The sequence below is a fragment of the Hyaena hyaena genome, unplaced genomic scaffold (genome assembly GCF_003009895.1).
Source record: "Hyaena hyaena isolate Hyena2069 unplaced genomic scaffold, ASM300989v1 scaffold_1388, whole genome shotgun sequence".
Classification (NCBI taxonomy): Eukaryota; Metazoa; Chordata; class Mammalia; order Carnivora; family Hyaenidae; genus Hyaena; species Hyaena hyaena.
Genome location: NW_024082022.1, coordinates 164262 through 234121, shown reverse-complemented (window position 1 = coordinate 234121; position 69860 = coordinate 164262). Strand labels below are relative to the sequence as shown.

Below are 69860 nucleotides of genomic sequence, written 5' to 3'. Positions count from 1 at the left end.
ACTTCCAGTACTATGTTGAACAACAGTGGTGAAAGTGGATATCTCTGTCGTGTTCTTGACCTTAGGGGGAAAGTTCTCAGTTTTTCCTCATTGAGGATGATATTAGTTTTGAGACTTTCATATAGAGCCTTCATGATACAACATCCATTCTTCATAAAAACCCTCAACATAGCAGGTTTAGAGGGAACATACCTCAACATAATAAAGGTCATATATGAAAATCCACAGCTAATATCATCCTCAATGGGGAAAATCTGAGAGCTTTTCCTCTATGGTCAAGAGCGAGATAGGGATGTCCATTCTCACCACCATTATTTTACATAGTATTGGAAGTCCTAGCCTCGGCATTAAGAAAACAAAAAGAAATTTAAAAAATCCAAATCAGCAAGGAAGAAGTCAAACTTTCACTATTTGCATATGACATGATACTCTATATAGAAAGCCCAAAAGATTCCACCAGAAAAAAATGGTAGAACTGATACAAAAATTTATTGAAATCATAGGATACAAAACCAAATGTACAGAAATGCGTTGCATTTCTATACTCCAATACTGAAGCAACAGAAAAAGAATTCAAGGAATCAATCTCATTCACAACTGCATCAAAAATCATAAGATACCTAGGAATGAACCTAACCAAAGAGGTGAAAGACCTGTACTCAGAAGCTATAAAGGACTGAGGAAAGAAACTGAAGACATCATTAAGAATTGGAAATACATTACATGCTCGTGGATTGGATGAACAAATATTGTTCAAATACTACTCTAAGCAATCTACAGAATTAATGCAATCCGTATCAAAATACCAACAGCATTTTTCACAGCGCCAGAACAAACAATCCTAAAATGTGTATGGAACCACAAAAGACCCCAAATAGCCAAAGCAACCTTAAAAAATAAAATCAAAGCTGAAGGCATCACAATTCTGGACTTCAAGTTATATTACAAAACTGTAGTGATCAAAACGGTATAGTACTAGCAAAAAAATAGACACATAGATCCATGAAACAGAATAGAAATCCCCAGAAATAAACCCACAATTATATGGTCAATTAACTTTTGACAAAACAGGAAAGAATATTCAATGGAAAAAAGACAGTCTCTTCAACCAATTGTGTTGGGAAAACTGGACAGCGACATACAAAAGAATGATATTTGACCACTTTCTTACACCCTACACAAAAAATAATGGATTAAAGACCTAACTGTGAAACTTGAAACCATCAAAATCCTAGAAGTGAACAGAAGCTGTAACTTCTGTGATATGACCACAGCAACTTCTTTCTAGATAAGTCTCCTAAGCCAAGGGAAACAAAATAAAAAATAAAGTATTCAGACTATATCAGACTTAGGGTTGATGGAAATTGGGGGGAGAGAGGAAAGATGGGCATTGAGGAGGGCATTTGTTGGGATGAGCACTGGGTGTTATATGTAAGCCAATTTGACAATAAATTATATTAAAAATAAATAAGTAAAAAGCTTCTGCAGAAGGAAGGAAACAACAAAACTAAAAGGCAACTTACAAAGTGGAAGAAGATATTTGCAAATAACATATCTGATGAAGGATTAGTATCCAAAATATATAAATAACTTATAGAACTCAACACCCAAAAAAGAATAATACAATTAAAAATGGCAAAAGACATGAATAGATATATTTCCAACAAAGATATACAGATGACCAACAAACACATGAAAAGATGTCCATCATCACTTATCATCAGGGAAATGCAAATCAAAACTACAACGAGATATTACCTCACACTTGTCAAAATAGCTAACATCAAGAACACAAGCAAAAAGAGGTGATTGTGAAGATGTGGAAAAAGGGGAACTCTCATGCATTGTTGGTTGGAATGCAATCTGGTGCAGCCACTGTGGAAAACAGTATGGAAGTTCCTCAAAAAAATTAGAAATAGAACTACATTATGATCCAGCAATCACACTGCTGGGTGTTTACACAAAAATACAAGAATACTAATTCAAAGGGATACGTGTACCCCTACTTTTATAACAGCATTGTTTAATAAGCAAGATAAGGAAGCAGCTCAAATGTCCACCAATAGATGAATAGATAAAGAATACATGACATATATACATACACACACACATAATGGAAGATTATTCAGCCATAAAAAAGAATGCAATCTTGCCATTTGTAACAACATGGATAGAACTAGAGAGCATAATGCTAAGTGAAATCTGTCAGTCAGAGAAAGACAAATACCACATGATTTCACTCACATGTGGAATTTAAGAAACAAACAAAGAATCAAAGGGGGAAAAACAGAGAGAAAAAGAAGAAACAGGCTCTTATTTATAGAGAGCTGATGGTTACCAGAGGGGAGGTGGGTAGGGGGATGGGTGAAATAGATGATGGGGATTAAGGACTGCACTTGTCATGTTGAACAGAGTGACGTATGGAAGTGTTGAATTACTATTTTATATAACTGAAACTGATATAACACTGTATGTTGACTAATTGGAATCAAAACAAAAAGTTAAATTAAAAAATAAAGTGTAAAATTAAAAAAAGAAACATGCCCACACAAATATGGTCAAATGATTTTTGGCCAAAGTACAAAAGCAATTCAATTTAGTAAAGATTTTTCAACAAATGGTGTTTCTAAAATTTGACATCAATACCCAAACAAAACAAAACAAAACACCCTCAATCTTAACCTTCTACCTTATACAAAAATTGTCTCATAATGGACCATAAATGTTAATGTAAAATGTACTTTTATGTACAAAACCATATTCTCTCATAATACCATTTGAATTTTAAAAAGCAGCACAAGGATGGTTGTATTATGTCCATATATACTTATGAATAAATTAAATACTTCTGAAAAAATACACTTGAGACAATTAACAGGTTTCTCATGGGTAGGAAGAGAGACATTGGAGAACTTTACTTTATACTTTTTGCCTTTCTGGTATATTTCTTTTAAAAATCAACACACACATCCTTTACTTTTATAACAAAAAAGAAATTTTAATACATATTGACAATACCAAGCACTGACAAGTATATGGGAAAATCTCAGACATTACTAGAAGGAACCACAATGTGACAGTCACTCTGGAAGATGGTTTGGCAATTTTCTGTAAAGTCAAACACAGACTTACCGTATGACCCAACAATCTCACTCCTGAGTTTCTGCCCCAGAGAAATGAAAACTTATGTCCAAGCAACGATGTTTATATCAGCTGTATTTATAATAGCCCCAAACTGGAAGGAATCCAAGTGTCATTCTGTGAGTGAGTACGTGAACAAACACTAGTATACCCATACAACAGAATACTACTCAGAATAAAAAGAACAAACTATTGATATACAGAACAATTTGGATGACTCTCAAAGACATGATGCTGCATGAAAGGAGCCAGTCTCAAAGGGCTACATATTGCATTATTTCATTTATATTGCATTATGAAAAAGGCAAGACTATAAGGGATGGAGAACAGATGGTCAGGGTTTATGGCTGGAGGGAGAGATGACTATAAAGGGTAGAATAAGGTAGATATTTTTGGCTATTGAAACTGTCCTGTGCCCAGATTGTGATGGTCATTTACATGTGTCAGTACAAATGTTAAAATTTATAGGTACAGCAAAATAGAAAAAAAGTACATTTTTGCTTGATTATTTACAAATAATATTTGAAATATATTGACAGGTTAATATGTGTTTTAAATGTTAAATGTTTTGAAGTCTGCTGCTTTTATTTCTATATCAAAAATGAAAACTCAAATGTTTCCAGAGACCAAATAGGTAAAATACCTTTATGAAATTGAAGTTGTTCATGTATAAGAAAAATAAGGAATGATATGGGCTGTGTTTGAAGTATACAGTGTGTGCCCTAACTGAAGACATTCAAATCCAATTAAAAACAAGACTGCACATGCACTCATACACATTCAAACATTTTTCAAATTTTTTATTTATTTTTTTTGAGAGAGAGACAGAGTGTGAGCCAGGGAGGGGCAGAGAGAGAGGGAGACACAGAATCTGAAGCAGGCTCCAGGTTCTGAGCGGTCCGCACAGTGCCTGAAGCAGGGCTCGAACTCACGAATGGTGAGATCATGACCTAAGCTGAAGTCGAATGTTTAACCAACTGAGTCACCCAGGCGCCCCCACACATACACACCTTTCACACACACACGCGCGCGTGCGCACAGACACACACACACACACACACACCCCCCTGTGGGACCCCCTGCTCTGTATGTTGTTTTTAGATAACTTCATGTAATATTGGAACTTTAATCACCATCTGAATAAATTTTCTTTTAGTACATGCCACCCAGATCTACTTTGAGTTCCAAATCTATTTTCTTCACATGACTTTTGAATATCTGCAACTGTATCAGTGATACAGTTTCCCACTGATACTTCAAAACTTAACATGTTCTAAAAATGAGGTCATAATTTTGTTTTTCACTCAAAAACTTGCTTTCAAGGTTTTCTCTATTTGTGAAATCCTATTTTCACTATTTGTCTCCCTGGCATAGTTTGAGATAGCAGTCTGTACTTTTCTTTCTTAGCACTAATCCGGGTTTTGAACTACATTTTTTGTTTTATTTTGTTTATATCCTGTTTTCCCCACCAGATTGTAACATAGATGTGGATAAGAACTATATCTGTTTAGCTCACCACCCTATTTCCAGAACCCAGTACATAGTAGGCATCAATACGTTTTTGTTGAATGAACAAATGGTACCATCATCTATCCCATCACTCAAGGCAAAAACTCAAGAGTCACCTTTCCTCAGTTGTCATGTTTTCTCTCATCAGTGAGTCATCTACTCATAGATTTTAACTTCTCACCAACTCATATCTCTCTCTCCAGTGCTTCTGCCTTAATCTCACATAATTTCTTAAACTATACAAATGTAGTTTTCTTTTAAAGGTCTATTTTCATTATATAAAATTTATTTCTTATTTTTTTCATTTTTTTACATTTGATGTTTTTACTTAACATACAGTGTTATATTAGTTTCAGGTGAACAATTTAGTGATTCAACACTTTCATACATCACTCTATGCTCCTCACAAGTGCACTCCCCAATTCCCATCACCTATTTCACCTGTCCCCCTGCACCTGCCTTCTAGTGACCATCAGTTTATTCTCTATAGTTAAAAGTATGTTTCTTGGTTTGTCTCTTTCTCCCCCCACCCTTTGCCCATTGTGTTTCTTAAATTCCACCTATGAGTGAAATCATATGGTATTTGTCTTTCTCTGACTTATTTTGCTTAGAATAATATTCTCTAGCTCCATCCATGTTGTTGAAAATGGCAAGATTTCATTCCTGTTTATGATTGAATAATCTCCCATTGTGTGTGCACACACCACAGTCAATGGACACTTGGGCAGTTGGGCCACTTCCATATTTCAGCTATTGTAAATTAATGTTGCTGTAACCATAGGGATGCATGTATCCCTAGATATGTCTCCTAAGGCAAGGGAAACAAAACCAAAATAAACTGTTGGGACTTCATTAAAATAAAAAGCTTCTGCACAGTGAAGGAAATAACCAACAAAACTAAAAGGCAATCTACAGAAAGGTAGAAAATATTTGCAAACGACATATCTGATAAAGGGCTAGTATCCAAAATATACAAAGAACTTACAAAATTCAACACCCCAAAAATGAATAAACTAATGTAGAAATGAGCAGAAGACATAAACAGAGATTTTCCCAAAGAAGATATCCAGATGGTCAACAGATACACGAAAAAATACTCATCACTCATCATCAAGGAAATACAAATCAAAACTACAATGAGATATCATTTCATACCTGTCAGTAAAATTAACAAAAAACAACAGGTGTTGGTGAGAATGCAGAGAAAGAAGAACCCTCTTGCACTATTGGTGTGAATACAAACTGGTACAGCCACTGTATGGCTATTCCTATAATAGTTAAAAATAGAACTACTTTCGGAGATGGGCATGGAGGAGGGCACTTGTGGGGATGAGCACTGAGTGTAATATGGAAACCAACTTGACAATAAACTATTTGTAAAAAAAAATAATAAAATAAATAAATAAATAAAATAAAAAAATAAAAATAAAAATAGAACTACTTTATGATACAGCAATCACACTACAAGATATTTACCCAAGAACACAAAATCATTATATAATATTTCTGAAAAGAGGTTACCTAAGTTATTTCTGCTATCATGGTAGCGTTGGTCACAGTATATTTTGACATGCAATTTAAAATTCCCATTGCCTTTATAGCTTACCATACAGTTTCTTACCTAACTGTATTTATTTTGATGAGTAATAAAGACTATCATTACCAAATACCTGCTATGTGACAGGCAATATTTTGAGGTAAGTTTTTATTGTTATCATTACCCTAATTTTACAAATGGGGAACTGAGACTTATAGAGGTTAAGTGACTCCCCCAAAGCCACACAGGTAGTAAATGACAAGTGCAGGATTCAAACACAAATTTGTCTATCAGAGTTCTGTTTTGTGGGCTTTTTTACTTCACTACTATTACCTCAAGTCATTAGCAAGTATACTTGCATTAACTAGCTCTTCATAATTTCTGAGGTACTTCACATATTATCTCATTGAATTCTATTTCAATGGTCTGAGAATCTGAAACTTAGAGAGAAGTCCCTTACCAAAGCCACAGAATAAGCTGGTGGAATCCAAGGCTTCTGACTCTCAGTCCATAACTCTTTCCATCTATATCATGCTGTCTTTGTAAGTACTCTCAAGCACGAATCTCATTTCTTTCTCATGTTCTTCATAGCACTTAGCACAAGGTTGAGCACAAAGTAGCTGCTTGCTGTGTTTCTTGGTTTTATAAATTGACGTAAAATGCTCAGGTTTTTATAAATACAGCTTCCTGACAACATGAGTGATAATATCTATTCCTTTAGTTTCTCAGAAAACAGAAATTTTCCTGAATTAATTTCTCAGTAGGTACATGGACAACCCTTAATTCTCATTTTCAAATCTTTAATACCTTAACACTCTCTACAGTCTTCTAAGCAGTATCAAATTATCTTATTTTATGATCCTTTTTTCTAGTCGTCAACTTAAATACAAGTTCAGAGAAATAGCAAAGAATTTTTCTACATACCTAAGAATTATCACTATTGTCCTTCTTTACAATATTCTTATGTTCAAATACACAGTGAATTAAAGATGTTTCTTGTCCCAACTATTAAGATTTCATGTGGGGTCTTTCTTTTAGTCTGTGGACACTAACACATCCATTGTTGCTACCAATCAAGCAACACTGTGCAGTTTTTTTTGTTTGTTTTTGTTTGTTTTTTATGGAGAAGGATTCAGTCTTGGGTGAAAGGGTATGGTGACAATGAGTCAGGAGCTTAAAAATGGCCCACTCTGCTGCCAGCATAAAAATGGCCCACTCTGCTGCCAGCATTGCTACAGAATCTCTTGGTGGAAAGCCCAGATCTCTTCCAGTAAACTGCTCAAAATGTTTGATTCCATTTTTTATTTGGTTGCCAATTTATTAAGTGGTTAACCTTGGAATGCATCTATCCAGCATTTAATTAATTAAAGCCAGTTTGAAATACCTTTAGAAACCTTACTAATTTCAATACACCAAACTGGCACATTTATAAGCATCCATCAATTGCTAAAATACTAAATCATCTTCACTAAGATGCTGTTGCTGCCAGCAGAGCATTAATCAACTCAAGAGCTAATTGTTAAGCTGAAAGAGTAAAAGCAATCCAACACATCTTCTCCCTCTCCTCACAGTTTGGGAGAAGGAGAAAAGTGGGGAAAACTATAGCTTCATGGGATTTCAGAGCCCAAAGTATCTTCAGAGATTATTTAATTTATCTTCCTTGTTGTAAAATGGGGAAAGTGAAACAAAACACTGAGTTAGTAGCAAATTCAGGATTAGATCCCATGGCTCTAATGCATAAGTATTCTTCATTTCCAGAATACTTTTTATTGTGGAAAATGATTCTAACTTACTAATCACCCACTCTATAGTTCCATATAGAATACTGTGAGAAGAGTGTAATGATACTAAATAGTAATTGTGCATCTCATAGAAAATTGCTGACCCACATTGTTGTTTTATTCTGTATCATATTGGTGCAGAAACACAGAACACAAGTTTTGAAGGTCTAATTCTAAAGTCATTACTTTCTATTAAAATGAAAATAATCATTTTACTCATCACCTTTATTCCCCATTACCTGTTATATGTGTGTCCCTGACATCTGGGGTATCAGGCCACAGTGGTACCTATAGCCACTGAATTATAAACAGTAGTTTAGACAAGAAAACCATTTCTATTTGATATTGAACTTCAGGACATGCATTTGTGGAAGCACTACCTCATTAATATTATGCTAAGCCAAACAGGATGAAAATTTCCATTCTCTGAATCCACACCAGTTGAATGCATGGCTCTGCCTGTGGTAACATCAGCAGAAAAATAAGTAAACTATCTGTGGATGCTGGGAAACCAACTCCCCCACAACATATAAGCAATATATGAGAGAAAAAAGAGAGAAAGAGGATTGGGTTCAAAGTAACCCTGGACCAAGCAAAATAATAAATATGTCAGTGCTGCTCAAACTGGAGTGTGTATAAAAACCACCTAAGAAAATTGCTAAAACACTGTGAATGTAGATAGATGTAGCAGTGGTTTCCAAACCTGGCTATGTGTGTGGTAGTTACACAACTGTATACAATTATCAGAATTATTTAAAATGGGTGAGTTTTGGAAAGAAGGCCTGAAGTCATAGGACACTGAACTGCAAGAGTCTGGGAGGAAAAGAGACAGAGTCCACTAAGAAGACAGCCTCATAGGTGCGTGATTGCGAACTGGGGAAGATAAAAATGGGCCGGGACCCAGAAGCACAGAGTGGAGGAAGCCCCCTCTGCAGAGAGCCAGGGAGAGACAAGGGGAAGAGAAAGAGAGGCTGAAACTTCTCATAGAACTGTCCCTGGAGAAGAGAAAAACCTCAGCCTGGACGGAGAGGAATCCTATCATCCCATCTCTAACCGCAGGGCATTCGGAGAATGATCCTATTTCTAGCTGTGGCGCTGCCTTTGGGCTGGGTGCCCCGGTCCCAGGTAGCACCAGAAGAAACTGCTCTGCTGCTCTCCCTGCTTGATCCCCGGCTGGGAAGTGGCCTGGCCTATGGGATTACATTTCGAGCAGTATCATTAAAGGACGTGGACTAAGATCTGGAAACCAGGCAGTTCTTGGGACATAGAGCATGGCCCACCTTGGCTATGCCCATGCCACAGAGAGATTGGACCTAAAAGAGTGATTTGCAACACTTGGTTCGATAGAAGGGGCTAGGGCACCGCCATTTTTCTCCCCACAATCACCAAGGCGGAGCCTCAGGGAGCGCCCGAGGGACCTCAGTCCGGGTGAGACCCACCTACACCAAACCAAGCCCATCCGCACTCAAGAGCTGCTTTTTTTTTTTTTTTTTTTTTCTAACCAGAGCCTGGGTAAGACCAACATGGATGATTACTGTGATTACCTCTAGATCAATTCTTGCTATTCATATATTTTCCCTTATATCATTTTTATCTCTCCCCTCCACTGGACTGGGCACTTTGATCATTGGTTTGCTTAAACAGTCAAATTAATCCATTCTCTTGATGCATATTCTACACCTCTGTCCTTACCTACCTTTCTTTCTCTCTCTGGAATAATCAGACTATATAGTTTCTTTGAGTAACATTATCTTCGTTTCTTTCTCCTCATCTCCAGCCATATTCTCCTCTTTCTCACTCTGAATTAAGCCGCTTAGTCTCTCTGCCTGGTCAATGTCCAATTTCTCTTTCTCCCCACCCCTGTCATTTCTCTCTTGTGTATGCTCTTCCATCAGCACTGCATACACCCTGCTCTTTATTTATAGCTGGGATTCTGGTTTTATGCTTTTAGATTGTCCTTTGTCTTTTGTGGGTTTTTTTTCTTTTTTTATCTTTTTCCCTTTTGGTTTGCTTGTTTGTTTGATTTGTCTGTGCGTTTGCATGCTTTTGTTCCCTGTGTGTTTGTCTGTTTTCCTTTCCAAGGCTACCTCAAGAAACAAGCCAAAGTACACATGGTGGAGAGTCCCAAATATCACTAAAGTAGGGAAAAAAATAACCAAAGTCTCAACAAGAGAGACCAAGAGACACCATTAAAAGAACACTTTCTGAATAGACAGGCTCTGGACAGTCAATGAGCCTTCTTTAATATAGCAGTACTCCCAGGTGTTGAGCACATAACAAGCTTTTATACCTGAAAAGAGGCAGAAAGCTAGCCAAAATGATGAAATGGGAGAACTGTCTTCTAAAGAAATTCCAGGAAGAAGTGACAGCTAAAGAATTGCTCAAAAACAGATATAAGCAACATAATTGAACAAGAATTTAGAGCAATAGTCATAAAATAAATCCCTGGGCTTGAAAAAGGCATGGAAGACATCAGAGAAGCTGTTGCTACAAAGACTATGGACCTTAAAAATAGTTGTGATGAATTAAAAAATGCTAAAAATAAGGTGCATAATAAAATGGAGGCGTCCAATGCACTGATTAAAGGCAGAGAGGAGAATGGGTGAATTAGAAGACACAATTATAGATAAAGAGGAAGCCGAGAAAGAGATAAACTGATCCAGGAGCACAAAAGGAGAATTCAAGAACTGAGTGATACAAGCAAAGAGAACAATATCCGTATCATAGGAATTCCAGAAGAGAAATAGAGAGAGAAAGGCGCTGAAGGGATACTTAAACAAATTATAGCAGAGAACTTCCCCAGTCTAGGAAAGAAAACAGACATTGAAAACAAAGAGGCACAGAGAACTCCCCTCAGACGTAACTTGAATCGATCATCTGCACGACATATCATCGGAAAACTGGCAAAATATAAGGGCAAAGCGAGAATTTTTAAAACATCTAGGGATAATAGGGCCCTAACATACAAAGGGAAACTTATCAGACTGGTTACAGACCTATTTACTGAAACTTGGCAGGCCAGAAAGGAATGGCAGGAAATCTTCAATGTGATGAACAGAAAAAATATGCAGCCAAGAATCCTCTATCCAGCAAGCCTGTCATTCAGAATAGAAAGAGAGATAAAGGTTTCCCCAAATAAACAAAAATTGAAAGAATTCATCACCACTAAACCAGCCCTACAAGAACTCCTAAGTGGGGCTCTATGAGGGAAATATTGCAAGGAACTCATGGTACCAGAGACACCACTACAAGCATGAATCCTACAGAAAAAACAATGACTCTAAACCCATACTTTTTCAATAATAACACTGAATGTAAATGGACTAAATGCTCCAGTCAAAAGACATAGGGTAGCAGAATGGAGGGGGGAAAAATCCATCTATTTACTGTCTACAAGAGACTCATTTTAGACCTAAGGACACCTTCAGATTGAAAGTAAGGGGATGGATAAAATATCTACCATGCTACTGGAAAGAGAAAGAAAGCCGGAGTAGTCATACTTATATCAGACAAACGGAACTTTAAATTAAAGGCAGTAACCAGAGATGAAGAGGGAATTATATAATACTTACAGGGTCTATCCATCAGGAAGAGCTAACAATTATAAATGTCTACACACCAAATTTGGAAGCACCCAATACATAAAACAATTAAACAATCTTATTGATAAGAAAGTGCTAATAGCAGAGGACTTTAATACTCCACTTACAGCAATGGATAGATCAACTAGAGAGAAAATTACTAAAGAAACAATGGGCTTGAACGATACATTGGACCAGATGGATATGAGAGATATATTTAGAACTCTACATCCTGAAGCTATGGAATTCACTTTCTTCTCAAGTGAGCATAGCACATTCTCCAAGATAGATCACATCCTGGGTCATAAAGCAGCCCTCAATAAATATAAAAGAATTGATATCATACCGTGCACACTTTCAGATCACAATGCTATGAAACTTGAAATCAATCACAGGAAAAATTCTGGAAAATCTCCAAAAACATGGAAGTTAAAGAACACCCTACTAAAGAACGAATGGGCAAATCAGGCAATTAAAGAAGAAATGTAAAAATATATGGAAACAAATGAAAATGAAAATCCAACAATACAAACTCTTTGGGATGCAGCAAGGGCAGCCCTAAGAGGAAAGTACATTGCATTCCAGGCCTATTACAAGAAACTAGAAAAAAGTGCAAATACAAAATCTAACAGATCACCTAGAGGAACTAGTAGCAGAGAAGCATGAGCACCCCAAACCCAGCAGAAGAAGAGAAATAATAAAAATCAGGGCAGAAATAAACAATGAAGAATCCAAAAATCAGTTGAACTGGTCAATGAAACCAAGGGTTGGTTTTTTGAAAAGATACACAAAACGGATAAACCTCTAGCCATGCTTCTCAAAAAGAAAAGAGGGAGCACCCAAATAGACAAAATCATGAATGAAAACGGATTTATTACAACCAATCCCCCAGAAATACAAGCAATTATCACGGAATACTATGAAAAATTATATGTCAACAAACTGGATAACCTAGAAAAAATGGACAAATTCCTAAACACACATACACTACCAATTTTCAAAATGGAAGAGATAGAAAATCTGAGCATACCCATAACTAGTGAAGAAATTGAATCAGTTATCTAAAATCTCCAACACATAAGAGCCCTGGGCCAGATGGCTTCCCTGGGGAATTCTACCAGACATTTAAATCAGAGTTAATACCCATTTTTCTCAAGCTATTCCAAAAAATAGAAATCGAAGGAAAACTTCCGGACTCATTCTACGAAGCCAGCAACACTTTCATTCCCAAACCAGACAGAGACCCAGAAAAAAAAAAAAAAGAGAGAGAGAGAGAGAGAGAGAGAGAGAACTATAGGCCAATATCCTTGATGAATGCGGACGCAAAAATCCTCAAAAAGATACTTGCAAATCGAATCCAACAGCACATAAAATGAATTATCCACCATGATCAACTGGGATTCATTCCTGGGTTACAGGGCTCATTCAATATTCACAAATCAATCAATGTGATACATCACATTCAAAAAAGAAAAGATAAAAACCATATGATCCTGTCGATAGATGCAGAAAAAAGCATTTGAGAAAATACAGCATCCTTTCTTAATAAAGACCCTCGAGAAAGTCGGGATAGAAGGAACTACTTAAACATCATAAAAGCCATTTACCAAAAGCCCACAGCTAATATCTTCCTCAATGGGGAAAAACTGAGAGCTTTCCTCCTGAGATCAGGAACATGACAGGGATGTCCACTATCACCACTGTTGTTTAACAGAGTGCTGGAAGTCCTAGCATCAGTAGTCAGACAACAAAAGGAAATAAAAGGCATCAGAATTGGCAAAGAAGAAGTCAAACTTTCACTCGTCGCAGATGAGATCCATGAATTCACCAAAGTTGCAGGGTACAAAATCAATGTACAGAAATCGGTTCATTTTTATACACCAATAATGAAGCAACAAAAAGAGATATCAAGAAACTGATCTCATTCACAATTGCACACAAAATCATAAAATACCTAAGAATAAACCTAACCAAAAATTTAAAATATCTGTATGCTGAAAACTATAGAAACCTAACGAAGGAAATTGAAGAAGGCACAAAGAAAAGGAAAAACATTCCATGCTCATGGATCGGAGGAAAAAGATTGTTAAAATGTCATTACTATCCAAAGCAATCTACACATTCAATGCAATCCCAACAAAAATTGCACCAATATTCTTCTCAAAGCTAGAACAAACTATCCTAAAATTAGTATGGAACCACAAAAGATGCCGAATAGCCAAAGTAATATTGAAGAAGAAAACCAAAATGGGAGGCATCACCATCCCAGACTTTAGCCTCTACTACAAAGATGTAGTCATCAAGACAGTATGATATTGGCACAAAAACCGACACATAGACCAATAGAATAGAATAGAGAACTCAGAATTGGACCCACAAATTTATGGCCAATTAATCATTGACAAAGCAGGAAAGAGTATCCAATGGAAAAAAGACAGCCTCTTTAACAAATGGTGCTGGGAGTACTGGATGGCAACGTGCAAAAATAAAACTAGATCACTTTCTTACACCATACACAAAACTAAACTCAAAACGGATGAAGAAACTGAATGTGAGACAGGAAACTATCAAAACCCTAGAGGAGAAAACAGGAAACAACCTCCTTGACCTCAACCACAGCCATTTCTTACTAGATACATCCCCAAAGGCAAGGGAATCAAGAATAAAAATGAACTACTGGGACCTCATCAAGATAAAAAGCTTCTGCACAGCAAAGGAAACAATCCATAAAACTATTAGGCAACCGACGGAATGGGAAAAGATAGTTCCAAATGACTTATCGGATAAAGGGCTAGTATCCAAAATCTGTAAGGAACTTACCAAACTCCACACCCAAAAACAAATAACCCAGTGAAGAAATGGGCAGAAGATATGAACAGACTTCTCCAAAGAGGACATCCAGATGGCCAACAGACACATGAAACGATGCTCAGCATCCCTCCTCATCAGGGAAATACAAATCAAAACCACACTCAGATACCACCTCACGCCGGTCAGAGTGGCTAAAATGAGCAAATCAGAGAACTCTAGATGCTGGCGAGGATGTGGAGGAACGGGCACCCTCCTACACTGTTGGTGGGAACGTCAACTGGTGCAGCCCCTCTGGAAAACAGTGTGGAGGTTCCTCAAAAAATTAACACTAGAACTCCCCTATGACCCAGCAATAGCACTGCTAGGAACTTACCCAAGGGATACAGGGGTGCTGATGCATAGGGGCACATGTACCCCAAAGTTCATAGCAGTACTTTCTACAATAGCTAAATCATGGAAAGAGCTTAATTGTCCATCAACTGACTAATGGATCTAGAAGATGTGGTTTATCTATACTATGGAATACTACATGTCAATGAGAAATAATGAAATCTGGCCATGTGTAGCAACATGGATGGACCTTGAGGGTGTTATGCTGAGTGATATGTTTGCACGTATAGGAGGATTAGGAGGAACTTAATGGAGGACCATGGGGGAGAAGAAGGGGGAAAATAGTTGGGGAAAGGGAGGGAGGCAAACCATGAGAGACTCTTGAATGCTGAGAACAAACTGAGGGCTGATGAGGGTGGGGGAGAGGGAACGGGGGTGATGGGCATGGGGGAGGGCACTTGTTGGGATGAGCACTGGGTATTACACGGAAATCAACTTGACAATAAACTATGAAAGAAAAAAATAAAATGGGTGAATTTCACTATATATAAATAATAACCTTATAAAATTGCAAGCTATTAGGTAATTTTTTGGCGAGGAAACAGTTCTTTCCTCAAATCTATACAGCCACAAATGTAAACCCATTGAAATTTTATTACAATAAGCAAATGATAGTGATGTTAATATTGACCCGAGTAAATACTAGGGACAAATATTTAAAAGAGAAGAACGAATGAGTTTCTTTCAAAATGAGATCATTTTATTTTTTAAGAAGCCATTGGAACCACAACTGGTTATTACCTTATTTCTATAGCTATGAGAAATGAGCTAAGACTTAATACATCGGTTAATGACCATACAGACCACATTAGGAAGGATTAATAACAGAAGCTCAGACACACTCTTAACATAGGCAAGTACTAAATAGCAGAATCAGTGCACATGACACAATTGATTTCAGTCAGGTAGTTAAACAGAGCATGATATTGGGAAAGTGTTAATAAGCTATAGAAACCAGCCTAAGTATACGGTCAATTTCTTGGGGAATGTGGCAACAGGAGAGTGACAACCATCTGACTGAAATTAAAGTTATGATTCTATTCCTATTGATGAGACGTGTGTGAACACCAGAAAGATTTCAATATAAAAGTACAAGCACAGGTTTGGAACAAGACACGGACTGTCAAGGGATCTGTAATGCAAGTTGATAGCTTGGTCATGTAAGAAGCTGACATGGGGAGCTGTTAAGAGGATGTAGTGAGATTATATTTTGAAAGGAAATCCCTGGAATATATGAATCCCGACTTATCCCAACTCTCCCTCATTTCTATGAGGTCCCTCAGGTAGGTATAGCCACAAAGAAGACAAAGAAAACAAACAAAAATGCTTTATTGTTAACTGAGAACTTGGAACCTAATATTAAATAAAAACTCTAGTAGGCTGGCTGAATCACATAGAAAAATCTCTGTCTCTGTCTTTCTCCCTCCTCTCTCTCCGCACCTCCCTCTCTTTCTTTTAGCCTAAAGACTTAAGTGGCCTCCTTCCAAGCCCAAACCTGAACCTCTGATATTACCTTCCAGTAACATGAAAGGCCACATCTTCCAATGCCAGGGAAATGGACCAAGGAAGAAAAAACATTGCTGTAAGCAAGCTGAGCTACAGCTAAGCTGACCTAGACTACTTTCCCTAGACCCAGATATTATGTTTGAAAAAAAGAAAGAGGACAGGAGACAAAAAGCAAGCTAGGCTTTCTCCTATGAGGTACAGGCTGCCAGTCATCTTATCATTAAAAACACTTATATACCTGTCTCCTACTCTCTAACCACCTGTAATCTAAGAGAGTCCCCACTAAAGACTTCTTTATAGCTAAATTCAACAAACACTGTTCAGTTCTCATCTCAGTTGACCTTTATTTAGTGAAACACACTCTTCTTCCACCTTCCATATCACACCACACTCTTCTGGCTTTCTTCCTACATCTATGAATTCCCCCTTTCATTATTATTTGGAAATTTCTTCCCTACTACTCATTCTAAATGTTGAAAACTCCTCAGACCTTGGGCTTGAATTCTCTTATCTTCTTATGCTACATTTCAACTCCAGCTGATTTCATTTGGTCCTATGTCTTTAATTAGCAACTATATCCTGAGGACTTCCAATTTTATATCTTCAGATCAGACCTTTTCTCTGAGCTACATATCCATCCACACACAATCTTTGTGAGACGTCACTTAGATATTTACTCATTGGCATTTCTTAGTTTAGGCCACCATCATTACTTGCCTTGGGGTTGTTATTGGAGGGAAGGCGAGCAGTGGGTTTCCCTGTTTCCTTTCTTTTTTAATTTTTTTTTATTCTTCATTTATTGTTGAGAGAGAGAGACAGAGTGTGAGCGGGGGAGAGGCAGAGAGAGAGAGGGAGACACAGAATGCAAAGCAGGCTTCAGGCTCTGAGCTCTCAACACAGAGCCTGACACGGGGCTCGAACTCATAAGCTGTGAGATGATGAGCTGAGCTGAAGCTGGACGCCCAACCGACTAAGCCACCCAGATGCCCCTCCTTTCTTTTTTTAAAATGTTATTTATTTTTGAGAGAGAGAGACCCACAGAGTGTGAGTGGGGGAGGGGCAGAGAGAGAGAGAGGGAGACACAGAATCTGAAACAGGCTCCAGGCTCTGAGCTGTCAGCACAGAGCCCGACGCGGGGCTGGAACTCACGAACAGTGGGATCAGACCTGAGCCAAAGTCGAACGCTTAACCAACTGAGTAACCCAGGCACCCCTCCCTGTTTCCTTTCTTATTTCTTTGTAGTCTATCCTTCATATAACAGTTAGCTTTAAAATATAAAATTAGGGGCGCCTGGGTGGCTCAGTCGGTTAAGCGTCTGACTTCAGGTCAGGTCATGATCTAGCAGTCCGTGGGTTCGAGCCCTGTATCGGGCTCTTTGCTGACAGCTCAGAGCCTGGAGCCTATTTTAGATTCTGTGTCTCCCTCTCTCTCTGCCCCTCCCCAGCTTGTGCTCTCTCTCTGTCTCAAAAATAAACGTTTAAAAATTTTTAAATATAAAATTAGATCATGCCTGTCTCCCACCTAAAACACCCCAGTAGCTTCCCAATTATCCTAGAGTAAAATTGAAATTCTTACCATGGTGCATAGAGGCCACGCATAATCTTATCCTTCCCAGACTTTCCAACTGGGTAAGGGTAGGGGCCATCCATCTTACTCACTTCGAACAGTGTTTGGCACAGAAGAGGTACTCAATATTTGTAAATGAATGAACAGATAAATGAACAAAGAAAGATCTATAACTAAGCTTCTTCTAAAGAAGAGTATGCCTCAAACCACACTATTGTTTTCAGGGTCTTGGGAGGAAGAGTCTACAAAAGAAGTAGCAGGAGAGAAGGCCCAAGTGTCTGAGCACACCTAGCTGAAAGTACACCTCCTATTACAAACAAAAATGAGGAAAAAATAGGGAAAGAGAAGAAAAATATATTATCCCTCCACACTTTTAGAAGAAAACATTGCTCTCTCAAATGAACTGCCATTTAAAAGCCACCTTCCAGGGGCGCCTGGGTGGCCTAGTCGGTTAAGCGTCCGACTTTCGCTCAGGTCATGATCTCGCGGTTTGTGGGTTCGAGCCCCGCGTCGGGCTCTGTGCTGACTGCCAGCTCAGAGCCTGGAGCCTGTTTCAGTCTGTGACTCCCTCTCTCTCTGACCCTTCCCTGCTCACGCTGTCTCTCTCTCTCTCTCTCCTAGAAATAAATAAAACATTAAAAAAATAAAAAATAAAAAAAAAATAAAAGCCACCTTCCAGAAGGATGGATATCTGAACAAAATTTGCTTTCCCTCTACTAACTCCAAATTATCTGCCTCACCTGGGTCAAGTGGCACTTGTAGCCTGGAAACAAACGAGTTTTTGAAACTGTGATAATTATAATAAAAATAATTGGTGCTGGGCTTTTCATGCTATGAGCTAAATAAGTAACTAGGGATCAATGTCAAAGAGTTCTATAGTATGAATCTACATTGATATATAGATGCAGGAGGCCAAATATGTGAATCATTTCAGCTCCAGACAAAGAAAAAAACACATGGAAAGTAACCAAATAAATCCAATAAGAGGGAAACAATCCCTGAACTGAAAAAAAAAATCTTTATGTGAAATATAGTGGTTAATATAACTGGATAATAATAGAGTGTGTGGAAATAAGTAACATAAGTGTTAAATAAGGACTTTTGAAACAGAAGTTCCATATTTCTACAGAAACTCTAACGTCTAGAACTAAAAGTACTTCATCATCTATGAAAAATAGTTATGGATAAAAAAAGGAATGCAGAGAAATAAACACATTCTAAAAGTCTTATTAGGGAAAGCATGAATTTAAAAGAGGAAGAAAAGTGAAAGTATTCCAAATAAATAAGAAAATATTCTAAATAAAAATATTGGAGTAGCTGTGAATACTAATAGGGGAAAAATCATGTTTTCAAATAACAGTGGAGGTATATGTGTCTGAAAGTTGAGGTAACCATTAATGAAATGGTAAAGCATATCAGAACTACAAATTAACAAAAGAAAATCAAATTAATAGCCTAATCAAATCATAAAATTTAGGACAAACAACATAAAATAAATAATATGTTAATTAAATAAAATGTATGAAATAATATGTAAAAAATTAAATCAAGTATATCAAACATTATACAAAATGGATAATCTCAATTATCTTTTTTTTAATATTTTATTTATTTCTAGGAGAGAGAGAGAGACAGCGTGAGCAGGGGAGGGTCAGAAAGAGAGGGAGTCACAGACTCTGAAACAGGCTCCAGGCTCTGAGCTGGCAGTCAGCACAGAGCCCGACGCGGGGCTCGAACCCACGAACCGCGAGATCATGACCTAAGCGAAAGTCGGACGCTTAACCGACTAAGCCACCCAGGCGCCCCTCAATTATTTTTTGAAAGACAGAGGCTGTAAAATTGAGTAAAAAATCATGTAGGCATGTGTTGTTTGCAAGAAAGGAATACAATGAAAATAAGTAAAAAAATAAGACGCTGTGCCTATTTATTCACCCAATAAATAATTTATGGAATGTTTACTATGGGCCAGGTAGTATTCCAATTACTTGGGACACAGCACAAAATAAAACAAAATTTCTGCTTTCATTGAGCTTACATTCTTGTAGTAGAAATAAATATAGGAAATAAATGAATAAATATGTAATATATTAAGTGGTGGTAAGTGTTAAGAAGAAAGCTAAAGAGGGGCGCCTGGGTGGCTTAGTCGGTTAAGCGTCCGACTTTCGCTCAGGTCATGATCTCGCAGTTCGTGGGTTCGAGCCCCGCGTCGGGCTCTGTGCTGACTGCCAGCTCAGAGCCAGGAGCCTGTTTCAGTCTGTGACTCCCTCTCTCTCTGACCCTCCCCTGCTCACGCTGTCTCTCTCTCTCTCTCTCTCCTAGAAATAAATAAAACATTAAAAATTTAAAAAAAAAAAAAAAGAAGAAGAAAGCTAAAGAGGCATAAAGGTACAAAACAGAGTGAGAGTACAAGGGAAAGCCTCACTGACAAGGTGATTTTCAAAGAAACCTGAATGAAGAGCACAAGTAAAACATGCAAGAACTAGGTGGAAGAATATATTCAAAGCAGTGGGCACATCAAATGCAAAAGACCAAGGCCAAAACATTCTTGGCATTTTTTAAAGACAGCAAGAAAGTCAGTATGGCTAAAGTACAGGGCCAAGACAAGGGTTAGGCACTCCCACAAGCCTGAGAATTAATGCGTCTTTAAATTTTGTGTACTAGGTTTCCCTTTTGCCTCATTCTAGTGCTGGCCTTACTAAGGTGGAATGAATAAAGAAAGAAAATTATCTGGGAAGCCACTGCAGATTTTGAGAAGAGATATGACATTATCTGATCTATAGTTTAACAGCACCACTCTGGCTTCTCTGAGGAGATAGAATGTAGGGAGTATAGGAACAGAAGCTAAGAAGACCTGTTAAGCAGCTATTAAGGTAATATAGGTGAGAGATAATGTGATAGGGTAGTAGCAGTGGAGGTCATAAAAGGGGGTTGTATTCCATATATAATTTGAGTGGCGTAGCCAGAAATACTTCTTGATAGATTATATGTGAGGTGTTAGAGAAAGAAAAGACTCAAGGATGGACATAACAACTAGAATAATGGAGTTGTCACTTATCTAAGTGGAGAACCATGGTGTATAAGAAGGTTTGGAAAGAAAGGATAAAGGAATGAAGACTTTAGTGGGTTTTTTTTTTTTTTTTGCACCAAACACATTCACATTTTTTAAGGAAATGACAAAGACTCGGTTCAGCAGCTTTACTTTTTTAAACCTAAACTTCACATTACATATTTAAACAATTGTCAAAACTTACTAAGTTGTCAGTTTTCATGAACAACTAGAAAAACATTCTCAATGTATATTAAATGAGAAATGTATTACCCTTAATGCATTAATATCTCTCACTATTAAATACTGAATCACTATTAAATTCTGAAAAAAAAAGAAATTAATTTTGTGGAAGATTCATCCTGGGAATGTTAACATCACAGTAGGCTGACTCGACTTGGTTCATGTTTCAAACACAATGGAAAAGCAGGTCTGTGCTGGTATTAGTGTACGAAAGAGTCACGGCCACGTTGAATTATGTTTAATAAAAAAGCAAAGAGCATACAGAGATTTACAACAATTTTAAAGACAAAAAGCCAAAACAAAAAACCTGTGTTCATATTATGTGGTCCCAACAATAAACTCAAAAGTTTATGACAAATAGGGCTCCAATGAGCTGTGTATAAATTAGATTAGTTACAATTATACTGAAAGATGAGGTCGTTTGAAATCTTCAAAAAACTGTTCCTGTTAATCCTCAATAGTGCCCATTACAGTCAACATTCCTGTTACATGCATGCACTGAGTTACTTATTATCCAAGCATAGCAGTTGCTCCTTACCATTTATCGTTAAGGACTTTAGCCATTTTCTTCAAGTTCTACTCTTTCTCCCCCATTATAGATAATTCTCTTTGTAGTGATTTTTCTGCCATTAACCATTTTAGTAGAAGTTAATATAGATTTGAAGTTGCCCATCCCACTACCACCAAATGCTGTAGAAGAGAATGAAGTGAGGTCCCATGACCTGGTGACACGAAGGAAGTAAATCCTGTGAGAAAGAATAAAGTCCTGTCATTTGCAACAACGTGGATGGAACTGGAGGGTATTATGTTAAGTGAAATAAGTCAGTCAGAGAAAGACAGATATCATATGTTTTCACTCATTGTGTGGAATTTGAGAAACTTAACAGAAGACCATGGGGGAAGGGAAGGGGGAAAAATAGTTACAAACAGAGGGCGAGGGAAGCAAACCATAAGAGACTCTTAAATGCAGAGAACAAACTGAGGGTGGATGGAGGATGAGGGAGAGGGGAAAATAGGTGATGGGCATTGAGGAGGGCATTTCTTAGGATAAGCACTGGGTGTTGTATGTAAGCGGTGAGTCACAGGAATCTACTCCCAAAACCAAGAACACACTGTATACACTGCATGTTAGCCAACTTGACAATAAATTATATTTTATAAATAAATAAATAAATAATAAACAAACAAATAAAATAAAAAAGGAAGAAAACCCTCCTCCAGAAGATGGAAATCCACTGAAGACAGATAAAAGTGACTCTGTATCTCAGCTCTTGCTTCCACTGAGGCCTCTTTGACTCTCAAAAATGTCCTCAAATGGGTCTTTGAAGAAGTTGAATGAAAACGGATCCCTTCCACCAAAAAATTCCTTGAAGATGTCATCTGGGTTATGGAATGTGAAGGAAAACTCAAAAAAATATATATCAAAATGAACCCTACCGCCACCATTTAATCTTTCTTTGCCATATTTTTCATAGATGTCTCATTTCCTAGCATCTGATACACCTCATATGCCTCAGCTATGTGTTTGAATTTTTTCTAACGTTCTTCTTTATTCTCAGGGTTTTTATCTGGATGCCACTTCAGTGCCAGTTTCTGGTACTCTTGTTTAATATCCATGGCTGAGGCATGTCTTTGCATGCCCAGAACTTCACAGAAATCCACTGCTGGAGTAAGTTCAAGGACAGAGAGTCGGGGGTGCTAGTGGCAGTGGCAGTTCCTCACGCTTTCTCTCCTCAAGATTTTAGTTTTAAATATGTGAAGCCTCAGATGTCCCTTAAACATTTGAGTGAATATGGCAATTGACTGTATACATCTGGATTTGAGGAGTGAAGTCCAAGCAGGAGAAATAAATTTTGGAAATGTGTCAAGATATAAATATCATATAAAGCAATAAGATTGGATAAGATCACCTAAGGTATGGGTATAGAAAAAAGAAAATGCCTGTGATTCAAACTCAAATCTTCACATTTGAAATTATCTTCACACCATAAAAAATTTAAAACGTGGACAAAATATATGCAGTGATCATTTTCAGACATTGGAAAACCAGAGCAAAGGATAGTGACCTCTAAAGCAAGGAAAACAATTGAAGTGGGCCCTATAATTATTTTGTGCTTGGAGATACCTTCTGGACCATGGTGCTAGTAGAATACCAAGCATCAGTCTGAGCAGAGAAGACAGAGACTGGAGTTTGATGATGCTTGAGATGTTACAACTTTGGGGATGGAGAGCTGAAAAGGGAGAATTACTCCAGAAAACCTCTCCAGAAATCTGCATATGTGTTGTCTTAAGTCTTTGATTGAATATTAATCCACACATGTATGGGATGAAACACCACAAGGCAAATCTAATCACAACTGCCTAAAGCTCACACAGAGCTGAGAGCTATTTGAGTTCTGACCAGCCAAAGTAAAAATACCTCTGATAAATGTTATACATTCAGTAGAAACCCCAAAAGAGTCGCATTTTAGAAAATTAGCCATAAAGATAAGGATATCTAGACTTTACCTGGCAGAGCTTAAAAAAAAAAAATCTCCAAGGGCAGCTGAGTGACTCAGTTGGTTAAGTGGTTGACTCTTGACTTAGGCTCAGGTCATGATCTCACTGGCATGAGACTGGCCCCACATCAAGCCCTGAGTCAGGCTCAATACTGGGCATGGAGCCTGCTTAAGATTCTCCTTCTACCCCTCCTCCATGTGCGCTCTCCCTCTCTCTCTCTCTCTCTCTCTCTCTCTCTCTCTCTCTCTCTCTCAAAAAAGAAACCATCTTGATACAAAAGTTTATCAAAATTTAACATTCTTTTGCAAAAGACAAAAAAGTCCATTGTCCAAAACTGTTAATTCTCATAGTCTAACAACCAATAAAAAATTCATGCAAATGTTACTCTTACTAGAAGGAAAATTATAGAATAGAAACAGACACAGAAACGTTAGAGATAATGTAATCAAAAGACAAATACCTTCAACAAGTATGATACATATTATAAGTACGCTCAATAATTTAAAGAAAAACATGCACACAATGAAAATCAGAATGAGACACCACTAACACATCTATTAGAGTGACTAAAAAATTTTTCAAGTAACAATACCAAGTGCTGATGAGGACTTGGAGCAGTTGGAACTCTGACACATTTCTGGTGAGCAATGGTACAGCCACTTTGGAAAACGGTTTGAAATTTTCTTATAAAGTTAAGCATACACTCATTATATGACCCATTAATAGGTATTTGCTCACTAAAAATAAAAACTTATATTTACATAAATATCTGTATATGAATATTTAGAGCAACTTTATTCATAATTGTCCAAAATTGGAAACAATTCAAATGTCATTCAAATTACAAGTGAATACAATAGAAAGAAACAAACTACTGAAACATACAACATAGATGGATTTCAAATATGTCAAGTTTAAGAAGTCAGATTCAAAAGGCTACATACTGTATAATTCTGTTTATATGACATTCATGAAACTACTAATTATAGAGACAGAAATCAGATGAGTGGTTACCAGGGGCTGCAGACAAGAGTTATCTACAAATAATTTGTATGAAGGAATTTTAGGGGTGATAGAACAGTTCAGTATCCTGATTATGCTGGTGATTATACAGTGAGATGCATTTGCCAAAACTCAAAGAATTGTACATCAAATGTTGTAAATTGTACCTTTATAGATTAAAAATAAATGTTACTCATTTAGAAGCTCTGATAATGTAATTTGGAATTATAGTCTATGACAACAATAACGCTAACAATGAGAGGAGGAAAATGCCAATTTAGGCACTTAGATCTTCTTGAAGAAGTGACATTTGGGTGGAATCCTGATATAAGTAAGGGAGCGGGCCATGTAGATATCAGGAAAAGAGCAGGTATGTAGAGCCTTATAACCATGATTAAAATTATTAATATGATTCTAAGTGAATTTAAAGATCAATGAAGGATTTTAACCAGGAGAATGATGAGATCTTCTTTTTTAGAACAATAACTCTGATTTCTCTGTTGGAATTGGACTTTGGAGGAGGCATCAAGAGTAGAATCAAGGAGCTGCTGCAGTTATCAAAGGAGAAGATAAAGGTGGATAAGACTAGATAGTAGTAGTGATAATAGAGAGAAGTCAAATTCTAGATTTATTTTTAGGGCAGAGATAACAGGATTTGTTGATCTATTGATATGAGAAAAAGGTAAGAGTCAAGGATGCCTCAAAATGCTTGGCTTGACTCATTGGAAGAATGGAGTCATCATTTACTGAGGTGGGGGAAACTGAGAGAGCAAAAGTTTTCAGGAGCATAGAAATCATTTATCTCCTAAATATGTTAAATTGTATATTATTATTAAACTTTTAAGTGGAGATTTTAAGAAAGCAGTTTAGAGTCAGAGGAGAGGCTGGGGCTAGAGGTATAAATTTGGGAAAAACGAACAACCCAGCAAAGAAATGGGCAGAAGATATGAACAGACACTTCTCCAAAGAGGACATCCAGATGGCCAACAGACACATGAAACGATGCTCAGCATCCCTCCTCATCAGGAAAATACAAATCAAAACCACGCTGAGATACCATCTCACGCCAGTCAGAGTGGCTAAAATGAGCAAATCAGAGAACTCTAGATGCTGGCGAGGATGTGGAGAAACGGGCACCCTCCTACACTGTTGGTGGGAATGGAAACTGGTGCAGCCCCTCTGGAAAACAGTGTGGAGGTTCCTCAAAAAATTAACACTAGAACTCCCCTATGACCCAGCAATAGCACTGCTAGGAATTTACCCAAGGGATACAGGAGTGCTGACGCATAGGGGCACATGTACCCCAATGTTCATAGCAGCACTCTCCACAATAGCCAAAACATGGAAAGAGCCTAAGGGTCCATCAACAGACGAATGGATCAAGAAGATGTGGTTTATCTATACCATGGAATACTACATGGCAATGAGAAAAAATGAAATCTGGCCATGTGTAGCAACATGGATGGGTGTTATGCTGAGCGAAATAAGTCAGGCAGAGAAGGACATTATCATATGTTTGCACGTATAGGAGGATTAGGAGGAACTTGACGGAGGAACAAGGGTGAGGGGGGAGATGGGCATGGAGGAGGGCACTTGTGGGGATGAGCACTGGGTGTTATATGGAAATCAACTTGACAATAAACTATTTGTAAAAAAAAAAAAAAAGAAGAAGAAGAAGAAAGAGAGTGTGTTGAACATCGTTTATGCCCCACTTCACATACTCCTGGACCACCTTTTTGTTCAGGACATTGCTGTAGCAGCTGTATGCAGGAGTAACTTGATGCTTCCTCATTCAGCTGTTTCTTATACTATTTCTTCTCTGCCATGATTCTGGCTTCTCTGCTATCACCAGGTAGAATGCCTGCAGGAGACTGCTTGGTGATTTTAGTTTATGGACAAACCTGCAGGTGCCAGTGAGTTAATACTCTCTCAGATTACCTTTGGTCAATGGGAGATAAAATATGATGGATAAATACACCTCCCTTGTATGCCTGGTGGAAAATTCTGAAGTACATCTGCATAGTTCCAAAGAGAGCCTTCAGTGGGAATAGTCCACATTTGCCTACAATGGTAAACAGATTAATAGTATACCCTTGAATTGATGGTCCCTCCTTTCCTGATTCATGCTTCTCAGTCCCCTTTCGTATTTTCTGAGTCATCTCTCCAAGTAAACTAACCTCATGCAAATCCTTGTTTCTGGCTCTACTAGTCTCTTTGGGGGAACATAAGTTAGGATAGAGGGCCTGATTGGGATATATTATGATTCTACTGATACAGCCATCTTTATGCTGAAAAGAAGTTGATTGTAGTAGTTAAGGGTGCAAAATATTTAGAGTCATGGTTTCTGGGTTCAAAAGCAGGCATAGAAAGCCTATGTAATGTACCAAAGGTGCCTAGCACATAATGAAGCAATTTATAATTCTTTGGATGAAATTCATGAAGGCTGGCTTCTACCATTTCATATTGTCCTATGTATTATTGTATTTATCTTCTGATTATAAATTCAGTGCTGCTTCTGTACTTCAGCTTATGCTCTAGCCTTTTATGGAGTAATTACCCTTTATTCTCCTCAGGTCCAATCTCCATTTTGTTTATTTGAAATTCTCTTGAAAGAGATTTCAATGTCCCTACTATTAATGCCTATGGTTAATACCACAACCAAATCTGACCATTCCTTTAGAACTAGTCCTTTAGAAATAGAGACAGTCTGATTTCTCATTCTGTCCACATGCTATAATATGCAGCTCATCCTTGGTTTTTGTGTTAATTGTTGTCAAGCAAAATACAAGCACTTCGTTGGCAGTGTAGCTATTAGCAAGGAGCTTTTGGGGTTATATTTTCTAGGGAATCATAGACCCATGAAACATGGCCTCTAACAACCCATTTTTTTCCTAAGTGTAGGTCATCACCTCTTAATTACCTGAAAGGTAACCCCTGCCTGAGGCAGGTCTGGATTATAAGTGCCCATCACTATGCTTTTAGGCCTCTTGATTCCTTCAAATTCCTGGTCTCGCTGTCTCCACGTTAAAAAGCAGGCATTTCAAGATGAAATTATGATATACGTACTAAATAGATTTTTAAAACTAGTTTGTAATGTGACATATAGAAATACCCGGTTTAATCATGGCTTGTAAATTAATTAGGATGGCTGAAATAAAAGGATAAAGGAGTGCTTTGTTAAATACATGTATTTTGTATTTAAAAATAACTTACAAATAAATTCTTAAAAATCATTGGCAAAAATGAATGGTGAATTAGGAATGTGCATTATACTTTCAAAATAAGGAAGACACAAGAGGTCCATTTTATAAATGGTACAGAATTCCATTTTTACCAAATAAACAAGTAGCCAGATGTATGACTCCTAGGGGAATAGAAGTGGCCCTTCTGGAAATTCCAAATATCTGGGATGGATAAGACAGGAATGGGTGTAGATACTCTGTTCTGGAGCCCTGGAATTAAGGAAATGTGTTCCTTATGATTACAGATTATTCTAGGGATACTATACTCCCAAATAATCTACTTCCTCAGATCAGCCAAATCAGAAAAACGTTCTGTCTTGCTTCTATAGCTGCAGCTCCTCCTAATGGGCAGCTCTCCCCCCTGCCTTTTCATATATCCTGCCTTTCAGAAAAGGCACCCTTTTTTTATTCTTTCCCTTCAGACCCTAATAGTCCTCAGGAATGGAATCTTCAAGTCTAATAGAAACCCTGGGCTAGTTCCGTCCTAAGGCCATGTTGTAGTTGATTGACTAAAGTAGTCCAGATATCCCACTGCATTTATATATATATTTTTTAAATCCCTATTCCAGTGAGGGAAAGAGGAAGAAAAGAATGACCTCTGTCATCAACTCCTAATTTCTTGTCACTGACACCAAGTTCAGTTTAAAGATATAAAACCCACACAAGTGCTCCGTCTTGATACATGTTATTAGGTATACACAATACCCGAACAATTGACTCATTAAAGTAGAAAACAACTGGGGCATTTTGGTGGCTTAGTTGGTTGAGCATCAGACTTCAGCTCAGGCCATGATCTCATGTTTGCTGAGTTTGTGTGTTCAAGCCCTGCATTGGGCTCTCTACTGACAGCACAGAGCCAGCTTCAGAGCATCTGTCCCCCTTTCTCTTTGCCTCTCCCCTACTCATGCTCTCTCTCTCAAAAATAAATAAAACATTAAAAAAAATAGAAAACAAATTTCATTATGTTGTTTTATAGACTCAGCTTCACATATGTGTTGTATATTAATTCCCTCATGTATAACACTCCTTCACATTTGTGCAGAAACTTGGACACTAAAAAAATGTGTCTGTCTTAATGACTCTCACAAAATCTCTAGGATTCATTACCTTCATTTTAGAAATGAGAAAAGCAAAGGTCCACAAAGCACAGGATAGAAAGAGAAGCAGTGTAATATGAAGAGAAGACCTCTGGCCTAGGAGTCAGCCAACCTGTGTTCTTGTACCCCTAACTTTGTTTCTAACTCACTGTGTGGTTATGATTAAGTCATTTCCCCTCTCCTCTGAGCTTCAGTAGCTGCATTTATAGAGTGAAGCGATTAGGCTTTCTCAGCCCTGTTTGCATATTATAATAACCTGGGAGCTTTAAAAAAATCTATTCTTCAGCCCCAATTCCAAAGGTTCTGATTTAATTGGTCTCAGGGTACTGTAATTTCCACAACAACACATTGACTGAGAAGAAGCTAATCCAAGGAAAGCCACGAATCCAGTCTGGTATTTCTTTCTGAAGGAGAGAACCCTGCCATTTAGTGTAAGATCTAGGTACCATGGGGCATGTTCTAGAATGGAGTTTGAAAAGCTCAGAGTGTCAATGGGCATACTCTTAACTTTGAACCTCTAAGGGAGAACTCTAGTGTCCATCCACATCTCTCTCTCTCTCTCTCTCTCTCTCTCTCTCTCTCACTCTCTCTTTCACACACAGACACACACAGACACACACACACACACACACACACACACACACACACACAATCATTCCAGTGGATGTTGTACAGGAGCTTGAAAAAGAAAGAAGTGTGCTGATAAAAGTCAAGGACAAAAAGGAGTTCAAGGATACAACTGTGCCAAGAGGCTGGTGAAACGGAGTTTTAGGTGAGAGAAACAAAGTTATTGCAGAGCCTTTTTCTTTCATGTGACTCATTTTCTTAACCTCTTAAAAAATTTCTCAGGGTGCCTGGGTGGCTCAGTCGGTTAAGTGTCTGACTTCAGCTCAGGTCGTGATCTCATGGTTGGTGGGTTCGAGCCCCTGCATCAGGTTCTGTGCTGACAGCTCAGAGCCTGCTTTGGATTCTGTGTCTCCCTTTCTCTCTGCCCCTCCCCTGCTCATGCTCTGTCTCTATCTCAAAAATAAATAAACTTAAAAAAAATCCTCAACCTGCATTTAGTATTACTCCTCACTGCTTTTTCTCTCTTTCCTTTAATATAGCTTATGTATTAATATAGGTGTGGAGACTTCTCCCACATGACAGCCCTTCACTCCCATGGAAAAGGACCCTTTCACAGAGTAAAATTGTTACCCAACTAATCTCTGGCATTTTAAAAATTAGTGTTCTTTTCCTCGGGTTTCCTTTTCAGTTTAGTGTTTGTTTTGTTTTTGTCTTCAGAGTGGACTTGGGAACTTCCAGATCCTTGTTATCTATGCCTTTTACCATCAGAGACATGCCCATTATATGGTATAGTCAATAAAATTGCCTGAATAGTTGGAGAATGACAACTTGTGGGTCAAGATTACCCTCTACTTTTCCAGGAGACTGGCCAGCAAATATATTTGGGAGCAACGTATATAACTTTCATTGTAATAATAGCAAGATCCCTAAACAATGAGCAGTGTCATTCTCAAGATGTCTTTCCTTGAGGGCTATGTGTCTTGTCATCCTGGTCTTTGAAAGCAGCAACACTGGTAGTGCCCTAATCAATTTAATGGTCAAGATAAAGATCTGGGCCTAGATTAGGATAAAGAGACCAAGAATTTCAGTCTTATCAAACCTTAGGCCAGAGGTTCAAAAGGAACACTAATGACCACATGATAAATGATCAGAATAAAAGACTAATTGAGGATTTGAAGGTTGATAATTTTAGCTACAACTAATAAAATGCCTAGTGGATAAGTACAAAATTTTTGGACCTGAGCAACTAGAAGTTTGGAATTGGCATTAAAAGAGATAAGAAACCCTTGAATGCTGAGAACAAACTGAGGGTTGATGGAGTTGGGGGAGAGGGGAAGAGGGGTGATGGGCATGGAGGAGGGTGCTTGTTGGAATGAGTGCTGGGTGTTGTATGGAAACCAACTTGACAATAAACTATTTAAGAAAAATAAATAAATAATAATCAGATAAATAAATAAATAAATAAATAAGAGATAAGTGCTGCAAAGGTCAGGTTTGAGGAGAGAAAGAATAAGTTTGAACATGTTATGTCTGAAATTACTACTAGATATCAGAGTAGAAATGTGAAATAGACAGTTGGATATACGAATGAGAAGTTCAAAGGAACAGTCCAGGTTGGAGATACAATTTTGAAAGTCATCATGTAAACGGTACCCAAAGAGCATATCTCAAAGATCAATTGCTGAGATACTTGAATATGAAGAGGTGAGGGAAATGAAGGGATCCAGCAAAGAATACAGAGAAGGAGTAGACAGTGAAGTAGGAGGAAAACCAGAAGAATATGATATCCTGGAAGCCAAATGGTAAAAGTGTTTTAATGAGGATAGAATGAACAGCTATGTCAAATGGTGCTAGTAAGTCAGGTACATGAGAACAGAGAAGTAACCACTGGACTCAGTAAAGTTGATGTCATTGAAGGAGAGTTTTGCTGTATTGTTTGGAGTGATGGCATAGTTTCATTATTCACTTTGAAAATTTTTCAGAATTCTCCTATGCTCATCTTTTCTTACATGAAAAAAAGCAAGAATTAAATAAGTGGAATGCATCCCAATGCTTTGATGACATTGTCCATAGATATGAAGCTATATCAATGGGATGTTTTTATTAACTAGATGCTTTGACTTCATCTAAGTATGGTCGATCAGGCACAGGGGATTATTAAGTATAAGAATAAGGGATAGTATAGCTCTTAGAATATGTCTATATATATCATCATAATTAGTGACTGAAATAGAAAAAAGTTCAATTGGCCACCAGAATGTTTTATTTTTATGTTGCAAAATAACTTGTTTAGCCATTTTTCCTGAATTTATTAACTTGACCAATTTTCCTGCTAAGTTGATGAAGCTTAAGTGAACATAAGTGCATGTACATGCATTGGTTTACACATGCTTTTTGAAAAGTTCAGTAAGATAAAGTTTCTTTTTATGCTAAGAAGAAAGATATTTTGAGACTTTGTTACTCCTCTAGTTGAACCAGGAACTTCATTTCCATACAGAAGGAAGCCTTTCAAAGCAAGTTGAGAATACATAGGTTCTCAAGTTCATTTGTCTCCCTATAGCATACACATAGCCACACACTTGTCTGGTCTGTAGTGGAACCACTACGTTACCCCTTGCTCCTGAGGTATGGGATGCCAAGGTACATGCTTGGGCATCCACACATGCACTACACAGAAGTGTGGGGGAGTTAATATCCTACAGGGAAGATATTTGATTATTGAGATAAGAGGCAGGAGATAAATTCTTCCCCCTTACTCCCCGAGATGGGCTGTATGGAGATGCAATATGGCCAGTCATAAGAAATTGAGAAATTAGCTTGTTGTGAAACAGATTGTGGCCAACACAATGATACACTCCTTTTTGTTTGTTCTCCTTCCTTCCCTAGCTCACTTTTTTTCCCCCTTACTCCTACTTCCTTGGGGGTACACATAAGCTTTTGCTTCAAGTTCTATTTTCTAAGAAACTCAGATTTCTGGAAATCATAATTCCACCAAAATTCAGAACTGTGTGACTTTGGATAGGTTATAGTCCCTCTCTATGTATCTTTTTCTCCAACTATACAATGTTGATGTTGGAGTAGATGTTCTTTAAGAGTCTTTCTGGCTCTGGAATAATACCAGGGTAAAGGATTGTCAGTATAAAGGCGGTGATGGGAAAAGGTAAGGTATTACACTTAACAATAGACATCAGTGGATTGCTTACATTTGAATCAGAAAAATGCTCTCAGCATAATCAATGAACTTAAATGTTAACAATTCCAACTAATCTCAAGTTCCAAAAATAGTTTTAGTTCTACTTTCTGCAGAAAGAAATCATATTAGTTTTCCCTGAGCCTATAAAGAAAAGGTCAAAGTCTTAAAAACCCTTAAACTTCTCTGGCACAAGTCACAATATTTCTCTACTAGTTCTATACCATGAACTTCCTGAAAAATGGCAACTGTGTGCAAGCATGTTTTCAAAGGGAATACTAGAGAAGTTGGTAATGCCATCATCTTGGGAAGCAAGAGAGCTAATATATGATGTCTGTAACTATTGCTTCACTCCTAACAGAGGAACACATTTGTTTCAAGTCTTAGGCTGCAGATGAACTGCAGTTAGGGAAAGGACTATTCACTGTTTGGGGTTTGTTATACCAGAAGAGTTTGCATTATGCTCCAAACTTCTATACCTAACTCGGGAGCAAGGAGTTGGGACTCAGACAGCCTAGGATCAAATACTAGCTCCATATTTTACAAGCTTTGTTACCTTCAGCAAGTTAAATAACCTCTCTGTGCTTTAGTTGTCACATCTATAAAATGGCAATTGTAATTGTATCTACATCTTAATATGGGCATTAAATGAGCCAATATAGGTAATGTGCTTAAAATAGTGCTTATAGCAGATAGTAAGCACTATATAAGTGTTCACTACATTTATTATAGCTATTGTGATGAAGGAAGATGCGCTGGAATTAAAGGAAAACTCTTGACTAAAACCATATGAGATGTACCAGGGAACCAATACATGGAAAGTAGTAGAGTAAGGTAGTAACAGATGACTGCAAAAAAAATGCAAAGCAGGAAACACCCTCTAAACATTCCTGTTTATACAGTACATGACACAAGGTAGAAAATAATTAAAACAGAGGCTTTCTACAGGATTTAGAGTTCTTTCATATATATTTTAAATATACTTGTGCAATACATTAAAATATATAGAGATGTGTGAATATATATATTTACACACACACATATATACATATACATATACATATATATAACTTCACAGAAGGGACGCAAATGCACACTCACACATCTGTACGCGTACCCCAACAGGACCCATCTATACGTAAACCAGATGCAGCCCATATCAGGCCAACTTGGACACAAGTGAAAGCCCTGACTCAGCAGCAGATTGCAGATTGCAATTGCATTTGAGTAACCCTTCAGTTTCTTCTACCAAGTGTAAGGCCATTTAGAAACACACTGAGAAGAGCTCTTCTGGGTGTATGGCAGAGCCCAGGGCCCCTCTGGCAGTGCACAATTTGCCTGAGTAAGGACTGCAGGATTGGGATATCAAGGAGCTATCAAAGAGGAGGGACTTGTGTTAGTTTGGGCCCTGAAACTAGTAAGCAAACATCCATAGAATAACTTTAGCTCCAGGAACAATGCACTAGAGTCATAGAATCCTTATATGTCTCAGCTCTAAGCAAATTTCAGGCATAAGCGGGGAGAAGTGTGTGTTGCTACTCATCACCATCCAGCTGGACTCAGAGAACTGGGCACAGCTTTAGGGGTAGATAAGTCAAAGTTCAATCAGCAGACTTGTAAGATTTTTAAAAGTTACTTAAAATTGAAAGATCTGAAAGCAACATAAGAGGTTACAGGTATTGGTTTGGGTTTATAATGTTCCAAGAAGCCAAACCTTATATATGGCACCATTTGCAGCAATATCATTAACATTATTAATAATAATCATAACATATTTATATACAAAAATAGAGCAAAGCAATTCTAGAAGAGGAGGTGAAAGTGAAAGTATGGGGCTGTGTACAGCCCAAATGTCAGTATACTTCAGGAAGATTCAGAACCAACAAAAACTGAGTGGCACATATTTCTATAGTATATATCCAACAAGGAGATATGGATGTTCTCTTCTTCTTCCCCCTGTGTATGACTATACATTTCTCTCCACCTCTCCACTCTGCAATACACATCCATGCACACTTTAAAAGAGATGATATATAAAGTCAGAGTCTGGAAGTCTTAAACTAAGTTGGAGCACCTTGATTTCAAGCAAGTGCCCTCAATCTCTGAATTCCTTAGTGAATTTTGGATTCACTTACAGAGGGAAACTGGATCTAATTCTCGTGTCTTTTAGTAGCTGTCTTTAGGAGCCTGCCATCCCCACTGCAGCCTTTTCCCATTGAAGTGGATTCACAACACAGGCTCTTGGTATGTTTTTAAAAGAGAAGTCAGTTCTCTGCATTATATGTCTTTCATCTCAGTTTTCCACTGTCGCTGAAATTTAGGTTCTCGGGCAATTGCCATTGCAGACAAAGCCAGGAGTGAGCACAATGTGTGCAGCAAAGAGTAGGCGAAGGTACAGCTTGGTTAGGGGTTGTTTGTTTGTTTGTTTGTTTTTTCCACACTTGAGCTGCTACAGGTGACAGAGCCAAAGGTGATGTCCACTGGGGGCAGCCTCAACACCTGATAGTTAATTAGCTACCCACCATGCACTGCATAAAGACCAGCACACTAAGTTGGCATGGTTCCAGAAAATTGAATGGCAATGGCCTTCTGTCACTGTTAATAGAGTCCTAGGAGAAAAGTCCCATGACTTAATGTGGTGTAGGGTAGAGAATATTTAACTAGGAGTCAGAAGGCCTGAATTCTAGTCCCAACTCTGCTATGAACTCAGTGTGTGGCCTTGGGAAAATCCCTTCCTATCCCCAGGCCTCAGTTTTCCCATCTGTAAAATAAGGGCATTGAACTAGATTAACAGTTAAGATTTCTTCCAGCTCTAAAGTTTTATGACTTTTGATGTCCATAATTAAGGCCTGAGCCATGCAGTCTCAGGGCAGTTAGCTTCTAAGAGAGAACAGACCTTTGTAATATCCTTTGCTTTGTTCATTTAGCTATAAAGCACGTCTGCCTTTGGCACTTGGGTCAGACATACAAAGTTATGAGCATCCTGATTTACTATCCTACTCCGCATGCTAGTGGAATCTGTCAGTACTATAAGTTGATTATTGGGAAAGGGAGTAAAACTCCAGCTAGTTAAACCTGGAAATGTAAGATAATTTCGTCTCATATGCTCACAAACAGGTGAGTGTGGTTATGAGTGCACACACACGTGTCAGGATATAGACTATTGCTAGTGATCAGTTCATTACAGTAATCCATTTCCCTTAATAAAATTTAGTAAATAGTATAGCATAGCAAAGTTTGGCGTCCAAGGAAACACCTATGGAAAACAGCACTTTTGGACATAGTAGAGAAAGAAAGACAGGTAGAGAGAGACAAAGATAGATCAAACAAGATAGAAATACAGGTAGAGAATGGGTTAGTCTGAAAGGGAGGGGGCAAAGGAGTAGAAGGAAGGAAGAAAGAAAAGGGAGGTAAAGTAAAAAGAGAGAGACAGGAAATGAATGGGGAAGGGGCACAGAACAAGAGGAGAGAGGGAGAAAAAGAGACTAAAGAAGAGAAGGGCAGTAAACAGGGAGAAGGGATCAGATTCCCTGGAATATTGAACGCTGTTCCACATGGGCCTGTGAAAACCATCTTAGAAGAAAGTTTCCAAAGGCACTGTGGAAAGCAGAGTGACGCTCAGAGCCTGCATCGAGAGGCATTATGTTGGGGAGCCCCTAAACCTCCACGTTGCGGGCTCTGTCAGCCCTCGGTGTCCAAATATCATGCCTATATATCACCTGAATTTGCCATGACAGCCACAGGCTAAAATGGCAAGGTGTAACAAGGTTGAAGAGGAGTGGGATAGATACTGTGAGAAAGAGCAAGGCATCCTGCACAAGGACGTACTTGGCCATTCCCCTGACACTGCAGGAGCAAAACTGGTGAGGCCCAAACTTTGGCTACTTTACTCCTCCTCCCCCTCTTCAAAGACGAGGCCTACGCTTCACTGATGGGGGCTAGAAGGAGAAAGCTCTGGATCCATTTTGTTAGGAGGTCATACAGACTTTTCCTGGGCCTTGGGGAATGGTGCACTACCAGAAGAGATTTTTCTGCACACAGTGTTGGTGTGCCTCTTACAGCGGCAGCCTGGTCGCCTGAGGCTGTCATAGCCCTGCTGGCACAGATGGAGGCATCCACGGGTAGGCAGGTAGCAGCACAGGCAAGGCAGGAAGAGGGAGATGAGGCTCATGGCTGCCCAGCGGACAAAGCAAGAGCTCGGCCCACAGGAGCAGGGCTCATCAGCGCAGTTGTCTTCATCATCAGTGGAGCAGTGGTAGAAGAGGCCTTTAACACAGCAGAGACAAGTGCCATAGTCGAGGAGGCTCTCGGCAGAGCAAAGGCAACGCTGGTTGCACAGCCAGCAGGAGGGGAGAGGACGAGCTGCTGTGCAGAGGACACATTTGCAGCGCCCACACTCCTCGCAGATGAAGAGGTGCTCACTGGGGTGCACTGCAGATTGCTCAGCTTCTCCCTTCAGAGCACCATCAACCTTGGGGTGGGCCCCTGCTCCAGGCTGGGTTCGGATGATGGACTGGCCTGAAGGTGAGGGGGTAATGCTGGCCAAGAGCCTTTGATCAGAGGCAGTGGTGCTATGGGACATTGAGCTGGCAATGCTAGACTGGCTCAGATGCTGAGGCAAGGGCTGCAATTGATGGCACTGGCTGAGACTGCGGGGAAGAGCAGTAGGCATGGTAGCCAGGGACCAATCAGATTTGTGGGTTTGCACTATAAGGGAAGGGCTGGAGAGGGCCTGTTTACAGGGGACTGGAGGCCGTTCCACATAATCATTGCTAGCATGAGTAGAGCGCAGCTGTTCAATAGGGAGAATTTGTTGGAAATCATCTGTCACCGCGGCATCCATTTTGCCTTGATTCTGGAGTTCTGAGTGGTTTTGGGTCAGGGTGGCACTTGTGGTGATAGAGAGCCCTTGTTGTTACGTGGACTTTAGGGCACATCAGAAAATCCTAGGAGAGAAGAAATAGAAACAACACATGAGAACACATCGGCCTGAACACTTTGCAGGGAGCTCAACAAAGCTGAAGCCCTGTCTCCTCTACCACTACCTTCTGTTACTTTAAGGTAGTCCTCATGTTATACCTTTATTCTGTAATTGACCTTGCCTACTTCTTTACAAGCAAATCTGGACAACTCATCCATACTATAAAGCACTCTGGGACCAAAGCTCAGATCATTGATTCCTTTTGTATTTCATCATGTGACTAGGGTCACGAGAGCAGCTACCTCAGAGAAATCTAGGCCTTGAGCATCAAAATTCTAATAAAAATGGAACCTAATTTCAAATGCAAAGGCTACATCCTGAAGCAATGCCAACGTAAAAGAAAAAGCCTCACATGTCTTCCATGAGAAGTTGCGTGAATGTGTATGTATGAGAGATAAAGGTGAACATATATGTATCATCAACCAAAATTCTCCCTTCAGCAAAATTTCTGATAAGCATAAATAAACAGATGAGAATGGAATTGCTTGATTCAGTGAATATAGGCAGGCAAGATGTGATAATGGCACTGATATGGCAGAGACACAGAAGGCAAAAATCAGGCTATCTGTAGAATAATAGGAAAAAAAACTTTCCAAAATTTTAAGGAAGCCAAGACCAATCATCTTGCAGTTCTCCTCACCTTTATGCTGCTGTAACTTACTGAACAGATAATTCTAAGTGGCAGTGTGCCTCCAGAATCAAACTTTTATTCATGTGGGAGTAACACTGGGGCTGAGGGAACCATAAAAGACGTACTCAGAATTATTTGAACTATCACCAGTATCTGTACCTATTACCACCTTAAGTCAAGTCTACATTGATGAGACTTACTAGGCAGAATCTACTTGAACTGCTTTTCCCTACCTTTACCTTACACAATAAATTGGCTTTCTTAAAGAGCAACAACGTTTTATATCAGATCTAAACCAAGCTGAATATCTAGAAAGCATATATGCTTGTGTCTCCATTGTAGCACGATCAGGAACTGGTGGGTGGACATTCCCTGAAAGATTTGATTGAGCCTAGAACTGATACTGGTGACTATGAGGAAAATGTTGTACAAACAGTAGAAACTGTATTGCAACACCTGGAAGACTGGGCACCCCGAAAGGTGTACACAAGAAAACCTAAACACAAATCCCAGAGTCATCCTGGAGGCATTAGGACCTAGGAAACACTAGCATGAATAAAGCATATATTTGAAATCCATCATATTTCAGGCTTCCTCAAAATAGATCGATTACTCACACTACTGTATAGAATGCAAAGCTTGAATGAGTAATAGAAATGAACAAGTGAAAGAGGATAGTGCTTGATTAGCAAGCAAACACGACACTGAAATGTGCCCAAAGCTCAATAACAGGAGAAATAAGGATGTCGTTCATACAGGCCTCAGTGGCTAATAATATGACCAGACTCATTGCCTTTTGAGGCTGTATCCCCATACAAACCTGTTTAGTTGAATTTACATCTGTTCATTTTTTGAAAAGAAGATTTAATTTGGTTAAAAATAACTTTCTGGCACATCACATAGAAGAACCAGTCTGACTATAATTTCACTTTTTAGCTAGTTGTTTTTGTGTTATTTAATGCAGCAGAAGAGAATGCAGATAAACACTGTGGCCATTCTAAGACTCAAATATCTATAAAACTTTCGTCAAATCACTTGCTTTGTTTGGGCCTCAATTTCACTATCTATATAATTATAGGGGTAAACTAGGTGATTTTGCAGGACTGAGCCCTATTATGGTCTATCATTCTGTAAGTACACAGTTTGGCAAAAAAAAAAAAAAAATTATCTTCGTCTATAGCTTCCACACCTTCAATCCTTGAGGGTAAACTAAGCAATATGCCCTTGTTCATTTGGGCATTCAAAAGCAAAATTGATGTTTCTTTTATTTACTTGGACTCACAGTCTCCTGAAGCCTCCAACATCTACCTTTGCTGTACTTTGTTAAGACTAATAATCTTAGCTTTGGAAAGGAAAAAGCAGTTTTCATTGGAACAGCTAAATAAACAAAGAAACATTGTTCAGCTGACCTGAAGGGTATGTGGCTATAGAAGCTTTGGATCAGGAGAATTCTTTTGGCAAATTTGTAAGAAATAGATTTATTTCCCATTGATCAGATAAAGAATGTGTCAGGCTCTTTTTGTTCTTTATACTATAAGAACAGGAACAAATACACTGGAGGCATTTCAGACTCATTGATTTCCCAAAGGAAACTAGATTCAAGTCATATTGGAAGTTCCAAAAATCAGTAACTCAAAGGAAGGCATACAAGACCTCAAAGTTACAAGAGATAATCATATGGAATTCCAAGGGTATCAGTACGTATCTCAGGGACATGCCCAGAAGGTTCAAAAGCTAAGCTTGGAGGAATCTAGGTCATAATTGAAATGACTCAGAATCATGTTCAAAGAGGATCCTGTCTTGGCAGCAGAAGGGTATATACCGTGCTTAAGTTAAGAAGGTGTATCTAGATATTGATCAGATTGCTGTAAGACTGAGAGGTTGAGATGCTTGGTTGGATGATTAAAGGAAGCTTTGGGCATTGGTTTGGGATGATGAAGTATTACTGTCTTGTTTACAAGGGGCCTAACAGGATGAACTCGGAAGGTTTCTTCCTGCCCTGCAGAATCTTTTATTAGAATGGACTGTGGAAAATCTGCAATACAGAGGACAGGAGGACCTGGGTAACATTAGGGTGTTGAGAAGGATAAAACAAGATTGAATGATAGTAAATTGTTTGCCAATCTGACTAACTGGATGAACTGAAATAGATACTGTAGGGAAAGGTAAAAGGCGGGAAGTTAAGAAACAACAAGAGACTGCTACAGCAGATAGATTAGATGAAAAACTACTACTGCATGCATGTTTATGATTCAGAAATCTACCCATTAAAGGGCCATTCACTGTGAGCAGAAACAGTTAAAAAAAACAACAACTGGGCTGTTGGTGAGTTCTATAGTCTATTAAATGAGAGAATATGCATATCAAATATTACAAATAGGAGCCAAAGTGATTACAAGTCTTGGCTGCACATTGGTGGGATCTGGTGATTTCTGTCACGTAGTGCCTCTGCAGTAATGAATGATGCATTGTAAACCCACTCCCATGTCAGTCCCTCTGGCCAGGTGCTCATAGCTTTCTCAACAGTTTTTCTGCAGCCCTGAAATTTTCTATGTTCACCTAAACAGAAATTTCTTTTCTTATGCCAACTAAGGGACTAGAGAGCTAAACCTATTCAAGAAATGCTGTTTGTTAATGAAAAAAAAATATTTACTTCCTGGAACCTAAAATCTGCCATGTTGAGACCAAAGTTGAAAACTTCCTTATCTAAAGCCCTACTGTGCTAATACCTTAAGGCAGCTCTGATTTCTTTGGTAAATCCTTCCTGAAACAATATGACTCAACCTCAATTTCAAAGAGGAGGGGAAAGGAGAGCCTGGCTCCTGTTTTCTCCCACTCCCGTGGGTTCAATGCTGTTTTGTACCTTACTGTGTAACAGCTCTGGGGTGTGTTACTTTTTTTCTGTGCTCTGCTGTTATATACACTCGTTCTCAGAATAACTGAAAGCAAACATAGGGGGAATTTCTGCTATGGCTTTATATGTTTTCTTAGTTCTACTGTTCCAAAGTCTGCTCTCCAAAAATCCCTCTCTGTGCAAAAGCATTTGCATCTCTATCAAAGCACTCCCCCCTTACAAATACCAAGTTGTATATAGTTTACATTACTAACCTCTCAGCCACTGACTGGGCCTCCCTCCTACCACATACATCTTGCTGGAGCTGCCAGGTTCTCACCACATTTAACTCTTAACTTGTCACTTTGCTACCCTAGTCCTATTCATTACTTTAATAGTTTCATTAAGACTCGGGGCAGTTTATTTCAAACTGGAGAGTCTTGTAGTTTTAAGACCTTGCATTTTTAAAGAGATAGGTGTTTCAGTGATGAGCAGGACATGGGAAAACTGTAATAACAAAGGAATTCACATAATTCTAATCCTGAAGAAAATGCTAGTTGTTCGTTTAAGAAGTAGGAGTCTTTCTTTAAACCTCAAATCCTTGTATAAGATACAAGAAATTTAAGTTCTAGTCCCAACTGCAACTCTACTTTGTTTTGTGACTGTGGGAGAGTGACTTCCGTCCCAAGCCTCAGTTTCTTTATCTGCAAAATGAGGGGCACAAAAGGAGGGCTTTTAAAGCCCCTTCTCATCTTGATACTCTAAATGTTTTATGCTGGATTTGCTGGTTGCATTTCTCTGTCTCAGAAAGTCTTTCATGAAGAAGAAGTCTCATGACTTCTAAAGCCTTCCTTTAGATTTTTTAATTCCTCACTATCCAGCTCTTCAACTCTGAATAAAAACCCTCCAAATCCAAGTCACTCAGACCACCATCTAGATTGTTTCACAGCTAGAGACACCTAAAAGCAGAACACAAAGAAACCAAAATGCATAGAATAAAGTCTTAGTAAATGTTTATTTAGAGGTACAGGGAGTAAGACTAATACTTCCTTGTGGATAAAATGCTAGCCTGGGCCTTATTGGTATGTAAGTATGCAGACGACTTGTTGGGAACATGATTTAACACCTGGTATATCCAAATTCATAAAATAGCACATTATGTTATAATGAGGTTTTAATGTACCCAGAAAAGCAACAATAGTTTACATTTCAAAATAGATTTTCTGTTTCAGAGTTCAAGGTCTGTTTTCTGTTCATCCAACTTGGTTTCCAGCACGCAGAGGTGAATGATAATTATCATTCGCTACAGGAATGGAAGGGAATATAAACCACTGTACTAGGTCCTATCAAATGCCTATTGGCTAACTGGACATGCTCACAGGTTCTCACTCTTGACGAAATTTCTCTATGCCACACAGAGACATGTACACACACACAGAGGCATGGATCCAGAGATTTCTAAATCACTGCTCTGACTCAATGTAAGTAGGGGGTTATGCCGTGTCAGCTTGCGCCATTTCTACCCAGGGCAAGGTGATGTGATGAAATCTGAACGATGCACAGCCCAGACTTGTGAGCCAATAGCAGAGTAGCCCCACGCTGACAGGATGCCCGCTGGGCAGCCAGACTGGCCTCAGCACGGGCTCTCCCTACGTCTTCAGCTTGGGTGGTTAGGCTGCGCTATAAGGGGCTTAGGCAAGCACCAAAATGCATTTAAAGGTCAACAGGGTAGAAATTAAATTGACATTTGGCTACAGAAGGGTTATTTTGAAATTCCATTTTGATTTATAAATTTCCAATACGCATAGTTTTGTGCAAAAGACGATTCATTTAAATCTCATTTAAATGGTTTTCATTTTATTTTACCCACGCGTTTGCTCTTGTACGCGTGCACACGCGCGCGCGCACACACGCGCACACAGACACACACACACACACAGGATGGCTGGAATGAATGGCAATCTGTGCATTGCATAGAAAGAATTCTAGGGTCTTTAAGAGCTAATCTCTACGGCTTACCTTGAGGAAAGGGTTTATCCATGCTGAGAAAAGCAGAAGAACTAATGCCCCATTTGGCTCAAAAGACCTCTTCTTCTCCTGAGTCTTTAGGTTTCTCCACCTCTCTTCGGAAAGTCTGAATGAAAACTCCACTGGCAGTGGAGCCAGAAACAGAGATAGTTCTGTGTCGGTCTTTCTGACACAGCAGAGAAAACGGAAAGAAGGGGGGAAAGAAAACGAAAAAAAAAAAAAAAACAAAAAAAAACGATGGTGCGGGGGGTGGGGAGGAGAGTCAGACCTGTAGTGGCAGATACTTTGTATGGGTTTTACATGCAGATCTAAATCTTGATGCACGTATTCCCCAAAGAAAGCTCAGCAGGGCAAGTTGTTCATCTCCTCCTCCGCCTCTTCTTTCTCCTCCTCCTTCTTCTATTTCTCCTCCCCCTCCTCCTCCGCCTCTTTCTCCTCCCCTTCTCCTCCTCCTCCTCTTTCTTTCCCCCTCCTCCTTCGGCGTTTTCCTTCCCTCCTCTTCCCTCCCCCTTCCCTCCTCCCGTTCTTCCTTCTTTACCTCCTCCCCCTCTTTCTCTTCTGCCTCCGCCTCCGCCTCCGCTTCTGTCTCCTCCAATCTGACGGATGAACCAAAGCAGCAGAAACTGCAGTTGTAGACGCAGGCTATCTCAACAGAGCGATAGATACCGCTAGTGTGTGATTATTTATACAGCTCAGGGTGTGTTGGTATATAATCTGCAGAGACGGGGGTGGGGGAGGGGGATGAGGTTGCAGTGTGTTCGGCTCAGCTAGCTCGCTGGCTGTTTTGTGAATGTAGATGATTTCTGAAGGTCTTGTGAATGGATTATAGGGGAGGATGGGAGGGAAGGGATTTATTGCTCCTTGTTATAATTTCTTTCTCTCCCTCTCTCTGTGTCGTTTGCTTTCCCGGAGCTGTAGCTCTTAATGCTTAGCTAAGTGGCGTCATCCAGTTGAAATTGAATCGACCCATTAGAACTCCCCATAGGAATCTCTGTATCCGGTCCCTGGGTAATGATTGAAACAAAATTTAAAGGGGAATGGGGGTGGGGTGGAAAGCAGCAATTTTAAGGAGGCCTAATTTAAATATATCTGCCGATCACAGTCCTACCAAACCACTCAGCCCTTGCTGAGTGATTGCTGCTTCAATCAGAAAGACAGAGGTTCTCCTTTGTTTCAGGGTTTCTCCCACCTCTTCCCCGCATTCATTCCTAATTTTTCAGCACTAATTATAATTATCCATCCATCATTTATTGAGAAATCATTACCCAACTTACTTTCCCTTTCTGCCTTTAGTATGCCATACAATCAACAAATATTTTTTGAGTGCCTTCTTTTGTGCTCGGTATTGTGGATTCAATAAGTAAGACAGAATCCCTGCCTTCATACAGCCTTCTTGGGACAGCCTGTCTTCTGAAAATAAGGCAGTTTTGGACATTTTCTCTTAAAGTGAAGATCGAAGTTTTCTATAAGTTATCCTCAGTCCGGTATTTAATTCAACAGGAATGGGTCTTACTTTTGGGCATCCAGACAGAAGCATTTGGATGAAAACAAGCTCGTTTTTTAAAATAAAAGAGATCTGATTTCAAGTCCTGCTTCAATGGACAAGTAGCAGGAGCTTGATCATCAACATTCTTAGGATGTTTTGCTTACCCCATCTGTAAAATTGAGATGGTAAATGGTGACAGTTCAGAGTAAAACAAACCTGTGAGTCAGGAAACTCAGATTCTTAATCTTACTCTAACTCCTTGTGTGACCTTTGCAATTTACTTTCCTTCTAGTGCCTCAATTTCTACATTTACTTGAGGAGATCTGATTACGTAATTACGAAGGTCTCTTCTAGCTCTGACATCCTATTATGCACACCCTTGCAGGGCAGTTAACAAAACATGGGATTAAAAACATATATGCTTGTGTCGGTCTACATGCACGTATATGTATGTGTGTGTCAAAGGTGTTCCAAACTCTTTTGGTGATGTGTATGTATATATAGTTTATACACACACATATGCATACATACATATGTATGTGTGTGTGTATAATTTCTCAGCAAATCCAGATCTCTCCCTAAGCATAATTTCTAGAGTCAAGAGATTTGCCTATGTAAATTCTTCTCTTTTGTGGCTCAAACTTCTTCTTTACTCTTTATATTGACTTGAACTTATCTAGATCATGAAAACCATTAAAGCGAATCTGTAGTTTCATCTGCAAAAGAGGATAGATTTACTAATATATTAATTCACCCATTTGTTTTTCAAGAGATATTTATTGCACATCAACTATGTGCCAACTATTTTACTAACTAAATTCAGGTCAAACAAATCAGGGTTTAAATTTTTGCTCCTAACTTTATAAGCTGTCTGACTTTGGGCATCTCAATTCACCTCTGAGAACCTGCGTGTTCATCTTTAAAATGGAGGTAACAGTAGTCCCTACATCAAAGGATTGTGCTATTTCCTATAGATTGAATAAAGTCTTGCATCTGAAAGGTTTATTATGTGTCTGGCATCTGTTAAGTGCTCAATGAACAGTAAATATGAATATTAAGAAAATTAAGAAGTGGTTCTCATCTTAATATAGCCCATAGGAGGGGAAGGAGAAAATTTCAATTTGAAATCCTTTTATATTTTAAGGTCCAGCTTTAAATTTGAATAGATATATGCCAAATATATCTTTCTTAAATGTGGCTAATTTTCATACTGTATTCCTTTGTTCAAAAACTTATTGTTAATTCTTAGAACATTAAGTTTAAATTACTCTGCCTGTCAATCAAGTTATTCCTCAACTCTATACATTCCACTCCTCAACAGATCTTTTAACATAAAACAAGTTGAATGTTTCACACTCTAAGGTACCAATGTGCATGCCTACCAATCCAGCTTTTCATATTACCCTTCACATGAGTTATATATATTTATTAATTCTCTGCCTTGAGGTCCTAATTCCTCTGTTAATCCTTCCCTGACTACTTAGGCTCCTTTCTGCTCTAAAGCTCTGTGATAGTTTTTACTAATACCCTAACTTATTTCTGCATTTGAAACTCCTACAACACTTTTGTCTATGTCCTATCCTCATTATTCAGCAGATTTTGTTAGATGCTTTACCTTCTTTCAAAATATTTTTGACTTAATTGTCATATCAGAAATGATTTCAACAACCAGTTGCTATAAGTATGGAAAGATGTATTTCATGATAAAGCCACAACTTAGAGATTTCTAAAACATAGTAGTAAGGAAGATATTTGGAGGGCAGAGTGATTTTTCTGTTGTCCTTCAAGGTTACTTATTTAGTTTTTCAAATTACTGCCTTTTAGAAATAGGTGGATTGATCTGTGGTAAGACAGTATTTCCAAGTTCAATTGGAATTGAATTAATGTCAGCAAGGTATCTATAAAGACAAAAAAGCCATTGGATTGGGAGGCAGGAGACCTGTGTTTGCTTCTAGGCCAACACTGTCACTAACTAGCTGTATGATCTTAGACAACTCATTGTATTTCTCTAAATGTTTCCTGAAAAACACACCATTAACTAAAGAGCTAAGAAAGCATGTTTCCTGCAATACGCTGAATCTAAGTTTGTAAAATAAGTTGTCAGATATCACATAATGAATTTTGTAATGTCTCAATACCAGTTTTTGTATATAATTGTACTATCCCCAATATCTTATCAAAAATCATGAAACTTCAGGGGCATCTGGGTGGCTCGGTCAGTTAAGCATCCAACTTTTTATTTAAATTTCTATTTATTTGTTTGTTTGAGAATGAGAGATAGACAGAGACAGAACAAGAGAGAGACAGAGACAGAGAGAGAGAGAGAATGAGTGGGGGAGGGGTAGAGAGAGAAGGAAACGATTCAAAGCAGGCTCTGCAGTAACAGCAGACAGACCAATGCAGGGCTGTGAGATCATGACCTGAGCCAAAGTCAGACACTTAACCAACTGAGCCACCCAGGTGCCCCAGCATCTAAGTCTTTTCTTTTTTTTAAATAGTTTATTGTCAACTTGGTTTCCATATAACACCCAGTGCTCATCCCCACAAGTGCCCACCTCCATGCCCATCACCCCCCTTCCCCTCTCCCAAACCCCCACCAGCCCTCAGTTTGTTCTCAGTATTCAAGAGTCTCTCATGGTTTGCCTCCCTCCCTTCCCGCCCCCCCCCCAATTTTCCCCCTTCTTCTCCCCCTCGGTCCTCCGTTAAGTTCCTCCTAATCCTCCTATACGTGCAAACATATGGTAGCTGTCCTTCTCTGCCTGACTTATTTCGCTCAGCATAACACCCTCAAGGTCCATCCATGTTGCTACACATGGCCAGATTTCATTCTTTCTCATTGCCATGTAGTGAGTCTAGGCAAGCATCTAAGTCCTGATTACAGCTCAGGTCATGCTCTCAGTTCATGGAATCAAGCCCTGTGCTTGGGATTCTCGCTCTCCTTCTGTTTCTCTCTGTCTCTCTCAAACTAAATAAAGTTTTTTGAAAATCATGAAACTACAAATAATCTTTCAGAAACATAACAGCTTAAAGCACAAATAAAAAATATTTATGTAGATTGCCAAGAGTCAAATATTTGTTTAATAGGCATTAATTGAGTGACCAATGTGCTAGGTGCTGGGGATACAGCAGTGAAGACAAATATCATAAATGTTATATCTATCTTCAAAGGGATCACTGTCTAGAAGTGGAGACAGACAATTATAATAAAAGGTTATAAAGGAAAGGACAGATACCTAAACTGGTCTTTAAGTGTACAAGGGAGTCCAATGACATAGATATTCAGGGCTATCAAGTAGTTTGGAATAGTTAGAGCAAAAATCCTTGAAGGGATTTGCAGATGAAAGGGTTCTGTGGTGTAGTGATTAAGAGTGTAAACTCTGGAATGAGTCAACCTGAGTCAAATTCCAGATCAGCCACTTGCCAGCTATATATCTTTGGCCAAGTTACTTAATCTCTTTGGGCCTTGGTTTCTCATTTGTAAAATCAGTACAATTTACAAATGTACCTCATAGGGTTGTTGTGAGAATTAAATGGTTTAAAACATGTTAAATGCTTAGAACAGTTTCTGGCACAGAACAAACCTCTCTCCCCACCCACTTGAATGTCAACTCCATGAGAGAAGGAAATTTAGTTGTTGAATCATCAGCATTTAGTGAGTGGCCCATAGAAGGCATTGTTGAATGAATGATCATTAACATAATTATTATTTTTATGTGTATCTTAGGATAAGAGGTAATAATGTTGAATAATCTCAGTTGTTTTCATTGTTGCCTTAATATAGGTCCACAGTATAAAGATATCATGATAAATTGACATAAAATAAATTAAATCTATATTATTAACATAATATTATATTATGTATACTATTAATTAATATATAATTAATCAATAAATCCATGATATCAAGGGGCTCATAATTTAGTAGGAAAGCTAACAAACAGGCAAATGTAATAAAGGATAAATGCTATGGAAGGGAGCAGAGAGGAAATACACTTAATCTAATACTGAAGGAGTTATAGAATTCTTCCTAGAAAAGGTGATATTTAAATATAAATTTGAAGGATGAGAAGGATAGTAGAGCCAAAGGGAACAGCATGTGCCGAAACCAAGAGGTAAGAGAGGGGATGACGGAATGAACTGCAAAAAGAACTATCACCGAATCTCCCAAACAACAAAACGCCTGGCACAGAGCAGATGCTCAAAAATATTTGATAAATAAAAGAATGAATAAAAACAATTACAAGCAGAGATAACAGAACTAATAAAGATACAAAGATGTGAAAATAATAGTTTTATAAACCATTCTAGGAGGGTCCCCTACACTCATAGCTTGAACAAATTAGGAGCAGAAATTTTCTCAAGATGGCACCACCCACATGTTTTATTCATATTCGTAGAGTGTACTGAGCTTATTTAGGTTTCTCACTTAGGTTTTACTAAACTGTAGCAAGTGGAAATAGATTATACATAAAAAACCAATTTTGTATGATAGTCCAATACACTGTCTAAAATAATCAAATCAGGGAAGCTTGGGTGGCTCAGTTGGTTGAGTGTCTGACTCTTGATTTTGGCTCAGGTCATGATCCCGGGATCATGGAATGAAGCCCTGTGTCACGCTCTGCACTGAGCATGGTGCCTGTTTGGGATTCTCTTTCTCTCTGTCTCTGTCTCTGTCTCTCCCCTTCTGTCCCTCTCCCCCACTCTCACTATCTTTCTAAAAATAATAATAATAAAATAATAGTTATCATAATCTTTATCCATAAATCCAATAAAATATCATCTACAATTATAACCCATACTTTTTTTTATTTCGTCTATATAAAACATGTATTCTACACAAATTCTGAAAGTCTTTCTTCATTCTGCTTTTCCCAGAATGCAACTAAATCCATTTGAGCCAATTTTATCCATACTCTACTTAAGTCAAGAAGAACTCTTTAGAAATGCCATATGAAAAGCTGACCTATGATCATCCTGATTCAGCAGTGATGATGCCAGAAGAAGTAAACAATGCCAAGGAAATACAGATTCTTAACCGAAAAGCTTATAGGGATGGTGATAATTATTTTTTTTAAACATTTATTTTTTTAATTTTTTTATTTATTTCTAGGAGAGAGAGAGAGACAGCATGAGCAGGGGTGGGTCAGAGAGAGAGGGAGACACAGACTCTGAAACAGGCTCCAGGCTCTGAGCTGGCAGTCAGCACAGAGCCCGACGCGGGGCTCGAACCCACAAACCGCGAGATCATGACCTAAGCGAAAGTCGAAGTCGGACGCTTAACCGACTAAGCCACCCAGGCGCCCCGGTGATAATTATTTTTACCCACAGAAGCTGACAAACAAGTATAGGAGCAATATCACCAACAATGAGAGAATGGTATAGAAAATTCAGATAAAATTAAGATAGCGCTTTCGGGGCACCTGGGTGGCGCAGTCGGTTAAGCGTCCGACTTCGGCTCAGGTCATGATCTCACAGTTTGTAGGTTCGAGCCCCGTGTCGGGCTCTGTGCTGAAGGCTAGCTCAGAGCCTGGAGCTTGCTTCGGATTCTGTGTCTCCCTCTCTCTCTGATCCTCCCCTGGTCACACTGTCTCTCTCTCTCAGAAATAAATAAAACATTTTTTTTTTTTTAGAAAAGTCAGAGAGAGAAAAAAATAATGTGGGAGAGTAAGGAGGAGTAGGAGGTAGAGAAAAAGTGGCTCTGCGGAAAGAGCAGGACTGAGTAAGGAAATGTAAAGTTTAGTATCCTAATCTGTGTAGCTTTGGCATTTTTCATCTTTAGGCCCTATTTTTCTTATCTGTAACATAATAAGTTTCAATGTAATTCAATAAAACAAACATGTAGTGAGCACATCCTTAATGTCAAGGAATATACTTGATGTGAAAGATACAGAGATGAATGTGTCATAATACATCATGTGGCAAGCCCTTAATATATACTAGTTGAATGAATGAATAAGTGGTCCTAGCCTCTCATAACTCATAGTATGATAGAATGAATGGACATGTAAACATATAAACATACAATCTGTCACTAAATCAGATGAGAGATAATTGTGGCCTGAATCAAGGTAGTGGCACTGTAGATAAAGAAAAGTGGATGATACACAAAACGCAGAATAAACAAGAATTAGTGGCTTATTAGATGTGAGAAGTAAATCATGCCATATTCTGAGATATGGAAGTAACACAAAAAAATAAGCTTTGAGTATGTTGGGTTTGAGGTGTCCATTTAATATCTAAATGATAATCTAGGCAAATTTACACATGGACCTTTAAGTTTATAAGAAGGTATGGATCCACTCCATACAAATTTTAGTATTGTTTGTTCTAGCTTTGTGGAAAAATGGTGGTGATGTTTTGATAAGAATTGCATTGTGTGTAAATTGCTTTGAATATTATAGCTATTTTAACAATATTTGTTCTTCCAATTCATGAGCATAGAATGTCTTTCCATTTTCTTTTGACATCTTCAATTTCTTTCATCAGTGTTTTATAGTTTTCAGAGTAGAGGTCTTTCACCTTTTTGGGTAGGTTTACTCCTCGGTATCCTGTGAGTTTTGGTGCACTTGTAAATGGGATTTCTTAATTTCTCTTTCTGCTGCTTCATTATTGGTGTATAGAAATGCAACAGATTTCTGTACATTGATTTTGTATCTTGCAACTTTACTGAAGTTGTTGTGTATCAGTTCTACCAATTTTTTGGTGGAGTTTTTTAGGTTTTCTATATAGAGTATCATATCATCTGCAAATAGTGAAAGTTTGACTTCTTCCTTGCTGATTTGAATGCCTTTTATTTCTTTTTGTTGTCTGATTGCTGAGGCTAAGACGTCCACTACTATGTTAAATAACAATGATGACAGGAGACATCCCTCTCTTGTTCCCGACCACAGAGGAAAAGCTCTCAGTTTTTCCACATTGGGGATGATATTTGCTGTGGGTTTTTCATATATGGCCTTTATGATGTTCAGGTATGTTCCCTCTAAACTTACTTTGTTAAGGGTTTTTATCAACATTTTTTTCTGCATCTATAGAGAGGATCAGAGGGTTCTTATCCTTTCTTCTATTAGTGTGGTGTGTCACATTGATTGATTTGTGAATATTCAACCAACCTTGAACATAGGAACAATTTCCACTTGATCATGGTGAGTGATTTTTTTTTTTAATGTACTGTTGGATTCGATTTGCTAGTATTTTGTTGAGAACTTCTGCATCCATGTTCATCAGGGATATTGGCCCATAGTTCTCTTTTTTTTAGTGGGGTCTTTGTCTGGTTTTTGGAATCAGGGAAATCCTGGCCTCATAGAATGAGTTTGGAAGTTTTCCTTCCATTTCTATTTTGTGGAATAGTTAGAGAAGAATGGGTATCAACTCTTCTTTAAATGTTTCTTAGAATTCCCCTGTGAAGCCAACTGACCATGGACTTTTGTTTGTTGGGAAATTTATTTTTCTTTTGAGATTTTGATTACTGACTCAATTTCCTTGCTGATTATCAGTCTGTTCGAGTTTTCTATTTCTTCCTGTTTCAGTTTTGGTAGTTTTTATGGCTAGGAATTTATCCATTTCTTCCAGGTTGCCCAATTTGTTGTAATATAGTTTTTTATAATATTCTCTTATAATTGTTTGTATTTCTGTGGTGTTAGTTGTGATTTCTCCTTTCTCATTTGTGATTTTATTTATTTAGGTCCTTTTGTCTTTCCTTTTTGATAAGTCTGGCCAGAGTTTATCAATTTTATTGATTTATTGAAAGAACCAGATCCTGGTTTCATTGATCTCCAAATAGCCAAAGCAATCTTGAAAAGAAAAGCAAAGCTGGAGGCATCACAATTCCGGGCTTCAAGTTATATTACAAAGCTGTAGTGATCAAGACAGTATAGTACTGACACAAAAACAGACACATAGATCAAAGGAATGAAAGAGAAAACCCAAAAATGGACCCACAAATATATGATCAACTAATCTTCGACAAAGCAGGAAACAATGGAATAAAGACAGACTCTTCAACAAATGATGTTGGAAAAATTGAACAGCAAAATGCAAAAGAATGTATGTGGACCACTTTCTTTAACCACACACAAAAATAAACTCAAAATTGGGATGCCTCAGTCAGTTAAGCGTCTGAATTAGGCTCAGGTCATGATCTCACGGTTAATGGGTTCAAGCCCCGCATCTGGCTCTGTGCTGACAGCTCAGAGCCTGGAGCCTGCTTCAGATTCTGTGTATGTCTCTCTCTCTTCCCCTCCCCCTCTTGTGCTCTCTCTCTCTCTCTCTCTCAAAAATAAACATTAAAATTTTAAAACTAAATAAAAATAAACTCAAAATGGATGAAAGACCCAAATGTGAGACAGGAAACCATCAAATTCCTAGAGGAGAACACAGGCAGTAATCTCTTTGACATTGGCCATAGCAGCTTCTTACTAGACATGTCTCCTGATCCAAGGGAAACAAAAGCAAAAATGAACTATTGGGACTTTATCAAGATAAAAAGCTTCTGCACAGTGAAGGAAGCAATCGACAAAACTAAAAGGCAACCTACAAATTGGGAGAAGATATTTGCAAATGACATATATGATAAGGGGTTAGTATCCAAAATATAGAAAGAATTTATACTACTCAACACCCTAAATAAACAAATAATCCCAGTAAGAAATGGGCAGAAAATGTGAATAAACCTTTTTCTAAAGAAGACATCCAGGTGAAGACATATGAAAAGATGCTCAACATCACTGATCATCAGGGAAATACAAATCAGAACTATAATGAGATATCACCACACACCTTTCAGAATGGCTAAAATTAACAACACAGGAAACAATAGATGTTGGCAAGGATATGGAGAAAGGGGAACCCTCTTACACTCTTGTTGGAAATGCAAACTGGTACAGCTACTCTGGAAAACAGTATGGAGTTTCCTCAAAAGGCTAAAACTAGAACTACTCTACTATCCAGCAATTGCACTACTAAGTATTTACACAGAGGATAGAAAAATAATACTTTGAAGGGTTATATGTACCCTGATATTTATAGCAGCAGCATCTACAATAGCCAAAGTATGGAAAGAACCCAAATGCCCAGTGTATAGACACACACACACACACACACACACAGAGTGGAATATTACTCAGCCATAAAAGATGAAGTGATGCCATTTGCCAAGATGTGGATGGAGCTAGAGTGTACTATGCTAAGCAAAATAAGTCGGTTAGAGAAAGAAAATTACTATATGATTTCACTCACATCTGGAATTTAAGAAATGTAACAGATGAACATGGGCAGGGGGAGAGGGAGGCAAACCATAAAAAGACTTTGTTTGGAAAACAAATTGAAGATTGCTGGAGGAGAGGTAGTTGGGGAAATGGGTTAAATGAATGATACAGATTAAAGAGGGCATTTGTGATGAGCACTGGGCGTTGTATGGAAGTGATGAATCACTAAAATCTACTCCTGAACTGAACATCACACTGTATGTTAACCAACTAGAATTTAAATAAAAATCTGATACACAAGAAAAAAAGAAGATATGGATCAGGAATGGAAATATGGGCACCAGTAGTACACAGATTTAAGTCATGTGAATGGATGAGCCTAGTAGGAGAGTGTGTAGAATGTTAGAGTGCCACCCTCCTACACTGTTGGTGGGAATGTAAACTGGTGCAGCCCCTCTGGTAAACAGTGTGGAGGTTCCTCAAAAATTAACACTAGAATTCCCCTATGACTCTGCAATAGCACGGCTAGGAATTTGCCCAAGGGATACAGGAGTGCTGATGCATAGGGGCACATGGACCCCAATGTTCATAGCAGCACTCTCAACAATAGTCAAAACGCGGAAAGAGCCTAAGTGTCCATCAACGGACGAATGGATCAAAAAGATGTATTTTATCTATACAATGGAATACCACATGGCAATGAGAAACAATGAAATCTGACCATGTGTAGCAACATGGATGGACCTAGAGGGTGTTATGCTGAGTGAAATAAGTCAGGCAGAGAAGGACACATACCATATGTTTGCATGTATAGGAGGATTAGGAGGAACTTAACGGAGGACCGTGGGTGAGAAGAAGGGGGGAAATGGGGAGGGGGAGAGAGGCAAACCATGAGAGACTCTTGAATGCTGAGAGCAAACTGAGGACTGATGGGCATGGAGGAGGGCACTTGTGGGGATGAGCACTGGGTGTTATATGGAAACCAACTTGACAATAAACTATTTGTAAAATTAATTAATTAATTAATTAACTTTTTTTTAAAGGAAAAAATAAAGAATGTTAGAGTGCCAGAAAGGTATAAGTCAAAACCATGGAGATCACAGATATTTAAGGGATTGGCAGGAAAGACGTCTATAAAATAGACTGAGAAGATATGGTCAGAAATGTGCCCAGAGAATCACGATAGTATGTTTCCTAGAAGCCAAGAAAGTATAATGTTTGAAGTTGAGTGATCAACTATCAATTCCAACACAGTGGTCAGGTGAGATATATAAAGTTATCTACTGGTTTGGCAATGTGAAGATTATTAGTAAATTTGCTGCAGGTGCATGTATCTTTCCAACCATGGCTGCACATCAGTACAATATGTGGAACTTTAGTTAGCTACATATTCCTAAGTCTTACCTCCAGAGATTCTTATTGAGGAGATCTTCAGTGAAACCAAATATCTGCATTTTCATAAAGCCCCACATGGTCCTTAAATGTAGCATTTTCTCTTACCTCTAGACCATTGCAAATGCTATTATCCTTCCCTGGAATGATGGAAATTCCCAAATCTGCTCCATACCTCCTAGGTGAACCCTAGACTCACATACCCAACTGCTTATAAGACATCTCCACCCATCATCTTGCTTTGTCCAACAAATGTGATATAGGATAAGGGGGTTGCTATTTGATGTGTGGTGGTTATGAAAGTATCTCTCATTAAGTGACATTTGAGCTGAGTCTCAAGCAAAGTGACAGAAAAGACCTTTCAGCTATATGGGCACAGGATCTCCCATGGGAAGGGAAGAATAAATGCAAATCCCTGAGGCCAGGATCTAGGCTAGAGTGCAAGAAGTGAGGGGGTACTAGTAGTAAAGGAAAACAGAGAGGTAGCAGAGAGCTGGATCCGGAGAAATATCATAATCTGACTTGTAATTTTAAAAGGATCTCTCTTAGGGTGACTGGGTAGCTCAGTTAGTTTAGTGTCTGACTCTGTTCCAGCTCAGGTCGTGATCTTACGTTTTGTGAGTTCAAGCCCTACGTCAGGCTCTGAACTGCGGTGTGAATCCTGCTTGGGATTCTCTCACTCCCTCACTCTCTGCCCTTCCCCTGGTTGTGCTCTCTTTCTCTTAAATTAAATAAACATTAAAAAAAGTAAAAGTATCTCCCTGGCTGTCCTGTGGAGTACATATTCAGGAGAGAGGCTTAGGGTTCACGCAGGGAGAATAATTAAGAGGCTATTGCAACAGTCCAGATGAGAGAGAATAACAGCAGAAGTGATGTAAAGATAGAATTGGAAATTTTCTTCCACAGGAGCACCTGGCTGACTCAGTCTGTAGAGTATGTGACTGTTGCTTGATCTTGGGGTCATGAGTTGAGCCCCACGTTAGGGGTAGAGTTTACTTCTAAAAATATTTTTTCTTCCATTAAAATACCTGTTTTATCCTGTTTTCCCCCATTTCAGTGAAAAACATCACCTATACTTTCCCAACACAGTGTGTGTGTGTAAATGTACTTTAAGTCTCTGTCTTTTCCTACTGTAGCCTGACCTTCCCTGTCTGCATGACCTATGTGAGCTCCCTAAGTTTTATATGCATGGTATCTCCACAGGACTTAACCTCTATGCGACTTATAGAGCACTTCAAATATGTCTTTTTATATGGCCTTTCATACTTCCTGCCAGGTCCCTGTGTTCACATTCAGGTATCAGAAGTGTACCATGGAGGTGGTGAATGTTGTATTAAGCAGCTGGCCACATGCCATTTAGATTCTGGTTTTTCTTTAGCAGGACACTTCCCTGCCCTGCATATATACTAACATACATTTCACTTTCTCCAGCTATGTAACTTTTTTTCCACATTAATCAGAAGTTTTAAAACTTGATAACAGAGCAAGGAGATAGAGCAAAGCAAGTCCTTGTCAATGTCAGGAGCTCTGATGTGTCCATGTTCCTCATTCCCCTAGAAGGGAGGCCAGCCTGCTGCAGGTGACAACAGCACAGAGGATTACATTTGGTTCTGGGAGCAGTTTATTTTCAGAACTGACATCCTACCCAGTACTAAATATAGCCAGTCTCTTCCTTTCAAACAAGGTTTCTTTTCTGTTAAACTTCAATAAAGCTCTTAGCTCTCTATTACAAGGTCAGCCTCTCTCCCACCCTCTGTCTCTGTCTCTGTCTCTTTCTGTCTCTCTGTCCCCTAATTTTATGAACCTTATTCTTATTATACTCCCTCTCTCCAACCACTTTCTTTCCTCTCTCTGGCTTCCTTGGTTTCTTCTCCTTTCTTCTCTTTGCTATTTCTCTTTTCTGCTTTCTTGGTGTCCTTCACTGTCTCCTATGGCACTTTCTTGTTCATATCTCCAGTTTTTGTTTTAAGGAATCTTTTAGAAACCCCCCCACTCAAGAGAACACAGATGTCCTAAGGCTAAAATGGGATATTTTGTTTGCTCATGTTTAAGTATTTCCAGCCTGGAGATAGCTATATCTGTTTTCTTATGTGCAAACTGACTGGAAGGTAATATTAATGACATGCTAGCATCTATTGAACATTAACAGTATATTGTTACTATGGCTCTAAATACTTTATACATATAATCCTCATAAAAATTTTCCAAGTGAAGGCACTTGGTCATTTATGGTCAATTGATTTTTTATAAGAGTGTCGGAACAGTTTAATAGGGAAAAGAATAGTCTTTTCAACAAATGGTGCTAGGACAACCAAATAGCTACATTTAAAGAATGGAGTTAGACTTCTACTTCAAAACATATACACAAATTAACTCAAAATAGATTATTGACACAACGTATGAGCTAAATCTACATATAACACTCTTAGAAGAATGCATAGGAGTAAGTCTTTGTGACCTCGGTTTATGCAAAACTTTCTTAGATAAAATAACAAAACCACAAATGACAAAATATAGATAAATTGCACTTATCCAAAATCAAAATTTTGGGGGGCACTTGTGTGGCTCAGTTGGTTAAGCGCCTGACTCTTGATTTCAGCTCATGTCATGATTTCATAGTTTGTGGGTTCAAGCCCCACATCAGGCTCCACACCCTCTCTCTCAAAATAAATAAATAAACTTAAAAAAATCTTTGGCTACCAAACATATCAAGAAAGTGAAAATACACAACAGAGAATGGGATAAAATGTTCTCAAATCATGTACCTCATAAGTAACTTGTATCCACAATAGACAGAGAAATCTTTTAACTCAACAACAAAAACAAATAACTAAATTTAAAATTGGACGGGGCGCCTGGGTGGCTCAGTTGGTTAATCAGCCGACTTTGGCTCAGGCCATGATCTCACAGTTCGTGGGTTCGAGCCCCGCTTCGAGCTCTGTGCTGACAGCTCAGAGCCTGGAACTTGCTTCCAATTCTGTGTCTCCTTCTCTCTCTGCACCTCTCCTGCTCACACTCTGTGTCTCAAAAATAAATAAACGTTAAAAAATAAAAAAATAAATAAATAAAATTGGGCAAAGGATTTCAATAGACATTTCTCCAAAGAAGACATACATACAGCCAATGTGTGCATGAAAAGATGCTCAATATCATTGGTTATTAGGAAAGTACAAAGCAAAATACAATTAGTTACCCTCCCTACCTACTAGGATGGCTAAAATCAAAACAACAAATGATAAATATTGACAGGGATATGGAGAAATTGGAAACTTCATATACTGATGGCAAGATTGTAAAATGGTGCCCTTTGAAAAACAATTTCAAACTCAAAATGTCAAACATGAACTTATATGATATAACAATTCCGTTTATTTTTTTTAAAAAACATATTTATTGGGGCGCCCGGGTGGCGTAGTTGGTTAAGCGTCCGACTTTCGCTCGGGTCATGATCTCGCGGTTCGTGGGTTCGAGCCCCGCGTCGGGCTCTGTGCTGACTGCCAGCTCAGAGCCTGGAGCCTGTTTCAGTCTGTGACTCCCTCTCTCTCTAACCCTCCCCTGCTCACGCTGTCTCTCTCTCTCTCTCCTAGAAATAAATAAAACATTTAAAAAAAAATAAATAAAAAACATATTTATTTACTTTGAGAGAGATAATGGAGGGCATGAGCAGGGAAAGGGCAGAGAGAGATGGAGAGAGAGAGAATCCCAAGCAGGCTCCGCACTGTTAGTGCAGAGCCTGACTTGGGGCTCGAACTCACAAAACGTGAGATCATGACCCAAGCTGAAATTGAGTCAGACACTTAACCAACTGAGACAACTGGGCAACCCCATTCTTTAATTTTTTGTGGAATCTCCATAGTGTTTCCCACAGTGGCTGCACCAGTTTGCATTACCACTAACTGCACAAGAATTCCTTTTTCACCACATCCTTGACAACACTTGTTGTTTCTTGTTTTTAATTTTCACCATTCTGAAAGGTATGAGGTGATAGATAGCTCATGGTGATCTTGATTTTCATTTCCCTGATAATGAATCTGTTGAGCTTTGTTTTATGTGTCTCTTGGCCATCTGTATGTTTTCTTTAGATAAATGTCTTTTCATGTCTTCTGCCCATTTTAAAAATGTTTCTTTATTTCTGAGAAAGAAAGAGAGACAGCATGAGCAGGAGAGGGTCAGAGAGAGGAGAAACAGAATCTGAAACAGGCTCCAGGCTCTTGAGCTTGCAGTCAGCACAGAGCCTGACGCGGGGCTCGAACCCATGAACTGTGAGATCATGACCTGAGTCAAAGTCAGATGCTTAACCGACTAAGCCATCCAGGCACCCCTCTTCTGCCCATTTTTAAATTAGATTATTTGGGTTTTTTTTTTAGCATTAAGTTGTATAAGTTATTTACACACATTAAATACTGTTTATTAGATATATATGTCTTCTCCCATTCCATAGGATGCCTTTTAGTTTTGTTGATTGTTTCCTTCACTGTTCAGAAGCTTTTTACTTTGATGTAGCCCCAGTACTTTATTTTACTCTTTTGCTTTTGTTTCCCTTCTCTAGAAACATGTTCCTATGGCTGATATCAGAGAAATTACTGACTGTCTAGGATTCTTATGACTTCACATCTCACAATTAGGTCCTTAATCCATCCTGATTTTATTTTTGTGTATGGTGTAAGAAAGTGGTTCCTTTTCATTGTTTTTGCATGTAACTGTTCAGTTTTCCCAACACCACTGGTTGAAAAGACTCTTTTTTTCCCCATTGCATAGTGTTGTCTCCTTAATTGATGATTAATTAGCCATAAAATCCTAGATTTATTTCTGGGTTTTCTATTCTGTTCCATTCATCTATGTGTCTATTTTTGTGCCAGTGCCATACTGTTTTGATTACTACAGTTTTGTAGTATATCTTGAAATTTGGGATTGTGATACCCCCAGCTTTGTTCTTCTTTTCCAAGGTTGCTTTGGGGTCTTTTGTGTTTCCCTATACATTTTAGGATTGTTTGTTCTAGTTCTGTGGAAAATGCTGTTATTATTTTGATAGAAATTACATTGGAGAGCCCAAATGTCTGCTGACTGATGAATGGATAAAGAAGATATGGTGTATATATCCAATGAAATATTACTCAGCCATAAAAAATGAAATCTTGCAGTGATGTGGATGTGAACGTGGATGATGTGGATGGAGCTAGAATGTATTATGCTAAATGAAATAAGTAAATCAGAGAAAGACAAATATATTATTTTACTCCTATGTGGAATTTAAGAAACAAAACAGATGAACATATGGGAAGGGGCATGGAAAGAGAAGAAAGGTAAATAAACCATAAGAGACTCTTAATGATAGAGAACAAACTGAAGGTTGATGGAGGGAGGTGGGTGGGATGGTCTAGATGCGTGATTGGCATTAAGAAGGGCACTTGTTGTGATGAGCACTTGGTGTTTTATGTAAGTGATGAATCACTGAATTCTACTTCTGAAACCAATATTGTACTGTATATTAACTAACTAAAATATAAGTAATAAAAAGAAAATAATTCTAAAAAGTAAAACAAAACACGTTACTACAACTTCAAAAAAAAAAGAAATTGCATTAAGTCTGTAGCTTGCTTTGGGTAATATGGACATTTTAACAATATCTGCTCTTCCACTCAGTTGGCATAGAATATTTTTCTATTTATGTCACCTTCAGTTTCTTTCATCAAAGTTTTATAGCTTTCAGAGTCCAGGACTTTCACCTCCTTAGTTAAGTTTATTCCTAGGTATTTTATTATTTTGGTGTTACTGTAAATGGGATTTTTTTCCTTAATTTCTCTTTTTGCTACTTCATTATTAGTTTATAGAAGTGCAGTGGGTTTCTTAGTATTGGTTTTGCATCTCATGATCTTACTGAATTCATTTATTAGTTCTAGTAGTTTTTTGGTGGAATCTTTAGGGTTGTCTTTGTAAAATCATGTCATCTGGACATAGTGCAAGTTTTACATCATCCTTACCAATTTGGATGCCTTTTATTTCTTTTTGTTATCTGATTGCTGTGTCTAGGATTTCCAGTACTATGTTGATTAAAAGTGGTGAAAGGGAACATCTTTGTTTTATTCCTGACCTTAGGAGGAAAGCTCTCAGGTTTTCACCATTGAGTATGATGTTAGCCATGGGTTCATATATGGCCTTTATTATGTTGAAGTATGCTTCCTCTAAACCTACTTTGTTGAGGATTTTTATCATGAATGGATGTTGTACTTTGGCAAATGCTTTTTCTGCATCTTTTGAAATGATATATGGCTCTTATCCTTTCTCTTGTTGATGTGATCTATTTAATTGATTGCAAATATTGAATCAGCCTTGCATCCCAATAGTAAATCCCACTTGATCATGGTGAATGATTTCTTAATGTATTGTTGGACTCAGTTTGCTAATATTTTGTTGAGGACTTTTGAATCTATGTTCATCAGTGATATTGGCTTCTAGTTCTCTTTTTTGAAGTATCCTTATCTGTTACATTTTTTGTAGGGCTGGTTTAGTGGTCATGAATTCCTTTAGTTCTTGTTTGCCTGGGAAACTTTATCTCTCCTTCTATATTAAATGATAGTCTTGCTGGATAGAGTATCCTTGGCTGCAAATTTATCTCTTTCAGCACTTTGAATATGTCATGCCACTCCCTTCTGGCCTGCAAAGTTTTGATGATAGGCTTATGGGCTTTCTTTTGTATATAACTGTCTTCTTTTCTCTTGGTGCTTTAAAAATTCTCTCCTTATCATTACTTTGTGCCATTTTAATTACTATGGGTTCTTGGTAGCGACCTCCTTAGGTTCATTTTCTTGGGGACTCTGTGATTCCCAGATCTGGATTTCTGTTTTCTTCCCTAGATTTAATAAGTTTTCAGCTATTATTTTTTCAAATAAAATTTCTGCTCCCTTTTCTTTCTCTTCTTCTTCTGAGATTTCTTAATGTGAGTGTTATCATGCTTCATGGTGACATTGAGTTCCCTGTCTATTTTCAGATTTTATTTATTTTTGTCTCTGTTGCTCAGCTTGATTGTTTTCCATTACTCTGTCCTCCAGGTCGCTGAACCATTTTGCTTCCTCTAGTCTACTATTTATTCCATCTAGCATATTTTTTAACTATTTTAAAAGTTTTTGATGTTTATTTTTGATAGAGTGCAAGTGGGGGAGAGGCAGAGAGAAAGGAGACACAGAATCTGAATCAGGCTTCAGGCTCTGTCTGCATTGTCAGCACAGAGCCTAATGTGGGGCTCGAACCCACAAGCAGTGAGATCATGACCTGAGCCAAAGTCAGATGCTTAATTGACTGAGCCACACAGGTGCCCCAAATCTAGCACATTTTTAATTTCAGTTATTGAGTTATTCATCTCTGATTGGTTCTTTTTTACATTTTCTATCTCTTTGTTAATGGTCTCACTGAGGTCCTTCACTCTTTTCTCAAGTCCAGTAAGTATCTTTATGACTATTGCTTTAAACTCTCCATCAGACATATTACTTACCTTGCTTTTATTTAGCTCTCTTGTTGTGATTTTTGTCCTATTCTTTCATTTGGGACATATTCGTTTGTCTCCTCATTTTGCATAATTCTCTGTGTTTGTGTCTATGTGTTTGGAAAGTCAGCTATATCTCTTGCTTTTGAAAGTAGTGGCCTTATGAAGAAAAGGTCCTGTAGTGTCCTTCAGTGTAGTACTCTGAAGAACCTGGTGCGTCAGTGGTCTCTACTAGGTGTGTTGAGTGTGCCCCACTGTTATGGCTGAGCTATGTTTGCCTTCAGTTCAGTCATCTGAAATGGCTCCCATTGCTTTTTTTTGAGCAGGGTTTGGTCCCCATGTTGTTAGTGGGCCAGTCTGGAGTTGCCTTGGGCTAGAGGTTTTTCAAACCAGGCATTTGCCATTGATGCAGTAGCACTGAACTGCAGGGCACTTCCCCCATGTTGCTCCCTAAGAAGTTTTTGTTGGTTGGCAGGGAATGCAGTCAAACCAGATATCTGTCTCTAGCCCACTGTTTTGGCTGCAGTCAGACTGGTGTGTATGGTTATCTTTTGCTCTGTCCAGGGTAGGAATCACTTTGACATGGTGCTGGCCCATGTTAAGGCTGTTTGCACACTCTAGGCTTGTGGCACCACTTTGGATGGGCTTTGGCCAAGGGCATATTGGAGGAGCAGGTCTGCAGGAGAACATGTGGGTGGGGCGTAAGATGCCAGCAAGATCTACTTCAGCCTGCTGTGGGATGTGACCTGCAGCCACTGGGAACTAAGGCAGGCCAGGTTAGAGGGACAGATCCACAGAAGTATGCACATGGGCAGGACATAGTGTTAGCAAGGTTGTGCAGGTCTGCTGTGTGCAGGGAATTGGAGTAACTTGAGAAAACATGGGGCCAGAAAGAGCACGTTTACAGGACAATGTGGGAGCAGGGTACACTGTCAACAAGTTAGGTAGCGAGTGTTGGCACTGGGTTGGTTCCTGCAGGTATCCATGTGTCAAAGCAGGAGAAGGAAATGCTCATAGAGAAGTTTCCCAGTGATCCCTGTTTCTCCAGCACATGCTCTGAAATTAGGAGATAAATCGCCTTTCCATATATTCCAGGTGTTTTTCAAACTGCTGCATCTATGCTGTATCTCAGCGAGTTTGTTTTTTGTGCTGTCTCTTTAAGGATGGGAACTCAGTTTCCTATCACCTTCCCAGCTCTCTCAGAGCCAAGCCACTGATTTTTAAAGTTCCAGATGCTAAAGCCCACTGATTATAAGAACTCATGAGATTTTCTGCCTCTGATTTTCAAAGCAAAATGTTCTGGGGATTTGTCTTTCCCCTGTGAGTTCCCCATGCCTGGGGTGCCTGGTGTGAGGGTCTGTTTTGGTCCTCTGTCTATGTCTGAGGTATCCCTCCTTCCTGTGGATAGTGTTGAGGATCTGTTTAACTTCTGACTGTGTCTCTGCTCTTCCTACCCTCTTTGATGTGGCCTCTTATCTACAGTTAGCTGTGGAGAGTCTGTTCTGCCAGTCTTTGGATCATTTTTTGGGTTGTTTACAGTGATGTGGGTGTTATCTGGTTGTATCCATGGGACATGGTGAGCTTGGGGTCTCCCTACTCCACCACCTTGCCCTGAAATCCCTTTGGTGGATTCTTGAAATCTGAAGGCATAAGTCATTTTTCAATGTAAGGACATTTTAGTATAGTATTTCTTTGATTTCTTCTTCTTTCCTCTCTCTCTCTCTCTTTTCTTTCTCTTTCTTTTATTTTCTTTCTGTCTTTCTGTCTCTGTTTCTCTTTTCTCTTCCCTTATGTTCCCTCTCTTTCCTCTCTGGAACTCTCATTAAATAGATATTGGGATTCTCATAAAGATCTACATGTCTCTTAATTTTCCTTATCTTTTCTTTGTTGTAGTGGTGGTGGTGATGGTGGTGGTTTGTGTTGGATCCTGGCGGAATTTCTGTGTTCAATCTTTAACTAAAGTAATTCTGGTTTTAGTTGTATGCATACTCACTTAACTCACTTATTTAGCAATAGGTAAGTTTTTGGCAATTTTTTTTTAATTTCTAAAAATATCCGTAGTAGATGTTTGTCATATTGTGTCTGACCAACATATCACAAATGGCCTTTCTATATTTGGGAAATTCTTACATTGTAATTTTTACCTATCAAATGTAAAAGTCAAAACTAAACTTCTAGTCTTTCTTGAAACTAAGATGTAAAAATATGACTTAGCATCTACCAATTAGATGCCCTGATATGAGAGTTTGATTTAGAATTGTAGACATAAATAAAGTGGTACTGTTTGATTTCTATTTTGCTGGAATAGGTAGTAGTGAAGGAACTTGGCTTTGAAGGATGGCAGAGATTGCAAGGTCAAGTTCTTAATAAAGTAGTGGCATCAGTTCTGGCAGCAGTAGCTGTTGCAGCAAAGTCAATTTGTTGGCATCTAATGCAGGAGCAACAGTTTTTCTTATCAGGCCAGTTCTGTGCCATTGGTCCTGGGCAATTGCTTCTGGAAATTGGGCTTCAAAATTGGTTTCCCTGCCTTTCTCTAATAAGTAACTGCTCTGTGTATATAATCTCAATTTCAACATCCTCCTTCTCAAGCCATTTTTTCCTATTTTTTCCTGCTCATTCCTTTTAATGCCCCATCTTCAACATTGTCTTGACCCTGCTGGGAACTCCAATCAATTTACTACCCTTTACTATTACTTTCCTTTTTATAACTTTATATTTCATGTTTCACTATTACAAACAACCACTCCAGGCATATACCATTAACTCCTTTGCCTCCCTTTCCATTCATTATAGTCACCAGAAAAAAAAATAGTCCCAAATCTGCTTAAATCCAAGTTTTCACTTACTTTGTTTTCATGTTAACTGATTTGGTCTCCATTTAATTTAAGTCTTTAAATTCATGACCATTAACCACAGAAGGCCTTTAGCGCTGCCTGGCAATGCCATGACATTTTCATAACACATTCTCTAGATGACTATTGTATACCATCTACTCTCTCCTTAAGCCTCTAATATCTAGGGGGTGTAGGAAGATTGTGGTGAAGTCGGAGGACCGTAGGCTCACCTTATCCCATGAATACAACTAGATAACTATAAAATCATCCTAAATACCCCAGAAATCGACCTGAACACTGGCAGAACAAGCTATACAACCAAAGGTAGAGAAAAAGCCATATAAAGAAGGTAGGAAGTGTGGAGACATGGTTTGGGAGAGAAACAGATCATGGCTGAGGTGGTGTGGAGGGAGCCACAGTAATGAATGAAAGACAGACTAGTACATAGGGAGGCACATGAGGAAAATGAATTCCCATAGCAATTGGTTTGGAAAACGAGAGGGACTGAGTTTCAAGAGTTCTTGCAACGAGCTGAGCCTAAAGCCTGAAGTTGTAAAGGTCTGTGGGCTTGGCTAAGATAGAGCCCTGGAGACTTTATGCTGCTCTTGGGGAGAAGGCAAAGAAACAGCTCATAGACAAACAATGTAGATGCTGAAGAGCACAGAGACACACAATGGGGAAGTAATTTGCACATTTTGAAGCATATCCCAGAGAGGCAGCTTTCAGAGTTTTTTCTGACGACAAAGCCTGGCCAGCATCATTTCCATCCCCTGCCACTCTGCATAAGAACAGAACCACCAATGGAAAACAGTGTAGCACTGACATTCACTACCTAACTTGCTTACACCAATCCCTGCCAACCCAACCCCTAGGGTCCCATGGAACCACCTCTCTCAGTTAGCTTGCCTCAGTCCCAGCATATGTCCCCCTCCCCGCCCCGAAGACTGGCCCAAACCCATGTTCACACTGCATCTCCTGCTTAGGAGTTTTGTGGAGCCTCATTCCAGTTAGGTTGGCCACAAGTCTTATTTCCCAAATAGACCAGAGCACACCTAGTTAAAATGCACCACATTCAGGCCAGGAACCAAACACCATCCACAACAGTCAAAGAGATCCTCTGAATACAACTGTCCTGAAGGAAAAAACATCCAGAACAAAATAGCAGAGCACATCTTGAAGCATATCCCAGACACACATTGCAACACACATTAGCGGCACTCTTAGAAGTGCCAGACGCTGGGGAACAGGGAACACTACATGGCAGGGCATAACAGGACCTTTTCTTCATAAGGCCATTACCCCCAAGAACAGGAGACTTAGCTGACTTTTCTAAGAGAAACAGGCACAGGGACTTAACAAAATGATAACAAAGAAAAATTTATCACAAATGAAAGAACAACATATGGCCACAGCCAGAGCTCTAACTGAAACAGATACAAGTAACATGCAATATACAGAATTTAAAGTAATGATCATAAAGATACTCGCTGTACTTGAGAAAAAAGTTAAAAACATAAGTGAGACCTTTAATTCAGAGATAAGGAATAATGTACCAGAGATACAGGGCTTAATAAACAAAATAAGAAACACACTTGAGGGAATGGACTGTAGGCTGGAAGAAGAGGAATGAATTAGTGACCTAGATGACAGAATAATTGAAAATAATCAAGCTGAGCAAAAGAGAGAGCAAGAAATTACACAAAATGAGAATAGACTTAGGGAACTCAGTGACTCCATCAAATGTAGTAGCATTCATAATACAGGAGTCTCAGAAGAAGAGGGAGAAAAGGAAGCAGAACATTTATTTGAAGAAATAACAGCTGACAACTTCCCTAATCCGAGGAAGAAAAACAGATATCCAGATCCAGGAGGCACAGAAACCCAACAAAATCAACAAAAGCAGACCCACAGTAAGGCATATTGTAATTAAATTGGAAAATATAAAGAAAGAAATTAAAGCAGCAAGACAAAAGAAGACAGTATCTTACAAGGGAAAGCCCATGAGGCTAGCAGGAGATTTTTTAACAGAACCTTTGCAAGATAGAAGGGAGTGACACAGTGCTAAATGGGAAAAATCTGCAGCCAAGAATACTCTATCCAGCAAGGCTATCACTCAGAATAGAAGGAGAGATAAAGACTTTCCCAGACAAACAAAACTAAAGGAGTTCATGACTACTAAACCAAGTCTGCAAGAAATATTAAAAGGGACTCTTTGAATGGAATGGAGAGACCCAAAAGGAGAGTATAGAAGGAGGAAATACAAAAGTAGTGAAAAATGAATATTTCTGTAAAAATATCAGTCGAGGAACTCACACCAAAGAAGAATATAAAATATAACAACATATACCTAAAACGTAGGGAGGAGAGGGAAGGGAGGAGAAGAGAATGAGTTCAACTTAAACAGCCATCACCTTAAGATAGACTGCTATATGCAGAAGATGTTATTTATAAACCTAACGGTAACCATATATCAAAAACCACTAATAAGTATGCAAAGAATAAAGAGAAAGAAATGAAAATGTATCATTAAAGAAAATTAGCAAACCATGAAAGAGAGAAAGACAAGAAAGGATCAGAGAAAATCTTGAGAAACAACCACAAAACAAATTATAAAACAGCAATAATACATATATATCAATAATTACTCTGAATGTAAATGAACAAAATGCTCCAAACAAAAGACATAAGGTGTCAGAATGGATAAAAGCAAAAAGGAGGCATCTAGGTAGCTCAGTCAGTTAAGCAGCCAACTCTTGATTTCGGCTCAGGTCATGATCTCACGATTTCATGAGTTAAAGCCCCACATCAGGCTCAGCACTGGTAGTACAGAGCCTGCTTGGGATTCTCTCTCTCTCCCTCTCTACCCCTTCCCCGATTGCTCACATGGGGACGGACTCTCTCTCTCTCTCTCTCTCTCAAAATCAATAAATAAACTAAAAAAAAAAAAACAAACCCAAGACTCATCTATACATGGCCAACAATAGATTCGTTTTAGACCTAAAGGCATCTTCAGATTCAAAGTGAGAGGATGGAGAAACATCTACCATGCAAATGGATGTCAAAAGAAAGCCAGAGTAGCAATGCTTATTTTGGAAAACAAATAGACTTTAAAACACAGACTGCAACAGGAGACAAAGCAGGACACCATGTAATAATAAGGGGCATAATCCCACATGAAGATATAACAATGGTAAATATTTATGCACTCAACATAGGAGTGATCAAATACATAAAACAGTTAAAATAAACATAAAGTAAGTAAACAATAATAAATGCAAGAATAGTAGGGGACTTTAACACCCCATTTACATCAATGGACAAGCTATCTAAATAGAAAACCAATAAGGAAACAATGGCTTTGAATGACACATTGGAACAGATGGATTTAACCAGATATATTCAGAACATACCATTCTAAAACAGAATACACATTGTTTTCAAGGGCACATGGTACATTCTCCAGAATAGGTCACATACTAGCCCACAAAACAAGACTGAACAAATTCAAGAAGATTGAAATGATACCATGCACCTTTTATGACCACAATCCTATGAACCAGAAGTCAACCACAAGAAAAATCTGGAAAGACCAAAGATACATGAAGGTTAAATAACATGTCACTAAACAGTGAATGGCTGAACAAGGAAATAAAAAAGAAATTTTAAAAATAAATGGAAACAAATGAAAATGAAAACACAATGTCCAAAACCTTTGAGATACAGCAAAAGCAGGTGTAAGAAAGAACTTTATAGTAATACATGCCTACCTAGAAGGCAAGAAAATTTTTAAATAAACAACCCAGTATCACACCTAAAGAAACTAGAAAAAGAACAAGAAAGAAAACCCAAATCCAGCAAAAGAAAGGAAATGATAAAGAGCAGAAATAAACGATATAGAAACTAAAAAGACAATAGAATAGTTCAGTGAAACCAGGAGATGTTTCTTTTATTTATTTTTTTTTCACAGACACACCCAGAAACAATGTTTAATCTGGCCCCTTGTGGCCCACGCAAATTGACACATAAAATTAACCACCCTGCTCTGCTTCAGGAGATGTTTCTTTTAAAAACTCAATAAAATTGATAAACCTCTACGCAGACTTATAGAAAAGTGAAAGGACACAAATAAGCAAAATCACAAATGAAAGAAGAAAAATAACCACTAACACCACAAAAATACAATTCTGAGAATATTATGAAAAATTACATGCCAACAAACTGGACAACCTACAAGAAATGGATACATTCATAGGAACATACAAACTACCAAAACTGAAAGAGGAA

The 69860-nt window shown here is 38.5% G+C and overlaps 1 protein-coding gene and 1 pseudogene across 1 annotated transcript; both read right to left on the bottom strand.

Moving 5' to 3' along the window:
- Nucleotides 1–21614: 21614 nt before the first annotated feature.
- Nucleotides 21615–33840, bottom strand: LOC120225409 (annotated as a pseudogene).
- SPRY3 (sprouty RTK signaling antagonist 3) lies at nucleotides 31820–43536 on the bottom strand. The gene is made up of 2 exons (XM_039223618.1): nucleotides 43173–43536; nucleotides 31820–37654 (listed from the first exon to the last, which is right to left on the bottom strand). The coding sequence occupies exon 2, from the start codon at nucleotides 37549–37551 to the stop codon at nucleotides 36685–36687; it is 867 nt and encodes a 288-aa protein (XP_039079549.1). The 5' UTR covers nucleotides 37552–37654; nucleotides 43173–43536; the 3' UTR covers nucleotides 31820–36684.
- Nucleotides 43537–69860: the final 26324 nt, after the last annotated feature.

What these genes read in the sequence shown, in the direction of transcription:
- SPRY3 (XM_039223618.1), bottom strand. Translation starts at nt 37,551, where the DNA reads ATGGATGCCGCGGTGACAGATGATTTCCAACAAATTCTCCCTATTGAA.